The following is a 72,089-nucleotide window of genomic DNA, read 5'->3' as shown; positions in this document are numbered from 1 at the left end:
CTGGGAACTTGTTAGAAATGTAAATTTCTCGGGTCCCACCCCAGACCTACTGAATCAGAAACTATGGGGGTGGGGCCCAGCGATCAGAAACAAGCCCCCAGGAGTTTCTGATGCCAGCTAAATTTGAGACTCAATGCCCTATGTCTTTTAAAAAACTTAAATGGAAATGAAACAAATGTCCTTTGGCCAGCTTTCTAGGGGATAGAAATGTCAATTTTCTTCTTGGACGGCCATTGTATTTCTGTACTGTACCATGGCCACTAAGGAAAAAAAAGTCAAGTGCTTTTAAAAAGCACTTTTGCAAGTAGTGTTCCCTGTCCACACACACACACACACACACACACACACACACACACACACACACACACACACACACACACACACCCCTCTTTGTGAAGCAGATAGGGCAGCTGTCCAACCCCCATTCTCTGTCTTAACAGACAAGGAAACTGTCCCCAACCAGTCAGATGTTTGATTCCCAGGAGCCAGGTCTATTTGGGTCTTGTGTTTTCAGGAAACATTCAATGCAGAAATTCTGTAAAGTCTCCTCAAGGAAGAGATACCTCCCCATCAGTGAGGCTATTTTCTCTCATGCCATCTGAAGTTCTGTGGTCTTTTTGGAGGCCCTTTGGAATGGCTGAAGGTGTGGGAAATCTTTGACTAGTTTGACTAGCTTTATTTGTAAAGTTCCTTTTTAACATGGCTCAATAGAGCTAGTGCATCTCCAGTTCCTTCCAAAGAAAGGGGTTCAGCAGCCTGAATCTGCCTTCTCATTTGCCTTTGATTGAAATTTGAGAGGCTCCACAAGCCACTGGGGTTTGGGGTTAGGGGCTGGGAGCTCTACTTTAAGAGGAGAGCTACCAGCCCTTTGAGGACATTAGAGTGTCTTGGCTACTGCCATGGTAGTCCAGACCAGTAGCCCAGTATCCTGCCAAGTTAATGTCCTGCCCCCATTTCCAGAGCCCTGAGAGCGTCCTGTGATAAGTTCATATTTGACCAGGAGCGGAGAGCAGGCACGACTGAGAGTGGGCAGGAAGGTGCAGCCACCCTCACCAGACTGTGGGACCATGTGGCTTCTGGTTCTGGGTTATATCTGACAGGCAAGCTCTGAGAAGCTGCCTCGTGGCGGAAGATGAATCTTTAACTAGGATGCAAAGATAAAGGTTTCTGGTCGCAGATCTCCTGATTCATTTGCCACATAAGTTTGGGCAAGTCACTGAAGCTCTTGGACTTCATTCTCCTCATCTATTAAATGGGAGTATTAATACCTGTCCTGCATGTTTCCTGGAGGTGTTGCAAGACTTACATGAGGTCTCCCTCTGAAAGTAGCCTGTAACCTGGGAAGTGCTGTGCAAAGGTGGAGGCTGGGCATTCCGCATGATCCCTCCAACTGTGTGGTCCCCGCTGCTTGTCCCCTCGGGGAGAAGTCTATTGCTCCCCTCCCACATGGGAGCACAGAGAATGTCTTTCAGGGGGACCACATAAGCTTCTCGCAACAGGGCAGTGATTCTTTAGCAATGCTTTTGTACGCCTGGACTCAGAGCCACCCAGAGGAGCCATGAGAGGGTGCCTCACCCCTCTGCGCCCACGAGGCTCTGCTGCCAGTGCGCTCTTCTGCCCAAAGCATAGAATCCAAACCCATGAGGACAGTCTCTGTTCTGCCCTCCACGAAGCTGAATAGAGTCCATTCTACTTCTTCTGCACCTTTTATCTCAAAGCATTCCCAAGCACACAATACACTTCACAGCCTGGTCCTCTGCCACAAGACAATAAAGGGTCTTTCACTAACTGGCCCTGTTGAAATGCCACCACCTCCACTGTGCAGCGGCCAGATAGCTGTTCTGGGCTGAGCAGAAAACATCTCTCAATTCCAGGTCATTTAGAATGTCATACGCTGCTGAGAGTTCAGGAGGATAGCACCGCGGCCTGCGAGTTATGGAGAGAAAATCTGGGTTTTCGTAAAATGCACACAGCAAACCCAAACCAGTCTCCCAACCCATCCTAAGAAAGCTAGACTGACTCTATCAGAATGATGTTGGTTTGCTTTGCAATGAAGATCCAAACTTTGACCCTGTCCATTTTTGTCCCATTCGAAGTGGCCTCTTTACTCTAAACAATTAGGCCTCTTAAAATGGGAGTTGTATGAATAAAATTTGAGAGTGGTAGAATAAACTTGATTTGGTCTTGTCCCCAAATAACTATGGATATATTAGTCTGTTTTTGCCTAATTCAATGTAACAAAGGGTTACGTGACAGAGCTGGGTTAGGAGCTGGGAGGCTAACGTGAATTGGACAGTTTCTGGCCTCAGTATCAAGCACATTCAGATGTTCACATACCCTGCATAAAAGGAAAGGGCTTGGGGGTAATTTCGGACCCCTGACTCTTTTTTCTTCACGACATATGGGCCTCTCTTAGCAGAGCACCCAACTAGAACAGCTGTAACAGCCAAAGGCCATCTCATCTTGTCCTCAGTTTCCTTCTTACTATTGAAAGGAAACCCAGAACAAATTCATGGAGGTTTTTAGTAATTATTTGCATAAATGACCTTATAGTCACAATACCAGAAATTATTACTGGTATTTGGGTTTCTTTTCAAGGGCTAACTAAATCTAAGCACAACTTTCATTAAGTTCTCTTCAAACGGTTGATTTAAATTTTCATTGAGTATGGTTTAGATTTTATTTTTCTAACTGCCCAAGTGAATGCCCCGTAACAGAGGAAGTTTGAGTTGTGTTTATTCCCTTGATCTATACATGTGGGTCTAAGGCAATGCCTAGAAACCCTCACCCTTTAATTTCAGCTACTTTGGATGTGTTTTAGCTATTTTTGGAGTCAACATGACCCTTTTGCAGAATTCTTCATGGGCACAATGAAGGAAGGAGGGGGAAAATTGTGATGGCTTAAAATCTATTCACAGACTCAAATCTGTATTTTCAGAGAACCATATAAAACCCATCACCAGCAATTTGTTAAACACCAGTTTGTGCCAGAGCTATGCTGGGAACTTGCCAGAAGCATAGGGATAAGTATATGAGCCATATAAGCAAAAATCCTTGGGGAGATCTGGGCAGCGAGATGAGGTAATCATGAGAAACAATTTGAGAATACTCCAGGATGTTAGGTCGTTAAGTACTAAAGTTTCTGCTACAGACTTCAGGGGTCAAAGGGATTCAGGGTAATTGAAAAATACGGATGTATTGCTGTTCACAGAAGGCTTTGTGAAGGAGGAAAGAAAACCTGGGTCTTGAAGGACTATATTTGATAGTTGGAGTTCAGCCAGGGGAGAGGTATTAATTTAGACAAAGACAGAGCAGAGGGATGCCTGGTACATTTTTGTGTTGATGAACTAGGGTGAAAAACTTCTTAGTTTTTAGACTTCCAGTTGACCATTGAGATGGTGCATCGATGGCCACATGTCCGCTTAGTAGAGTGGTGAACCTGCTTCTTCAGTTCCAGCTTTTCCTCAATTGCCCTCTCCTCCCCCAGGGTCAACTTTCCCAGGGATTCAGCTCCTCCACGGACAGGTGTTTGAACTGCAGGTGATATCACTCTTGTGATGTGGAATAGCATATTTACTGGATATTTCTAGATCATCTAACCCAGTGATTCTCCCATTTTTATGTATATTACAATCGCTTGGAGGGCTTGTTGGGTCCTACCCGCAGGGTTTTCAGTTCAATAAGTCTGGGGTCTGGGACAGGGCCAGAGAAACTTTCATATTTAACAAATCCCCAGTGAGGTTGGTGATGCTGGTCCAGGGACCACACTTTGAAAACCCCCAATTTAATCCATTATCTCAGTTTACAAACGGAGAACCTGGGGCCCAGAAACCTCTGAGTTTAAAGAGTGCTTAAGAAGGCAATTACCCACTACCCCTTCACTACTCACCCTGTGCCAAGTCCAGCCTAATTCCTAATTCCTACAGGGCAAGTCTGACTTCGATTTTAATTGTCTGAGAGCTGAGCTTCTTTAATCTCAGTGAAAATTTCTGTATATTTAGGAACAGATCTTCCCCAAGGCAGGAGGATAACCCAGCTAACTTTGAGGCTTTTGGGTCTATGAAAACGTTACATTAATAAAATAACTTTTTTTCTACAAATTAAATATTAATTTATTATGTCCCTGATTTTACCACCTGTAGGTGGCAGTGCCTTCCTTCTCTAGACGCAGCTAGAGGCAGCCGGTTCATTTTCTGAGGAACTGGGAAGGCTACAGTGTATACGGTATTAGAGATTAGGCCATCGGCCCCGGCCCAGGACAGCTCTGCCAGGGACGGCAGAATCAGATAGCAGGGTTTAGCATTCTGAGAATTGAACTGTCCCTGATTAACGTGTGAGGTTTTATTAATTTCTAATGTTTTAATCTTATCATTTTCTTGTTTAACTAGTTACATTCTTATTCTTGCCCAAGGTCCTAAAACTTAAGACTTGTGAAAAGCCAGAAACCAGAGACATAGCGAAGTGGACCTATTAAAATGCCATGGATTTACTGTAAGAGAGCATTCTTCACTGGAGAGGTTTATCACTGCCAAAGCACTCTTTCACTGGTGAAAGTCCGGGGCAGAATGGAAGAAAAAGAAAAGTATGATTCTCGGAACCACATTGCAGAAATGCCAAAGGGAGGTTCAAACAAGTAAGTGAGTGTTCATTAGCTCCTGTCAATGATTAAACATGAATTCTCCATTTACATATGACCCAGGACTTGCAGATGCATGATTTCCATTTCCATTTCTTCAGCAGTCACTGACATAAAATCCACTCTACGTTCAATCTTAAGATGAAATGGTATTGTAAAAGGCTGAGGGGTGCGCTTGCAAACATCCAGCACTGGTACGTACTTGTTCATTCTGCCTCCCAAAGACCCCAAGGCTCGTTCCCTTTCCCAATGTCACTTCCCCTTGAAAGTGACAGACACTGAACTGTCTCAGCAGCCACCAGGGCAGAGAAAAGTTCTGATCTTATGCCTTTTGACCATTCCCTCCCTTCTCTCTCCACAGAGAGAGCTATGGTTTCCTGATGCTGTCTTCTCTCTTTTAAGTCATGCAAAGATCAATTAATTCCATCTCAGTTAATTTCATTGGTTGTTCCAACATTTTATTACCAGTTGAAGCTATTGTCTCCAAGTTACCTACGGAATTGAGTTTAAACTCTCTTTGCATTCAAGGATGTAGGGTTAGTTTCCACCTTAATTCTTCAGCCTCATCTCTCTCTGTGTCCTATTCTCCTCCCTGCACTTACTCTGAACATCACATCATTTCCAAAATGATTTTATGCCTGTGCTTTTGTACATTCTGTTCCTTCTAAAAACTTCTTATTCATTTTTGAAGATTAACTGTCATTTAGGGGAAGTGTTTCCAGACTCCCACAAACAGCAGCTTGATCCTCTTTTAAAACAGCTTTTAGTACATTATGGTGTAATTTATATGTTTATGTGTCAGTTCTTACTCCTAGGCCCCCTGCCTTATTTTCTTCTACCACCCACTGCAATAGGTTGGTTCCAAAATGGTAGCAACTGTCTTATTGTTCTTTGTTATATCCCTAAGACCTAGCATAGAGCTGGGCAGATAGTGGATGCTGAATAAACATACGTGGGTTTTTAATCAATGAATCCTATTCAAGATGCTTCTTTCTTTTGTTTACTCAGGAAAGCCCCTCTTTTCTCAGTTTCAACCTTTTGCCTTTCAATTCTCTATTAATTTCATTGCGAACCAACAAATAACTTGAGTTCTACAAGTGGTAGGGTTGTATCAATGAAAAGACAGAAATGTTGAAGTGAAAAGCTTGCATAATGATGACAGTTCTTCTTGTCTTCCTCCCCCTCCCTCTTTCCTCTCCTCCTCCTCCCTCTTCTTCTTCTTATCCTCCTTCTCTCTTCCTTCTTCTTCTTCTTCTCCTTCTTCTCCTTCTCCTTCTTCTTCTTCTCCTTCTTCTTCTCCTTCTTCTTCTTCCACTACTACTACTGCTACTAAAAAGCAGCCTCGTTAGTATCTGCAAATCTTTGAAAGTTGCCTAAATCCCCCTTCAGAATATTCATAGAAGTTTTCATCTACCTTTTTGTCTGCTAGATGAATTAACCTTTCCTTAATCACCTGAATTCAAATAAATAAAAATGATTTATTTGCAACTCTTGGGCATTATATTTTATTATCAGTTGTGAAACAATGTTGTGTTCTGCTTATTTTCACTGCAATAGTATGCTATTTGTGATACTTTTTTAGATAGAGTATTAGGGCCAAGTCTGTGGTCAGCACCAACACTGCAAACATTGTTTTTTAGAAGAAAATGAATGTCACATTTCAGCAACTGACCTAAAAGTGAACTTTTTGAACATGCCCTATGTTTTAATGTGAGAAATTTGGCTCTGCTTATACATTTGGCATCAATCTGTAAGAGTGGTCAATTCTTTCATTATATAACGCAAACAGGGCAGAACATGGGGCTGAAAACATGTAGACCTGAGATTATGCTGGAAAATCTCTTACGATCTCCAGAAGCACATCCTTGATAATCCCCAGTGACATGTCCTTGTGTTTTCCGTGGTAATGGGGACAAAATGGGAGAAAACTGGAGGAAACAGGAGGCAGTCCTTTAGGAAAGGGCTGTCCAGCCCATGTCAGGAAAGCTGGAAAGCTGTCAAATATGGGTGAGGCTTGGTGACCCAATTTAGAGAATCAGTGACAATGACTGGCAGAGCCTGACATGGCCTCTCACGGTAGTTAGTGCACCTGGGCACATAGAAATAAGTAGTGTAAAAGCAGAAGATCATCTTTAAAGAAGGAGCCCATTGCTCTGGCATTTAGCAGGCAAGCAGAGATTCCACTTGTTTGGGAAATCAGGAGATTAATTCCTCCTAAAATTTCCAGATGGAGATTATAAGGGAGCAGCGAACACCACAAGGCAGCCTGTAGGACTTGTTAGGCTGGAAGATGAGCCCTCCGACTAGAGAGAGAGGGCAGGAGGAGATCTCAACAGTGATTCAAGGAGAGACCCTGGACCCATGCACATGACTTTTCCCAGTAAGATCCATTTGGAGTAGGAATTAAAATATTAAATAGCACAAGCCCTGTGAGAAAGCAAGTGGACAGATTTTATCCACAGCTGCTGCAGCCAGGTGGTATATTTAATAGTGTTACACAAGAAATCACTATAAAGAACTTCAGGGCTTCCCTGGTGGCACAGTGGTTGAGAATCTGCCTGCTAATGCAGGGGACACGGGTTCGATCCCTGGTCTGGGAAGATCCCACATGCCGCGGAGCAACTAGGCCCGTGAGCCACAACTACTGAGCCTGCGTGTCTGGAGCCTGTGCTCCGCAACAGGCCGCGATAGTGAGAGGCCCGCGCACCACGATGAAGAGTGGTCCCTGCTTGCCACAACTAGAGAAAGCCCTCGCACAGAAACGAAGACCCAACACAACCAAAAATAAATAAATAAATAAATTTAAAAAAAGAACTTCAGAGTGTGCAGGAAGACCTTTCCAGATAGCACTCATGTGAGAAATTATTTTCTTTCCATCCACAAGTTAAGATAATTTATAACACCTTCCCACCATAGCAAGGCAGAAGAGAAGGCATTTTAGAGCAATTATTTTGCAGAAACATTTTCATGTTGGAGTAAAATAAACCTAGAGAATTTCAGCTTTGCATATCTATGAAGTAGCAAATAGTAACCAAAGTACCTAGAGCAAGAGAAACACATTAAAAACAAACAAACAAATAAATAAACCCCACTTTCTTTGAAGGCTGACCTCAAAGCATTGGTACTGCACTGACAAATATTTGTGTATTTTATATATATATATAATACATATTATATATATATATATTCCCATTTATTTTTATTAAACATAACAATGCAAAATTATATATATATATATGTATTAATTAAAATTTATGTGTAAAGTTTAAAGAGTAATAATGAAATGAACACCAATGGACTCACCAACAAGCTTAAGATACATCTAAGGCCCCTGTGTGTTTACCCTGCTCTGATCCCTTGGCCTACCTCCTAGAGTTAGAATTATTTTTCTTATTCTCTTGTTTTTCTTTAGTGTTTACCAAATTTATATCCCTAAATTGTTTACTTTTAAACTTTATACAAGTGGAAGATAATACCGTGTATATTCTTCTGGAACTTTCCCCCCTCTCATCTTTGTGCTTTGAGAATTCTGTTTTACTGCTGTGTGGTATCTCTTGTAAGAATACACCACAGTTTATTTATCCAGATTTTTGTCAATGGACATTTAGGCTCTTTCTAGGTATTACAGTTCCCCAAAATGCTTGCATGTAAGAATGCTTACATTCTTGTCCATGTTTTCTGGAGTGCATGTGCAAGTATCTCCCAAGATCCAAATAGTGATGTAGTAGGAAACACACAACTTCTACTTGATTAGGTAATGACAAATTGTTTTCCTACCAGTGTGGTTTACTCTCAGCCAGCAGTATATAGGAATTCTGGTTGTTCTATATACATTCTCTTCAACACTTGCTATTGCCAGACTTCTACATTTTTGCCAGTCTGGTGGGAGCAAAATACTTGTGGTTTTAATTTATATTCTCCCTTTCAATGAGGTTGAACATATTTTCATATGCTTTCTGGCCATAAGTCTTTTTTCTTTCATGAAATACCCAATTTTTATGGGATTGTTTGTTAATTTTGTAGAGTATTTAAATATCCAGTATCCAATCCTTTGTCAATTATAATGTGTGCCAAGTGTCTTTTACTAGTTGTAAGTTAAACTTTAATTTCTCCATAAAATTATGGTAATATTTTCACCATTTGTTACATGCATATGCAGAGTTAGCTCTATTTGCATAGAAAAAGTAAATTTCCATTGCAGTATAATAAAGCTTTTTTATATCCTAATATCTGGCTTGTAGTAACAGTGTTTTACCTATTTGGTTATGATAGAATCTGAATGGCTAAGGCTTTGTCTTCATCATGCATGTCCGTCCTACCTAAAGGAAACTCTTGGTACTATTGATTGTCCTGAAAGAGGAGAAGATCAAGCAAGCCACCGGTGAGTAGCAGTTCTCTCTCAACTCTTGACTCCTTTTGTGTCCACTTCAACATCCTTACATTCTCCCAAAGACAGAGAAAATAAAAGATAGAGACCTAGTATCAGCAAGATTGAAACAGACGATGATGATTAATACGTTCATATGTACTATTACACTTAACAGCCTATAGTTCTCCTTGATTTCACTTACCACATTAAACACAGCACTTACCATTATTCCAAAGTGTAAATTGTTTGTTTAATGTCTGTTTCCCCCACTCCACCCCAGACTGTAATCTCCATGATACAGGGGTTTGTCTTCATTTGTTGTAGTGCCCTCAGCACCTAGCACAGTGCCTAGCACCCAGTCGTCCTCAAAAAGAGCACTTGTTACATAGATGAAAGAGCACATTTATTTTACTCAGCCTGCTTCTTTCTGTTCTCTGTTTGTTATCTGTTTTTGCTGTTTGAAAAGATGATGCTTCTCTACATTATCTCAGATAATCACCTCTACTTTTTCAGTTTAAAGAAAAATTTGTCATCTCTATGGTTGAGATATCTGTGCTTTGATTTTATGTTATGTTCAACTTGTTTACAAAAAAAATCAATGGCTTAGACAATAGTATTGATAACATCCTGATCAAAGACGCCCACACATAAAGCTTGGAGGGATGGGGATTATGATTGGCTGGATCTATCAATGCGGGATCTAATAAACATAAATGCAAAATGGTTAAGCTGGGTACAGAAAAGAAACAACTGTGCAAATGGTAGTGAAAAAAATGGCAAACTGTGCATTATTTAGGACACACTATTCAGAATTATGGAATTCTGATTCTATGGAGATTCTGCATCTTTCATTGCCTTTGAGCTATTTTAGTTATGTGGATTGTAGATAACCTATAGCAGTTTGAAATAATTCTTGTCTATAGACTTACAAATAAATTTTGTCTTGTAGAATTTCAGTTGACACTGTGGATTTGCCAGTTTTGTATCTATTTGCAAATTTTTTTATTTCAATATTCCTAATCTATAAATGTGTCTGTTCTTTGGATTCTCCTTTGAATGAAAAGTGACATCTGCTTGGTTCCCTCATTAGATAATGAGGTTAAATAAAATCTTTAACATGTGTTCATTTTATATTTATATGAGAATCATGATTTTATCTTATTCTGAAAGTTATTCTTTAACAAAATAGAGAATGGGAAAAAACTTGGGTAGATAATACAATACGTGCAAAAGATTTGAAGTCTTAGTTGACAATAAATTCAATATAAGTTATTAGTGTAGTATGGCTGTTGCTTTGGTTATTTGGGTATTAAGTACTTCGTTTAGAATCACTGTTCTGAGATTCTAAACACTGGTTAACTTTTCTTATTTTTAAGCCAATAACTGATTGTTTTGATAATTGTTGCTATAAATCATGTTTTAAAATCTGGTATAGCAAGCCATTGTAATTATTCTTTTTAAAAGAACACTCCAATATTCTTGATAGTTTATTCTTATAGATGAATTACACTGTGAGTTTGTCAGAGTTTATAAAGTATTCATTTGGGATATTAGTTTTGCATAAAATCTATAAATATTTGCTTAGGACTTAATTGTTATTACTACTGTATTTGGTCTTTCCAGTAAGGAACAGTATATATATCTCCAGTTATTCCTCTCATCTTTTATTTCTCCCACTGTGAGTTTTAATTTTTATTTGAATAATTAAATCATTTATGTCTTGAATTAAATGAAGATGCATTTAGTGGTTTCGGTTGTAATATAATCTTTTTTTATTTTGTCTCTAGCTATTTGTAATGGGCCTAAAAGAATATATTTCATTGTTATGTTTATTTTTTCCAAAAAATTATTATCAACATTTTGAGAAAATTTATTGTATTTTTCTCAAATATCACCAGCATTTCTAGTGCTATGTTTTAAGAAGTAGGTTAAAAAAAAGACATCCTTGTTTTGAAAATAGTCTCCATTCATCCTGGACAAAAATAAAATGAGAAAAATATTAGGTTTTCCTTTTCCTTCCTAAACAATGTCTTGAATAAAAGATGTTTTACTATTTAGGTAAGGTTATTCTGGGGCAAGGCATTTAGAAACACCAACAAAGTTTATAAGTTTTTCGAGTCCATGCTTGACCAAAAATAATTTGGATATGCCATGAGTGTTTGTGTGCCTAGTCCAGGGCCCAGGAGTTTGTCTACGGAAGGTGTATTAGGAGATTCCATACCATCTCTTCAGCATTCTTTTGAGTGTGAATATCATGCAAAGGAGATTTAAAATTTGAAATTAAGATTAAACTTTACTCAGTTTCCTTTGAAAGTCCTTGGTATTTCCTAAATTTCAGTTGTTTGACCTTAAGAGATTCTGAAGCCCTTCTTAGCCTCCATTTCCTTATTTATAAAAAGGAATGAAAAATTGTTTTGCCTGTCTCCGTGGGTGGTTGTTTGAATCAGATAGATTGGTGAGGGCACCTTTTCCTTTGTAAGAGTGGTTGGCCACTGAGGACTGTTTCAACTAAATTCAATAAGAATAGTTCAGTCTATTTCATGGCTGCCATGATTCCATGTACTTATGGAGGGATGGGAATACAAATGAAATACAGAATAAGGTCCCTGTCTCCTAGAGAAATGCCTCTCAAGCATTAATGTACACACAAATCTCCCAGGGTCTTGTTAAATGACAATTTCTGATTCAGTTTGTCTGGGGTGAAGCCTGGGATTCTGCTTTTCTTTTAATTTAGCATTATAGCACTTGTTTATTGAAATTACTTCTCTGGAGTTGTCATTAATTAGATATCCAGGTCTTTGAGGAGGAAAAACACACAACCTCTGTTAATTCCAGACTTGGTAAACCATCAGAACACTGGGAATCAAGAGGATTCAAGTCCACTACCAACCAGGAGCACCATGAAAATGTGGTCATTTGGAGTTTGGTCAGGGTAACAGGGCCATTGAAAGCCAGAGGGGAATATAGGGCATAGGTTAGGAACTGGAGCGTCCACGGGTATGGAGGAGAGTTAAGACTGGAACACTGCAGTGGGCAGATCAGAGCACTGGAGCAGTGGAACAGGAAGAGGAAATGAATCTTGGGCAAAAGTACAGAAAGACCTTTCCAAGGAAGACATTGTGCATTTCTAACACCCCGCTAAGTGATGCTGATGCTACAGGTGACAAGATCCTTACAGAAAAGTCATACACATTAGAGGCAGAGATCAGGAAAAACTAGATATCATTAAGTATCCAAATATATGGAAAATTGGAAAGATCAGTATGGGCCAGAGCATGGGAGAAGTTTTCGTGGCCATGAAAGATGGACAGGATTCACCTTGATATTCCTTTCTACTGTTGTTAAGGAGACAAAGCAGGCTCAGGCATGCCACATCTCTCGCTGGAGAAGAAAAGTGGTTTGAGTTTTGAAACTTCTGTGGATTCATGCATTTTAAGATGCTTGAAACGGCTTCTGAAAAAAATGTATGAAGGTGCTTAACCAACAAACAGTGGTTTTAAGTTGCTTTTGGAGCTCAGTAGTATGTGTGCACATACATTTGGAAGTTGAGATCGCTCCTGCATCCATGGAACATGTATGTGCACATGCCCTCTTACATATGATCTTATTACCAGCCAGGATATTTTCTGTGCTTCTTTGTAGACAAGTCACATGTTTTGTGTTTGTAGTATAGTTAAAGGCAGCATTTAGGCTTCACTAAGAACCAATTAGGCTTCCAAGACAGTTAAGCAATTCCTTAACTGCTCTGGAATGAATGAGTTACTGGATTCTCATCCCCAGGAGTGGTCTGCAGCAAAGCTACAAAATTGCGTAAGTTTATCTTCAGCGCTCACTGACTCATTTGGTGCCCCATCCCTTGGGGACTCAGTGCCCATACGCTTCTCCCTAATGGTCCTGATCACCCTCACTCTAGTTTCCATGCTCACACCCCTTCCTGCTATCAAATGTGTTTCATTCTGCATCTATCCCTTCAGAATGGAGCTATTACAATAAACTCATCTCCCACATAGACCCTACTTGTACCCCAGACTTCAGCCAGAGGTGTTTATTCATTGTTCCCTGACCACAGCTTCTACTTTCTGCTCTACGCATTAGCTTTCTCCTGGACTGCCCCTTCTCTTCCATTCTTTCTAGCCAGGCAGGTCCTACCCATCTTGAGCTCAGCTCAAATCCTGCAGACTTTGTAAAGCCTTCCAAAACTTCGCTAACATGAATCCCTCAGTAGATTGTTGTTTCTACTATGCATTGACAATTAATCATTTGCTGCTTTATTACTGTTTTTCTATTGCTGTCTTGCATCATCATTTAGAACTTATATTCAACTCTTTAAAACTTAACATCCTGGTTCCTCTGCTACAAAAACTCCTTGAATTTAGAGTTTGAATCTTATATATTTTTGTGTATTATACAGAGAGTCTCACACAAATAAAATGTTTTTTTAAAAGTTCTTTTTATTTGATGAACTAATTCTAAAATTTTCAGGATGATCGTAGTGAATATAGAAGGCCATTCCATTGGCTTAACTGAAGAGAAACATAACTTAAAAAAACCGGGATAGGATCAATGGAAGTCTTTCTGATTCCCTCCCAAATGTACTCCAAAGTTCTGGAGCCTGCCCCTTCTGTTGGACTGGACCTGTTGCCATGGGAACTTGTTGCCATGGGAACTCTGCCCTCAGTTGCAGCCCCGCTTTCAAGCTGCCAAATAAGAGAGGATGGAGGGGAGGACATTTCTTATGGCTCCTTGGCTGGCCTCATTTCAGTCCTGTTCTCCACCCAAGTAGGAGTGTGGTATCTCTCCAAGGAGAATCACATGCTGAAGCTGGGAAATAAAGTGCACCTGAAAGCACAGGTGAAAACCCTGCATAAGCGCTGGAAGAGGTGCTCTTCCGTCTGTGGTGCATCCATCACGCACACCCAGCCTCCGTCTTCAGAATCTTCTGGCCTGTGACAGAACGCGATGTCGGGCTCTGTCTCCCACCCTTCTTTGCCGATCCTGGTCTGGATGGCAACTCTGGTCAGACGTGCCTGGTTCTCTGTTTCCCTGAGAGAGTGAGTACCAATCACTCTGTGGGGGTGAGGTAGGGCAGGGCAGGCCCCTGGCCTGGAGACGCAGCCAAGTTTCTGCACACATGGGCTCCCTCCTAGGCAGCAAGTAAGGACTTCAGCTTCAGGGGTCCAGCTCTGGCTTTGGGTCATTCCTTTTTCCTTCCTTCCACCCCAGACCTTTCTATCATACCCCAAGCCTAGTTACATCACTGTGAAAGGCAGTGCTTTCAATAGCTACCTAAGAGCATTGATGTCTGAGAAATCACAACTGCCACCCAGGGAAATGACTGGGGAGAAGCCAGCTTTCCCTCTGCTTTGTTCTCTGCTGGCAGCCACAAGACCAGCAGTGGCCATCTTGCCCTGATGAGGTCAGAGCTGGGCTTTCATCCTGCAGCCACATCCTGGCTACTCGACCCATGGACTTAGCTGTTCTTTCCTCTGCCCACTCTCTCATCTGAGCCTTGGAGGCTATTCCTCGAAAGAGAAACACTCGTAAATGCACCTCCTTCTTCCAGATGGAGGGAGGGTATCAGGAACTGGACTCAAAGGAACAAAGAAAGTGTAAGGAATTGAAACAAGAGATTGAGGCAGTTGGGTCTGGAGCCAAGGAGTAGTGTTCAGGTTTGGATACCAGTTCCCTGATCCCTCCACTAGTCAAGAGGGCAAACCGGGGGGATAGAGGACTAGGTAAGAGGAGCTGGAGTGTGGAAATAGAAGAGGAAATTTCTTTCTTTGGAGAGCTTACACTCTTATGGACGCAGGATATATTTGTCTATTTATTATGTATTTATTCAGGATCCACACGTGCTTTCCTGAACCAAACCATCATCCTCTAGACCCTCTCTATAGAGTTTTTACTTTAAGATATCACAGCTCATGCCTCATTTTCCTTCATGTTGCTTGATCTTAAATGCAATAATGATGAAGTGATTGTCCAACCTCAGGAACCTTATTTAGAGCTTCCCTGGGATGATCTGAGAGACGCTGAGAAATTTTCCCTGACCCTTCCTTCCATACCCTTCAAAACATGAAATCTAACCCACCACTATTTCACCCACCACAATTTCAGAACCTGAAATTGCATGTTAGGTCTTTTGAAGGTATCTCAAAGATATCTTGTTCCCTGAAGTCTTTAGTTAAAAGGTAGTGTCACATACACAAGACAAAAAAAAAAAAAAAAAAAAGGATTATTCAGAATTATTTAGATATTTGGAAAATAATATAATTCTCCCTTAGTAACTCCATAAACCAAAAACCAAAATAATTCCCACTTTAGTGTAATACTTAAATGTAAAAAGAAAAAAAAAAAAACCTTAAAATGCAAGAAGGATATAAGTAAATGTTTACTTATTCCAGGCCAGAAAGGCCTCTAAAGCAATGGAAGAAAATATGAAGAAAAAAAGTAGATTTGATTACATAATAATTTAAGAATTCAGTTTGTCAGAATAGATTATAAACACTATTAATGATAAATGTCAAATTGGGGGAAGTTATAATAAATATGGCAAGAGTCTGATATCATAAATGTATAAAGAGCTTTTCCAAATCAATATAAAGATCTCTAAGACCTCCGTTTGAAAATGATTAAAAATGAAGATAATGCACATGTGAACAAATATTCAATTTCACTAGCAATCAAAGAAATACAAAATAAAATGATAAGAAAATACTATTTTCATGTAAGAAATTGACAATTAAAAAAAACAGCCGAATGGAACTGAGGTGACAGTGAGTGAAACCTCCAACCTGATGTCCCCTCCCTCCCAACAGAGGCTCCTGATTGGCTCCTCTCTCTACCCCCTCAGGGACTGAATTTGTCCTTCTGCATTTCTCGGTTTTCCACTCCCCTGAATGCTCTTGTCTTTCTTTCAGTATTTGTCTGTGTCCAGGGTAGTGCTGAGAAGGAGGGGACAGAGCGCAGATGAGAAGGAAGTCTGGAATAACTATGTCATATTTCTAGAGATGTTCTTTTACTCAGAATATCTCACACCTACTGCAGGCCAAATAACCTTTTGGTTCTCACTGCCAAATTTAATAGACACTCAGTAGAGAATGACTTATACTATAGCTTGAAAGCCATTAACTCTAGCCTTAATAAGTGGATAAAGATTACTCTCTGGGCCCATAATTTGTCCATTAGCCCCTGCCTAGCTTCCCTTGATTCCTTGCCTGGCTGGGCCTCCATATTTGACATCTTTAATCTTGTCCTCATCACTAATCTAGAATCTTGTCATCTTAACTTTCTATTCTGTCAGTTTGCTTTGCCTCCCACCTCCAGGGGTAAATTCCTACTTTCTCTGCTCCTTGCTTCTATTCCCTGCTTGCTGAAGAAGGACACAGGACCACACTGGCCATGCCCACTGCAACTCATGTGCTACACAGTATCAACATCCTGTTGAGTTTCCTGACCACTTCCCGTAATGGCTGGTCCAAACGTGTTCGAAAATCCACAAAGTTCCTCCTCCTCTGATAATAATAATAACAACAACATCAACAGTAACAATAATAAAAACAATAATAACAGCAAATACTACTATAGTACTTATTCTATTTCGGGCTATTCTATAAGTGTTTAACAATTATTAAGTCATTGAATACTCCTAGTAACTCTATAAAAGAGGTAGGTATTATTATATTTCCCATTTTACAGATGAGAAAACTGAGGCACAAGGAGTTTAAGGAACTTTCCTAGGACCATCCAGGCGGTCAGTGATGGTGCCAGAATTTGACAACGGGTGGTCTAGAGTCTTTTTCTTGACCACTTTGCTGGATCACATCTTTATATTCCCATCCCCTCTCAGGAGACAATTTTGCTTCCTACATCACTGAGAAAGTCCACATTTTCTCCTTTTATGTTATATTTTTTGTTCGTTTGTTTGTTTAAACAATAGAAATTAATTTCCTCACAGATCTGGAGGTGAGAAGTCTGAGGTAAGAGTCTTGGCATAGTTGGATTCTGGTGAGGACTCTTTCTGGCTTGCAGATGGCCGGCTTCTCACTGTGTGCTCACATGACCTATTTTTTGTGCATGCATAGGGAGAGGGGCAAGCTCTCTGTAGTCTCTTCTTAGAAGGGCACTAATCCTATCAGACCAGGGCCCCACCCTCATGACCTCATCTAATTGTAATTACCTCCCAAAGACCTTGTTTCCAAATACTATCTCTTTGGAGGTTAGAGCTTCAACATATGAATTTTGAGGAGGCACATTCAGTCCATAATGCTTGGTATTCAGTTGTGCATATTATGTTTTTTGGGGTCTCCAAAGCCATTCTCTCCCCCTTATTTCAGACTCAGAAAATAACATGTACCTATCAGAGGAGGCAGGCCCCCCTGCTGTGTTCTTGGCCCCACCTCTATCATTTTTGTTGTTGTTGTTCTTTTAAATTATTTATTTATTCTTTTGGCTGCATTGGGTCTTTGTTGCTGCGCATGGGTTTTCTTTAGTTGAGGCAAGCAGGGACTACACTTCGTTGTGGCGTGCGGGCTTCTCATTGCGGTGGCTTCTTTTGTTGCAGAGCACGGGTTCTGGGCTTCAGTAGTTGCATCATGTGGGCTCAGTAGTTGCAGCACATGGGCCATAGAGTGTACGGGCTTCAGTAGGTGTGGCATGTAGGCTCAGTAATTACAGTGTGTGGGCTCTAGAGTGCAGGCTTAATAGTTGTGGCGCACAGGCTTAGTTGTTCCACGGCATGTGGGATCTTCCTGGACTTCCCAGACCAGGGATTGAACCTGTGTCCCCTGCATTGGCAGGTGGATTCTTAACCACTGCACCACCAGGGAAGTCCCTCCCCCCCCCCACCTCTTTCTAAGAGGTTCTTTTCTCTCAGGTTTTGCTCTCCTCCATTCACAGCTTATTGCCAAGATCTTCAAATCCTCCTCCCCAGTATATCTTTCCTTCCAAAGCCTTCAAATATGCTCTGGTCTCCCTCATCCTGAGAGAGCTCTGAGCCCTCCTGTATAGTGGGCCTAGAAGGCTTTACCTGCTTGACTACTTAAAATCGTGTCCTTTCTTTGGGTGCCATTGGGACCTCCTCAGGTGCCGTCTCTGAGCTCCATAGCTTGTCTTGCATTTCCTGACTCTGGGCTCCCATGGCCCATGTGCTGAACTCAGTCCTATTGGCATTCAGGACCTACTGTCTCAGCATGCTGATTACTTATTCCTGCCTCATCTTCTAGAGATTATGGCCCCTTAGAAACAGAGCCCATTCATCTCTCCATCGATTAATTAGCTAATTAATGGTTTCATTAAAGCTGTTTATTGAGTGTCTACTGTGTGTCGGCACTGTGAATTAAGAATACAAAACAGGGATTCCCTGGTGGCGCAGTGGTTGAGAGTCCACCTGCCGATGCAGAGGACACGAGTTCGTGCCCCGGTCTGGGAAGATCCCACATGCCGTGGAGTGGCTGGGTCCGTGAGCCATGGCTGCTGAGCCTGCGCATCCGGAGCCTTTGCTCTGCAACGGGAGAGGCCACAGCAGTGAGAGGCCCACGTACCACGAAAAAAAAAAAAAAAAAAAAGAATACAAAACAAATATGGCAGCCCTGGAAACTGAGACTTGCACAGATGAAAAGTAGAAAGCCACTGATTGTAATATAGTAAGTAATATTTTGGTGGAACACCCATGTGTAATAGGCACTGTGCAAAACCCATTCTTATATCATTTAAACGAAGGAGCCATTATTCACAATTTAAAGATGAGGCAACTGAAGCATAGAGAGAGGTTAGGTAACTCTCTGAAGATTATACAGCTAAATGCAAGAACAGGAACTCCAAGTCCATTTTCCCTTTTAATTCTGCTATGCTAGCTACTGCAGACATCTCTCTAAGAAGAAATGGGAACCCAGAGGCCAGAGGAACCAAATCTCTGGGAGGTGAGAGCTGTTTTGCAAAGGCTTCGCAATGATGCTAACACTTGATCTGTGTCTTGGAGGAGAAATAGACATTTGTCCAGTGGACTGGAGGGTGAGCAGAAACAGCAGGACATAAAACAGTGAAAATAAAAATGATTAGATTAAGAACTGCAAAAATACGGGACTTCCCTGGTGGTGCAGTGGTTAAGAATCCACCTGCCAATGCAGGGGACACGGGTTCGATCCCTGGTCTGGGAAGATCCAACATGGTGCGGAGCAACTAAGCCTGTGCACCACAACTACTGAAGCCCATGCGCTCTAGGGCCCATGCTCTGCAACAAGAGAAGCCACTGCAAAAAGAAGCCCGCACCTTTCAACGAAGAGTAGCCCCTGCTCCCCGCAACTAGAGAAAGCCCTCAGGCAGCAACGAAAACCCAACGAAGCCAAAAAAAGAAAAAAAGAACTGCAAAAATACTTCTAAACCTGGAATGTAGGCTATATGGAGGGACACCTGGAGATGTGGTTCAAAGCTCCTTAGACAGTGGCTATATTGTAAAGAGTCTTCTATGATAGATGAAAAAGTTTTAATTTTACATTTTAAGATCCCAATAGTGTCTAGCAAAATGATAACACTTCTGAGACGTCCAAACACTCTTTCTCGAACTGAAACTACTTTACAAGTATACAGAATGTGAGTCAGGAAATTCCTGAATCCGTGCCTTTCTGATGAGCTCACTGTTTTAGCAGCCAGAGTATTTTAGCACCTTTCTTGACCTATTATTACATAATTTCTGTGCCTTCCAATTTTTCAGAAAACAATTCTGCCATTTCTTGTCTAGCTTGAGCCTTTTCCTCCCTGTCCAAGGAGAAGATGATGTAATTCAAGTAACAGCTTGTTCTGTTTGGAAATAATGCCAGAGACACCAACGTCTCAAATAATTCTTTGTCTCTTAATTTCTTGTGCATCCAAATGGGTGTGTGCTTCATGGCTTTGAAGATCTAAATAGTTATCATCCTGGGTGGGGAGAGGGCAGCATGAAGCCAGGGGCCCATGCACTGACCCTGGAGCTCTGTGCTCAACAGTCCCCGTGTCACTCACTGAACAGTGGACCTGACAGCTTTGGCAGGTTCAGCCTTGGGCTACAAAACCCTTCAGGCTGAGGGTGAAAATAAAGGCTCCCTGCTCTAGGAGCTGTTGCTGGTTTGTTCCCTCCCTGTAAGCAGTGACTTACCCAATCCCATCTCTGTCCTCAGCACACACATCATGGAAAAGTTCTGCCTTTCTTCACCTTGAACTGGTCATCAGTACAAAATATCAGCCAGATCTTCCCAAAAGGTTTTAGGAAATGCTGCTCACTGCTCTTATGGGCATCCAGTAACAGGACATTTATTTACTTAGCGTTCACGAGAATGAGCTATTGGCCAGCTATGAATTTTCTGGAGAACTGAAAATCAACTCTCTGTTTTTGTTTGTTTTGTTTTTCTTTTTTAAATCCTCCCCTTTTTAAACTGAGGTATAGTTGCTGTATAATATATGTTACAGGTGTACAATAGAGTGATTCACAATTTTTAAAGGTTATACTCCATTTATAGTTATTATAAAATATTGGCTGTATTCCCCATGTGGTACAATATATCTTTGTAGCTTATTTTCTACCTAATAGTTTGTACCTCTTAAGCCCCTCCCCCTTCCTCATCCCTCCCCCCTTCCCTCTCCCTACTGGTAACCACTGTTTTGTTCTCTGTATCTGTGAGTCTGCTTCTTTTTTGTTATATTCACTAGTTTGTTGTATTTTTAAGATTTCTCATATAAGTGAGATCGTACAGTATTTGGTTTCTCTGTCTGACTTATTTCACTAAGCATAATGCCATCCAAGTCCATCCATGTTGCTGCAAATGGCAAAATTTCATTCTCCTTCATGGCTGTTAACTCTGTTTTGAATATCATTTGGGCAGCAGTATTTCTGGAACATATTACATACGTGATGGGATAACATTTTGAGATATTCCCTATGTTTTTCCCTCTCTGCCTTTCTCTTTTTTCCTTTCCGCCATCCAAGCAGGGTCAGCTTTCTTTGGTTCATTGTCTCAGAGAAGGAATATGATGGGGCAGAAGGCAGAAGCAGACTGTACATCTGTCTGGCTTTTATGTTTCAAAGGCCCAGGTTCTTAGAACAATTTAGTGGATTCGCAGAGCGGGTGAAAGAGAGAGGACTTGGGGTGTGGAAACATGCATGAAGAAGGATAATCCTCCAGACTAAAAATAAATGCACCCCGGGGCAGAAGGAGGAGAAGGGAAGAACCACAGAGAAGGGGAGGGGTTGGAGAGAATGGGGGGAGTGACAGGAGAGGGGAGAGGTAGAGAGACAGAGATGCAGACCTCCAGAGCCTGGACAGGACTGCCTGAGGGGTGACTCCAGGCAGAGCTTTGCAGGAAGATCTTTACTCTCCAGGACTGGATGAGAAGCAGCAGTGAGCCCAGGCTGGGTGAGGAATAAGAGTGCTGAGGGCAACAGCGAGCTCACCTGTGTGTGCAGGTGACTCAGGGACCCAGTGCCCAGCTCACCAGCGTTTCAACATTATTGGAATCTCTTGGAACCTTTGACATAACCTCAGAGTTATGGAGGCTAGGAGTGGAGAGGTGCTATGAAACCTTGAAGTTTGAATTCCTAAACCACTCAGTGGGATAGGGGCTCTCAAGAGAAATGAGTGTGAACTAAAGAACGTTAAATTTCTTGCAAACCTTGCTTTTGTGAAGCATCAGGCAATCTTCTCCATGGCTGGGACTGGCTCACAGTCAAGGTCCTGGGTGTGTGTTGAGAAGGGAACACTTTTACCCGCCTGCCAGTGTTGCAGGCTGTGGTGATTTTTCAGTTTTTCTTTCTGCTTTTTATATAGCTTCCCTATCCCCAGCCCAGCTTTCACTTCTTGATACTTATCGTGGATATACATAGCTCTCACTGCTTTTTCCTCTCCAGATTTGCTCTCCTTAATGTGCCTTGGCCAGGAAGCCAGATAACGAACCTTAGAATTATATATAAAGGGAGAGGAAATCGAATCTGAGAGTCAGCTCATTTTCCTCATCTACAAAATGAGGGAGCTGTAATAGATCATTGCTAAAGTCCAGTCCAGCTCTAACATTTTATGATTCCTCTGAATAAAGTGTGTGAGCTTTTATGCACGGTTTTTGGAACGTATACTTTTCCCATTTCCTGATTCTCAGCCATGTTCTCAAGGGATGAGGCTGCTCTGTTTGTGACATCTTGAAAAGTGACGTTATTTAACTTGGCATTTATTGCTCAATTTACAATTCATCCATTCATTGAAAAAATTATCGAGCATCTACTGTGTGCCCAGTGCTGTAGTATATGGTTGGAATACAAAGATTAATACACAGTGCCTCCCTCAAGGTGTTCACAGACTAGAAAATTGATTCTCCATCTCTTCTGCAGTCTTGGAACCCTTTGGGAATCTGATAAAAGCCCATTATATTAGAGGCTATTATTTATTGAGCACTTACTACATGCCAGGTTCTGTTCCAAAAGCTTCAAAAGCAGCATATTTTAATCTTCAAATATCTATGAAGTAGTTATTATTATCTGCACATACAGATGATAAAATAGAGATGCAAGCACGAGGACACACAGCTAATAAGTGGTGAGAACCAGAATTTACTCCCAGGCAGTGCAAGTCTAGAGTCCATGTGCCGCATCTGAGACTGCTGTGTTACTGAAATCAACCACAACAAGAACAACAAACATGATGACAACAGCAACAGTTTTTGAGAATCAGTGCCATGCACCAGGCAATGTATCAAGCTCTCTACTTTATCTCATTTAGTACTAACCGCAACGTCATGAGTGGATACTTTCATTATCTGTATATTTTAGTGGAGAACCTCTTGGCTTAAAATGGTTAAATAATTTGCCCCAAGGTACACATCTAATAGTGAGGGGAGATGAGGTACAAAGTGCATTTTTGATACAGTTTTAGATGGTTCATGAACTTCTTGTCCTCTGACCAAGAGGAATAGACAGATAAAAAATGTACTGAGGGCTTCCCTGGCGGCGCAGTGGTTGAGAGTCCGCCTGCCGATGCAGGGGACACGGGTTCGTGCCCCGGTCCGGGAAGATCCCACATGCCGCGGAGCGGCTGGGCCCGTGAGCCATGGCCGCTGAGCCTGCGCGTCCGGAGCCTGTGCTCCGCAATGGGAGAGGCCACAACAGTGAGAGGCGCGCGTACCGCAAAAAAAAAAAAAAAAGTGTACTGATTTGTGGTAAGTGCAGTGAGATGTTCTGTGGGAACGGCATATATCGTTCTGCAGGATCAGGGAAAGCTTCCCAGAAGAAGTCATACTTGAGCAGAGTTTAAAGGATAAACAGGAGCACAGACAACAGCAGTGGAGAGAAGGGCATCAAGGGCAGAGGGAAGAGCACGTACCAAGGCAGGGACCAGAGACAGTAGCACGATCTGGTGAACCACAGAGTTGAGTGTCCCTGGGATTTGCTGTGCGTGAGGACAAGGCAGCAGAGAATGAGGCTGAGAAGTCAGGCAGGAGCCAGGTCACCTAGGCCCCTGGGTGTGAAGGAAAGGCATTCGAACTCTACCTGCTCTGTGAAGAGCCACTGGGGGCTTTTAAGTGTGGGGATGTGCATTGTAGGAAGTAAGGTGCAGGGAAAGCTAGAAGAGGGGCCCCCTGGACCAGAACAAGGAGGAAAGTGAGTTAGGCTATCGTTGTGATGAGAGCCTGAGTTAAAACACTGGAGGTAGAGATTGATTTGAGAGATATTTAAGGGATAAAATCAAAGAATGGTAGGAGTGCGTAGGAGAGTCTAGGAGACTCCTGGGCAAAGCCTGGGGCCTGGCTTGTCAGCTGCCTGGGATCCAATCTAGAAAGGTCAGTAAAACAACCCAGAAAATGAAATTAGGTAGTAAAAATGATATTGCCCAGTTTTACTTAGGGAGACTCCTGACTGTAGCTGATGGTTCATGATCTCCATGTACTACATGAGGTAGTTGAAGTGGGCCTGGGAGGTTGGGATCCCCAAGTAACCAACACCAAGTATTGTGGGTTGAATTGTGTCCCCCTAAAATTCATTTGTTGAAGTCCTAATCCCCAGTACTTCAGAATGTGACCTAATTTGGAAATAGGGTCATTGCAGATGTAGTTAGTTAAGTTAGGATGAGGTCATACTGGAGTAGGGTGGGCTTTTATTCCAGTATGAGTGGTGTCCTTCTCTAAAGGGAAAATTTGGATGCAGACGCAGGCACAGGGACAAAGCCACGTGAAGATGAAGCCAGGAGTCAGGGTGTTATCTCTACAAGCTGAAGAATTCCAAAGATTGCAGCAAACCACCAGAAGCTCTGGGAGAGATACGGAGCAGATTCTTTCTCACAGCCCCCAGAAGGAACCAAACCTGCCAACATCTTGACTTCGGACTCCCAGTCTCCAGAACTATAAAACAATAAATTTCTGTTGTAGAAGCCACCCAGTTGATACTTTGTTACAGCTGCCCAAGGAAGCTAGTGCAGCAAGTAACCACAGGTGGTCTCTAAACTGCCTTCTAAGGAGAGAGAGAGAGAGAGAGAGAGAGAGAGAGAGAGAGAGAGAGAGAGCAACCAACTGTCCAGATTTGCTCAGGACCAGGGGGTTCCAAAGAATGGGATTTTCAATGGTAAAGTCAAGGAATTACTGGGTAAATTGGGATGAATTGGTCATCCTAAGGGAGTGGGTCTGCTTAACTGCAGCTTGTAGGTTTGAGGCCAGAGCTGAGTTACTTAGGACAGGAGAGAGCAGTGAGCACAGCCACCAGTGGGGCTCAGTCTTCCCACAGGCAGCTCATACGGACTCCTGTAAACATGTCAGATCCATATTTAACAAATGCTTCTTTGGAGGGTCATCGGTGTTGGTCTGTCTCGGTCACTCTAGTTCTCTGGGTGGCTGGTGGTACCATTCTCTGAGATGGAAAATGCTAGACGTGGAGAAGGCCTGGCAGAAAATATGGCTCTGTTTAAGCTGTGTTGAGTTTAAGGGAACTGGTAAATCCAGGGTGGAATGTTTGTCATAACAGCCAGATGGAACCAAAAAGGAAGTACATCTCGAAATATACATGGATCTTCAAAGGGAGAGAAGCTGGAAGAAGCTGCTGTAGTTCCAGGAGAGTGGTGCCTAGGATACAGGGTCCAGGACCACTCCAAGGCATTGATAATGAAGAAACTGTAGTGAGAAGGAAGGTAAGGGCGGGGTGGAAGAAAGTCTGGACAGGCAGGAGGAAAGTGAGAGGTAGCACGACTTATCCAATAAGATGAAAGAGTCGGGCATATGGAGTGCCTCTGTACATTCAGACAAACACATGGATGCTATTATGCTGTCCTACTGTGAACGACATTCATTCTCACTGCCTCTTGCAGCCCATGAAATAGCTCCCCTGGTCATATTAAATTCTACCTGGCTACCCCTGAGCTTCAGGACATGGGAGCTGCCATGTGATACTAGCGTTAGGTTTGCAGATCCATCCTAATGTTTTCGTCTTTCCTCCATTTACTGGCCCAGGAGAGAGTCTTAGTTTATTGACTTATAATTCAAGGATGAATGAATGAAAAAAAAGTCCCTTTTCAGATGGAGGGGGTTTAGGGCAGAGTTAAAGCCTGTCTCATTTCTTGGTGAGCTCGTGGTTGTTCACTTCTGGTAGAAACATATGTATTAAATAATAATAACAACAAGGTAATATCTTACCTTTACAGAGGGCTTTATACTTTATCAGATGTTTTCCCATGCATTATCTCATATGATTCTTGTACACTATTGATGTGAATTCTGGCGTGAATTTATACAATTCAATCACTGCCTTAGGTAAGAAGTTAATTTATTGACTTAGTAATATTTGAAGATTCCATCCTGTGATCTTCACAGACACTCTTTGCAGGCCCAATAGGAGCTTTTATTCTCACACAATAGGAAAAAAACTTTCAGGAAATTAAGAGAGAATTATTTATCCTATAATTAGAGCAAAACATTGGGCTAAGCATTATGGGAAGATGCAATGAGACAATAGATGGAGCTTCTGCCTTCAAAGAGCTGAAGATCTGGTTAAGAAGACAAGACACGCAAACCAAAAAAGATGACTCGGTAAAAGGATCTTATAGGCCGAATGTGTAAGGCAGACACAAATTGGAAGGAGGGTGGTGGCTTTGAAATGTTCAGCTGAAGGGTTAATTGAGGAGATAGGGCTGAAAGGCCCTCCTAGTGTGGGAGGAGAATGGGGCAGCTTCCAGAAGGGATGCACTGCTCATCCAGAGACTTTGATGATGGAACTTGTTAAACTTTGGTTTGCTTGTTGGAAAGAGCAGAAGAGTTGCTGCCAGCTGGTACATGTATGTGTGCCTGAGAACACAGGAATGACATTTCCTTGTAGAGCTTTAGAAGATAATTTTTGGCAGAGCCTGGTTGTGTGTTGGAGAAGGTGAAATACTAGGTGTGAGCAGTGGTTTACTGCATGGGAAGTGGGAAGATTTTCCAAACAAATGGTTAGGAAACCATGGCTGACTTAGGGGTCAGCCCCATTAAACAAACAAACAAACAAACAAACAAGCCACTCCAACTTAATTAGCTAGTTTTGATCTAGAGTGAGTCTCCAATTCATGAATTGAGTTTGGTCCAAAATTTTGCTACTCAAAGTATGGTCCATGGCCGGGTCCAGTCGGTATCACCTGGGAGCTTGTAGAAATGCAGAATCTCTGACCCCACTCAGATCTACTGAAATGAAATCCGTCTTTTAATAACATCCCCAGTAGACACATTAAAGAAAATCATTTCCTAGGAACTCAGAGCATGTCCTTACACCCAAACAACGGGGTTGAAAATGTTATTCAACACATGATGGTTCTAGTCATCACAGTGCAAACCGAAATGTCAATTTATATCATTATTTCTGTGCATGAATATGCTCTTAGGTGCAACTTACAACCCTAGGAATAGCCATTCTCCCCCATTCACCATCCTCTACAGGACAGCAGAAGCCCAGTCCTCAGATCCTGGGTTAGGTTCTGGGGAAAGTGTTACGGATTCTGCTGAGTAGGGGGTGGGCATCAGGTGCACAGAGGAAAAGGCATGGGCTTAGTGGACAGATGTGGATTCAAATTTAACTTACTTCTCAGAACCCATATCCTTCTTTATAAAATCGGGCCATAAAAAGGTGAGATTCTCTGCCACACACGTTTGTGAAGTTAAAAAAGATAGATTATGCAAAGCATCTAGACAAATGCCTGGCATTTTGAGAGTATTCCCCTCCAAAAGCAAAAGTAATGTAAATTTCTACCCTCCTCCCCACAAGTAGGTTGCTGTTTAACCTTCAGTATATCACTCAACCTCTTTGAGACTCAGCTTTCACTTCTATATAATGAATCAGGTGCTAGATGATCCGTAAGGTCTTCCCAGGGTGTGACTGTCAAATACCCTAGCATGCAAGCAGAGTGCACATAGGAATGGCTGCTGCACTCACTGCACTCACCCTCACTCCATCCCACCCTCATGATTCTCAGACCACTACCCATAGCCCTCTGCCACATCTCTCTAAAACCAAGGCCTGGCAACCAATTTCTGCCAGGCAGTTGACAAGCTGAGGGAATTCCATAGCCATTAGAAATACTAACACACCCAGGATGCCAGATCTGAGGAGAGGGCTCCACTGGGCAAGCTTGGCAGCGAATATAGAGAACCCGGCTAGGCTACACCCCTTTCCCGAGACATTATAATCCTACGTAGAGACGATGTAGGGAGCCAAGGGCTTGTGTTGCACAAATAGGTGTTCAACAACAAGTCTTTCTTCAGACAGCAAGTGAAGCGAAGACTTTCAGTCACCGGGCCCAAATGAAGTCGTGGTAACTTGCAAATTATCAAATTAGGAGGTTTAGAAAAATTGTGTTAAGTTCCACTTGGCAAAGTTGGCTAAGCAATTTTGGTTTTGGCTGGGGTTTCTCGAAACAAGAGAGGGTGCTTGCTCTGTGGTTGGGAGCAGCTGAGGGAAACACCACCACGGTGGTTAATCTGGGTTTCGTCTTTCCTGCTGACGTAAAGGTTTCACCTGAGCCACTGTATGTTGGTAGTCCTTTCCAAGGCACAAAAGCAAAACAAAACGAAAGCCACAAGTAAACAAAAACCAACTGTTTATTTCTTGAAGATTTGAGTTTGGAGGGAAAACAAGACTTGCCCGTTGCTTTGCTTGAGTGCATTTGCCTCTCCTGAGACTTGTGTCTCTGAGCTCTGCTCTGCCCACTTCTTTTCTGTCACACGTCTCGCCATGCCTCCTGTTCCACCTCTCCAAAGTTTCTTCTTCCCTGAACAGTGTTCTCAGTCTCATCACCATTTCATTGATGAGGGAACCATCACACGGTAGCCAACTAGAACACTTCTCTAGCAGGATGCTTCTCCAGTGCCAAAAAGGCCATTATTGTCCTTTCCACTTCCTCCTAAAAGTTGGTTTCAACTCCCTGTAGCTGCTCTGAATTTTGAAGAAACAATGAATCAGTTTGTCAATAAATATTTATCAAATGTTTACTCTCTTCCATCCTGTCGTGGGAGTGTAAGAGCAGAGCTTCTCAAACATGAACACAAGGACCCTAAAAGCAGAGGAGTGTGGACTTAGACTCCAGGAAGAGTTTGGTGCAAGCTTGGGGGAGGGAGCGGGTGTTGGCATAACCTGACAGGCCTGCTGTGAAGATGAAATTTCATTCAAATCAAGTTTTTTTTTTGCGGTACGCGGGCCTCTCACTGCTGTGGCCTCTCCCATTGCGGAGCACAGGCTCCGGACGCGCAGGCTCAGCGGCCATGGCTCACGGGCCCAGCCGCTCTGCGGCATGTGGGATCTTCCCGGACCGTGGCACGAACCCGTGTCTCCTGCATCGGCAGGCAGACTCTCAACCACTGCGCCACCAGGGAAGCCCCAAATCAAGTTTTATCTTAGAGAATAGTGTAAATTTCCCACTCTACTTTTAAAAATATCTGTTTATGTTCATGTATAAATAGTGTTTAGATTATTTACCGTGGAATAAAACCAATGCTCCTAGAAGATTTTTTTTCTATGTATTTATTTAAAAGAGTTTACCTTCCCAGCAAAATGAAGAGGAAGATAAGGTTTCTCATATACTCCTGTTCCCACACCTGCAGAGCCTCCCTCATTGTCAGTATCCTTCACCAAGGTGGTACATTTGTTACAATTCATGAATCTGCATTGACACAACATCATCACCCAAAGTCTAGAGTTTACCTTAGGGCTCACTCTTGGTCATTCTATGGGTGTGGACAAATGTGTAATATGTTTTGTAAGAAAGTGCCAAACTGTCTTCCAAAGTGGCTGTACCATCTTGCATTCCCACCAGCAATGAATGAAAATTCCTGTTGCTTCACATCCTGGCTAGCATTTGGTATTATCAATGTTCCAGATTTTGATGAGTAATGGTATCTTTTGTTTTTGGTTTTGGTTTTTTTTGCGGTATGTGGACCTTTCATTGTTGTGGCCTCTCCCATTGCGGAGCACAGGCTCTGTCCGGACGCGCAGGCTCAGCGGCCATGGCTCACGGGCCTAGCCGCTCCATGGCATGTGGGATCTTCCCGGACCGGGGCACGAACCCATGTCCCCTGCATCGGCAGGCGGACTCAACCACTGCGCTACCAGGGAAGCCCAATGGTATCTTTTTGTTATTTTAATTTGCATTTCCCTGATCAAATAGGATGTAGAGCATCTTTTTATATGATTATTTATCATCTTTAAATAATCTGTTAAGATGTGGTGTTTGTTAAGGTCTTTGGCCCATTTTTTATTTGGGTTGTTTGTTTTCTTATTGTTGCATTTTTAAGGTTTTTTGTATATTTCGGATAACAGTCCTTTCTCAGATATATGTTTTGCAAATATTTTCTACCAGTCTGTGGCTTGTCTTCTCATTTTCTTCACAGTGCCTTTTACAGAGCAGATGTTTTTAATTTTAGTGAAGTACAGCTAATCAATTGTTTCTTTCATGGATTATCTCTTTGGTGTTATATCTAAAATGTCATTGCCATAACCAAGGTTATCTAGGTTTTCTCCTGTGTTATTATCTTCTGAGAGGTTTATAGTTTTGCATTTTACATTTAGGTTTATGATACATTTTGAGTTAATTTTTGTGAAGAGTTAATTTTCTCTGTGTCTAGATCCATTTTTTTGCATATGGATGTCCAATTATTCCAACAGCCCTTGTTAAAAAGACTATCTTTGCTTCATTTGTTGCCTTTGCTCCTTTGCCAAAGATCAGTTAATTGATTATATTTATGTAAGTCTATTTCGGAGTTCTCTATTCACTTTCACTGATCTGTCTATTTTTTCACCAATACCACACTGTCTTGATTATTATAGCTTTATAGTGATTCTTAACATCAAGTAGTGTCAGCCCTCCAATTTTGTTCTTCTCTCTTGAATATTGTGTTGGTTATTCGAGGTCTATTGCCTTTCCACATAAACTTTAGAATCACTTTGTCAATATCCTCAAAATAACTTGCTGAGATTTTGATCGGGATTGCACTGAATCTATAGATCAAGCTGGAAAGAACTGACATTGTGACAATATTGTCTTCTTATCCGTGAAGATGAAATATCTCTCCATTTATTTAGTTCTCCTTTAATTTTGTTCATCAAAGTTTTGTAGCTTCCTTCGTATAGATCTTCTACATATCGTATTAGATTTATACCTCAGTATTCAATTTGGGGTTACCAATGTAAATGGTATGGTTGTTTGAATTCCAAATTTTACTTGTTCATTTCTGGTATATAAGAAAATGATTATATCAATTGATTAATACTGTTGTTCAGTTCAACTATATGCTTACTGATTTTCTGCCTGCTGGATTTATCCATTTCCGATGGAGGGGTGTTGAAGTCTCCAACCACAATAGTAGATTTGTCCATTTCTTCTTGCAGTTTTAGCAGTTTTTGCCTCATATAGTTTGATGCTCTGTTGTTAGGTACATACATGTTTAGGATTGTTATGTCTTCTTAGAGAATTGACCCCTTTATGATTATGTAATGCCCTTCTTTATCCCTGATAACTTTATTTGCTTTGATGTCTGCTGTGTCTGAAATGAATGTAACTACTCCCACTTTCTTTTTTTTTTTTTTTTTTTTTTTTTCACGGTACGCGGGCCTCTCACTGTTGTGGCCTCTCCCGTTGCGGAGCACAGGCTCCGGACGTACAGGCTCAGCGGCCATGGCTCACGGGCCCAGCCGCTCTGCGGCATGTGGGATCTTCCCGGACCGGGGCACAAACCCGTGTCCCGGGCATCGGCAGGTGGACTCTCAACCACTGCGCCACCAGGGAAGCCCTCTCACCTTCTTTTGATTAACAAGTTAGCATGGTATATTTTTCTCTATACATTTAAAAAAAATTTTTTTAACATCTTTATTGGAATATAATTGCCTTACAATGGTGTGTTAGTTTCTGGTTTATAACAAAGTGAATCAGCTATACATATACATATATCCCCATAGCTCCTCCCTCATTCATCTCCCTCCCACCCTCCCTATCCCACCCCTCTAGGTGGTCACAGAGCACTGAGCTGTTCTCCCTGTGCTATGTGGCTGCTTCCCACTAGCTATCTATTTTACATTTGGTAGTGTATATATGTCCATGCCACTTTAAACTGGGTTTCCTGTAGACAGCATACAGTTGGATCTTGCCTTTTGATCTACCCTGACAAACTCTGTCTTTTCATTGGTGCGTTTAGACCATTGACAATTCACAATAATTATTGATATAGTTGGATTATATCTACCATATTTGTTACTGTTTTCTACTTGTTACCCTTGTTCTTTATTCCTATTTTTGTCTTCTACTGTTTTTCTGCCTTTTGTGGTTTTAATTGTGGCTTGATTTAATTTTATATGATTCCAGTTTCCCCCTTAGCATATTACTTATAGTTTTTGTTTTGTTTTGTTTCTACTTTTTTTTTTTTTTTTTTTTTGTGGCACGCGGGCCTCTCACTGTTGTGGCCCCTCCCGTTGCGGAGCACAGGCTCAGCGGCCATGGCTCACGGGCCCAGCCGCTCCGCGGCATGTGGGATCTTCCCAGACCGGGACACGAACCTGTGTCCCTGCATCGGCAGGCGGACTCTCAACCACTGCGCCACCAAGGAAGCCCTGTTTCTACTTTTTTAAGTAGTTAGAATTTGCAGTACCCTAGAATTTGCAATACCCATTTACAGCTAATCCATGTCCACTTTCAAATAATACTATACCACTTTATATGGAGTGTGAGTACCTTCTAATAACCAAATAATCCTAATTCCTCCCATCCCTTGTATCATTGCTGTCATGCAGTTCACTTATATATAAGCATACATAAGTATATACATATATAGGCACACATAATCAAATACACTGTTGCTATTATTATTTTGACAAACTCTTATCTGTTAGATTAAGAATAAGAAAAATAAACATTTCTATTTTACCTTTCCTTATTCATTCTTGATACTTTTCCTTTCTTTATGTAGATCCAAGTTTCTGACCTATACCATTTTCCTTCTCTCTAAATGTTAAACCTTTCAACATTTCTTGCAAGACGAGTCTACTGGCAAAAATTTTCTTCAAGTTTTGTTTGTCTGAGAAGGTTCTTATTTTTCCTTCACTTCTGAAGAATAATAAGGTACAGAATTCTGTGCTGGCAGGGTTTTTTCTCTCAATACCTTAAATATTTCACACCACTATCTTCTTGCTTGCATGCTTTCTAAGGACAAGTTGTTTTCTGTAGTTTGAAAATGATATGCCTAGGTGTAATTTTAGGGGGAGTATTTATCCTGCTTAGTGTTCTTTGAGGTTCCTGGTGTCTGGTGATTTGTGTCTGACATTAATTTGGGGAAATTCTCAGTCATTATTGTTTCAGATATTTCTTTTGTTCCTTTCTCTCTTTCATCTCCTTCTAGTGTTCCCATTAAACATGTTACACCTTTTGTAGTTGTCCCACAGTCCTTGGATATTCTGTTCTGCTTTTTTTTTTTTTCAGTCCTTGTTCTTTTTGCTTTTCAGTTTTGGAGGTTTCTATTGATATATCCTCGAGATAAGAGATTCTTTCTGCAGCTGTGTCTAGTCTACTATAAGCCCATCAAAGGCATTCTTCATTTGTGGTACAATGTTTTTGATCTCTGGCATTTCTTTTTGGTTCTTTCTTAGGATTTCCACCTCTCCACCTATATTGCCCATCTGTTCTTGCATAGTGTCTGCTTTAGCCATTCACAGCCCTTAGCATATTAATTACAGTTGTTTATAGTCCCAGTTTGATAATTCCAACATCCCTGCCATGTCTGGTTCTGTGTTTGCCTCTGTCTCTTCAAACTGTGTTTATTGCCTTTTAGTATGCCTTGTAATTTCTTATTGTTAGCCAGACATGATGTACCCATAAAAGGAACTGCTGTACACAGACCTTCAATAATGTGGTGGTCAGTGGGAGAAGAGAGGGAAAAGTTCTATTGTCTATGATTAGGTCTAATTCTTTTAGTGAGCCTTTGGACTGTGAACTTCACAGAGTATTTCTCAGTTTTTTCTTCTCCTCCCTTAGGTGGGACAGGATGGCTAGAGTGGACCACGGTTGACTATTTCACTTCTCTCACATGGAAAACTAGCTCACTGGAGTTAGGTACTTTCCTCCCGCCAGGTCAGTCAAGCTCTGATAACACTCCAGCAAGTTAGGCTCTAGTTAACTAGTCTCTCCTGAGGGCAGGCCCTGTTAAGAACAGTGTGCTCTAGCGTATTTCAAAATCATTCCTTTTCCTCTTGCCCTTCCTGAAACATGAGGGAGTTTTTCTCCAATATTTATTGTGAGAAATTGCTTGGGCTCCTGGCCATAAAACCCACAAAAGACTGGGTCCCTTTGGAGTTTTTAACTCTCAGTGTTGTTCACACTGAGTGTCCATCAATTGGTCAATTACAATCCGGTTTTTCCCACCCCGGCCCTGGCTCCTGTGGTTGTTTCTGCTCACAAGTCTCTGCTCTGGTAAACTTTGGCTCCTTGTATTTGCCTGTCTGTCACTCCAATCTCGGTTTACCCTGTGTCCTCCTCTCTGCTACAGATTCAAGAGGAGTTGTTCATTTTTCGGTCGGTTCATGCTGTTACTTGTTGTTAGAATGGATCGGTGACTTCTAAGCTCCTTATGTGTGGAACTGGAACTAGAAATTCATGGAGATATTTTTTTACATGCTTTGCATCCTGCCAACAAGCCATTATAGGCCCCGACAGTGTGGCAGCTCCAGTGTGAGACCCCAGGAAACATGAGCATGGTGACCACATGGGTGTTCAGAGACATCCTAAATTTAGACTCTTCTGTCCTAGTATTCTCAGACATGAACTTGTACTTGTAGACCCATATGAGCTGAATTTTAATTTAGGAAATCAGATTCCCACCAGCTTTTATGACTTGTAGGGTATTTGTCCTGCCTTCGCAGAGTTACTAATCTGGACAAATGAGATTATCACATATGAAACAAAGGACACTATGAAACATTAAATAATACCCTGAATTATTCCCCAAAAGGATTTGAGATGATGAATAAGGCCATTTTTAATTGTTTATTAGTGAGTAGTGGGTTATGAATGCTGAAGCGGCTCAGGAAAAAGAAAGATCAGGGCAGAGTAGAGACCAAGGAACAGGGGCTGTGCTTGAGTGGAGAGGAGAAGAGAGCTGTTTTGGCTTTCAGAATTGCTATGACAGTGATACTTGCCAATGAAGAAGCCGAAGGTTTGAGAAGAAGGGCTTTTTATCTCTTCCCAGAAGTCTTGGCCCCTGGGAGCAGAGAGGTTTGGAGTCAGTAGGTTCCTGCCTGTGGTTTGTTACAAGCTCAAGGGTTCCCTGAGTGGGCCATTCACCAAAGAAAGGAAGCTTCTACAGGATTTGTGGAGTAGATGTATTCTATCCTTTTCCACCTCCATTTAGTCTCACAAAGGCCTCTTCTTCCTACATTGTTAGCACCCTTTTGACTTTCTGAAATGGTTCCTGCTCTTATCCTGGAGAACACCCTCAAGAGCTCCATCCAGCTCAGTTGGCCTTCATTTATTTTATGGGTCAGTTTTATGAGGTTCCGGGGAATCTTTGTATTACTTGCTACCCCTACTTTAGGGAAAAAGGCACTTTATGGGAGTGGAGTCACTCTCAAGTAATAGATGGCCACTTAGATTACTCTGAACCAAAGGTAAATGTGAAGAAGAAAGGACCAGCCAGTAACAAAATGGAATATCTACAGTAATATTGGGCAAACACTTAGATTATCTACCTCTTAGTGGGTTTTACAGGTAGAGCTGCTTCTAAGCAAAACAGGGAAGTAGGTGACTTCCTACTTCCTTCTGTGGTCTCCTATCTGGGTGTTTCCCCCACTAAGGGGCTTTCTTCTACCTACCACATAAGTACCCCTTGCCTTAGCAGCTCTGTCACAGAATAATCTTTCTCACAGAAAATTCACATGTAAATTATTATCACAACCTCAAGAGTGAACTTCTTGGGATACCTTGCATTTTAATAGAAATCAAAATCTTGCAGAAGGAAGGGAAGGATGAGGTTCCTGTCTTCAGTATGTCAGCCTGGCCATAATTCCAAGCAGGAAAAGGGTCAAGGGTAGCTCTGGGCTCCTGGAAAAGAAGTCCTAATTAGATTTGGTACCTGGCACGGACACAAAGAGGAGGGAGGGTGTTCCTCCTTTCAGTATATGGATTTCTTGGTCCCGCTCACTTGGGCAGCCCTGCTAGAGAATACTTACTTCTCCTTTTTAATCCTCTCCTCAGTATCTAGGCCCTTGGCAGAGGATGCCATCGTTCCCAGCACTTGGATGACAGAATAAACCTAATGGAAGCAGAAAGGACCTCCCTCAGAACAGTCAGTGAGGCCTGGAGACGCCCTGGTGCCCAGTCCCCGTTCAAAGCTGTCTGTAGCCACAGGGAGAAGGCCTTGTCCTTGTCAAGTGTCACATTGACATGAGGCCTGAAGTGACACAAGAACCCAACCTACATACCTATACTTGACCATCCTCTTTGAGGAACCCCAGAATGACTGTGGCCACTTGCATGTTCAGATAAACCAGTTTAAAAATACCACATTGCGGGGGCAACGCTTGTCAACATCCGGTCTGCATCAGAATGCCTGAGTTGCGATATGTATCTTTGTTTTGTGTATTTATTTCCCTCTCCCCGCTGCTGTAAAGTCTCCTAGGGCAGGAGCAAGGTAGACTATACTTCCTGTCTTATCCATAATGCCTAACACCTTGTCTTGTACATAAAAAGAGCGTAAGTATCTGTTGGACAGATTAATGAATTGATAGATCATCTTGTTTTAGAACCATTATGTTTTTATGAAAGAGCAATATTCAAAAATTGCAATTCTTCTATGACATAACACAATCTCTGAACAAGTTATGGACAGGTACTCTTGAAGTTTGTGAAAGAAAGGTCTCCATAGAATTACGTAAGATTTGTCTACCTTATGAGATACTGTGGATTTTCTTGTTTGAAGGAAAAAAATTACTCCCCACTTTATCTTTAAACTTCCTGCGGATATTAACATCTTTGACTCTAAGTGATGATGTCTGTGAGAACATTACTGTGGGTTGGTGTCTTGGGTGGAGCTAAAAGGCGTTGGCAATAATCCGGGTCCCTTTTCCAAGAAATATACTATGAACTTGAGGGAGAAAGAACAGAGGGATGGAGAGGGCCCTCGAGTAACCCACAAGTCATGCGAATGCCTAAGCAGTCATGGACCACAATTCCTGTGACCTCCCCTCCCACACGTACACATACACACACACATAGGCCTGGCCCCTCACCCCCACTTGCTACTTATTGGAGCATGATAGAAAAGAATGATGCAATGACAGAAAAGTGAAAAAAAAAAAGAAGAAGAAGAAGAAAGATTAGAATGTGTGGAACTTAAGAGTTAATGGACACTTGCTGAATTAAAACAGGAGAGAGTAGAGGGTCACAGCTGGCAGAGACTTGACTACTAAGGTAGGAGAGACAGGAGTGGCAAAGGAAGCTGCAGATGGGGAACAGGTGAGCAAGAAGCAGGGCATTCCTGGGAAGTGGGGCGTGGGGCAGAGAGCCAGAACTGATGACGCCACCATGATAGATGAAGACCACTGAAAAATGTAGAGGGGAGCCCCTGTCCCCCAATAATGAAAGTTTAGGTCTAATCAGCACAGAGCAACCCTGTGAAGTGAGGGCATTGAGTTGAGAGTTCCAAGATGAAGACAAATCACACGGAGCATATCCTAACCAGCCATTCTAACAGCAAAATGACTATAGATAATACAAAGCAAGGAATTATCCGAAGGACATTTTAAATAATTTTACAAATTTTATCCCATAAATATATATTCCCATTCCATTATGAACAAAAATCCCTAATGTATCTTTATTATCTTCCTTTTTTCAATTTAGAATAGTAAACACATCTTTAAGAGTTAGATAAAAGGTTAAGACTCTGGGCTTCGGGAATTACTGAGCTCTAAAAAATTAAGTTTCTAGCTCTGCCACTTTTTAGTGGTATGACTTTGGGCAAATTACTTAATGCCTATCTCTAAACTCTAATTTCCTTATCTATAAAATGGGGACAATAATATATACCTCCTATGACAGTAAGAAATAACATGAAAATGTACTCAGTGTATCACAGAGGGCTTGATCTCCAGAAAGGACTCAAGCTCAATCAATGGTAGCTTTTACTACCCACAGTCAGCGTCACTGATGGGAGTAGGTTGATGCTGGTAAACGTAATTGTCAGAGACTGAGGAAGGAGGTTGCAGGAAGATGTAGCTTCCCATTAACTTTGTCACTGATTGTTGGATAACTTTGGACCAAATGCTATTCTTTAATGAATGGGGGTGCAAAACATATTATGATTAATGACTGTCACAGCTGGTAGCCAGATGTTTACATAATTCCCTCCGTTTTAAAGCAAACATATCAGAGGAAAAGGGTTAAATGATAGAATTAGGCAAATTAAGTACAGTATTTTGGGAATGTATTTTGATTAGGCTAATATTAAAAATTAACACCTGTAAACCAGTGATCTAAATGAGGCAGTTTTTGGACACAGTGACTGGCAGAGCGAACCCGGCATAGGAGTGCATGTTTCCAGCAAAACCTTCGTCAATTAAATCCTCTCCTGCAGAGCAGAGAGAGTTAAATGTGTCTTTATTAGCCTCTAGTATAAAAGGGCAAATCACTTCTTTTAATTGAGAAAGAATAAAATGTTTTTGCTCTACACATGTATCTATGTTCTATTTTAGCATCATAATTATTTTTGCAGCTGTCAGAATTTCACACAACCTAACAGGAAAATAAATCTTGAGTCCAGACTGGCTCAATACTTTCCAGAGGAGTCCAGTAAATAAAAACTTCACAGTGACTGACTGACCTCATTCAAGTCAGACCTCCCAAGCCCAAACTCTAGAGTGAATGGGAAAGAGGTTAATTAGTTGGAAAAAAATTCATGGGATTTTTTTTTTTTTTTTTAAGGAAACACCCTGAATCGAGGTGATTAAAACAACACCAAACGGATAAAGGGTAGAACTGAGAGAGGACAAGTTTTGCATAATCGAGTATCTTGATTACGTGGAGGGGGGGAGATGGGAAAGAAATTTTGCTATTCTGGTCTTGAACTACTAAATCCTGAAAAGGCCAAGAGGGAGAGTCACCAAAGTCATAAGTGAAGCTGGAAGTATTGCTGAGCTGTATGGAGTGCATGGTCTCTGAAGGGTTTTTATCAGTCATGTGGGTAAGAGGTGAGATTCTCTAGTAATTACATTTATTTTTAGGATTTATAGTTAAGTCAGGAAGCTGAATTCATTCATTTGGTACATATATAGACACTTGTTGGCACTGCACGTGCCCTCAGTGAGCTGCTAACCCAAAGCTGCAATGGGGTGATCAAATAGGGAAGCTGGGGTAGATAGAATAATGGCCCCTCCGAAGCCACCTACATCTTACTCCCCAGAACCTACATATATATGTTATGTTGCATGGCAAGGGGGAGATTACGATCTGCAAATGGAACTTAGGTTGCTGATCAGGTGATCTTGAAATAGGTATATTATCCTAGATTATCTGTGTGGGCTCAAGGTAATCATCATGCTTCCTAAAAGATGGAAAAGTGAGGCAGAAGAGCCAATGTCAGAGTGATGCCAAATGAGAAAGACTCAACTTTCCGCTGCTGGCTTTGAAGATGGAAGAGGGCATGAGCCAAAGAATACAAGAGGGGCTTCCCTGGTGGCGCAGTGGTTGGGAGTCCGCCTGCCGATGCAGGGGACGCAGGTTCGTGCCCCGGTCCGGGAAGATCCCACATGCCACGGAGCAGCTGGGCCTGTGAGCCATGGCCGCTGAGCCTGCGCGTCTGGAGCCTGTGCTCCACAACGGGAGAGGCCACAACAGTGAGAGGTCCGCGTACTGCAAAAAAAAAAAAAAAAAAAAAAAAAAAAAAAAAATACAAGTGACCTCTAGAACCCAGAAAAGGCAAAGAAACAGATTCTCCCATAGATCCTCTAGAAGGACTACAGTTCTCTCGACACCTTGATTTTAGCCCAGTGAGATCCATGCTGGACTTCTGACCTCCAGAACTGCAAGCTAATACATTTGTGTTATTTTGAGCCACTAAGTTTGTAGCAATATATTATGGCAGCCATAGGAAACTAATACAGATACCAAGGCTGTGGGACAGGAAAGCACCCCAAAATCACAGCAATAAGAGGAACAGAAAATGTCCTAGGAAAAGCCAATGTTTCTTCTGAAAAGGAAAGTTCACCGGCAACTCCTATTTGAATTTCTTAAGAAAATTTTCTTCACTCGTAGTCATCAATCCTAAGGTGACCAATTCTAGAGCTGATTGCTTATATACCCTTTCCTTTTTTAAAGGGGCTGTCATTTTCTTGACACTGATTTAAGGGGTAAGATTGTGGGTAGGGAACAACTTAAAGTGGGGAAGGACAATTGTTTCCCTACGTAACCCAGTCACATTGCCTCCAAACTTGCTTATCTTCCTGCTCTTTCCAAACCAGACCTTTCATACCTACAGACTTCATGGGGGTTAGGCCAGAACAAGAGTTGTGCTACACACTACTGTTCCTGTTATCATTTCGTGTCCCACTGAGCACTCCCTGTTTCGCCACTGTCCAGGACCACCTGCTGGGCAGATCCTCTACAACCCAACAGGAAATCCCCAATGCCCATCTTGGAGGTGAAGTGCGGCCAACACTGATTGTCTGTGGGAATGCCATTTCTTCCCTGCCCTTTCAATATTCTTATGCCACCCCTGCGATCACTGCCAATCTGTAGAAAATTACAGGATAAAGTTTTGTGAAGGACTGAATTTGCATAACTTGTTTTTTGTTGTTTGTTGTTGTGGGGGGAGGGATTCTGACTTTTATAAGCAACTTGTATGCATTTTATTGGAGGGTACTGAGTTAGATTCATCCCACGCACTCACTATCCTGGCATTGCTATGCATGTGCTGTCGGGGCTTAGCATTAAACAATTTTCTTTGTTCAGATTTGGATTGCTGTCTCTGCTTGCAAATTATTTTTCACCAAGAATCCCCTCCCCTCCTTTCTCTTCCCCTCCCTTCTCTTCCCCTCCCTCCCTCTCCTCCCCTCTCCTCCTCTCCCCTCCCCTCCCCTCCCCTCTCCTCCTCTCCCCTCCCCTCTCCTCCCCTCCCCTCCCCTCCCCTTCCCTCTCTTCCCCTCCCCTCCCATCCTACCCTCTCCTCCCCTCTCCTCCTCTCCCCTCCCCTCTCCTCCCCTCCCCTCCCCTCCCCTTCCCTCTCTTCCTCTCCCCTCCCATCCTACCCTCTCCTCCCCTCTCCTCCTCTCCCCTCCCCTCCCTTCCCCTCCCATCCCCTCTCCTCCCCTCCCCTCCCCTCTCCTCCCCTATCCTCCTCTCCCCTCCCCTCCCCTCTCCTCCTCTGACCCTCCCCTCCCCTCCCCTCCCCTCTCCTCCTCTCCCCTCCCCTCTCCTCCCCTCCTCTCCCCTCCCCTCCCTTCCCCTCCCATCCCCTCTCCTCCCCTCCCCTCCCCTCTCCTCCCCTATCCTCCTCTCCCCTCCCCTCTCCTCCCCTATCCTCCTCTCCCCTCCCCTCTCCTCCCCTATCCTCCTCTCCCCTCCCCTCTCCTCCCCTATCCTCCTCTCCCCTCCCCTCTCCTCCCCTATCCTCCTCTCCCCTCCCCTCCCCTCCCCTCCCCTCTCCTCTCCTCTCCTCTCCCCTCTCCTCCTCTCCCCTCCCCTTCCCTCCCTTCTCTCGTCTCCTCTTCCCCTCCCCTCCCCACCCCTCCCATCCTTTCCCTTCCCCTCCTCTTCTCTCTCTCTCTCTCTCTCTCTGTCACACACACACACACACACACACACACACACACACACACACACACACACAGATGAGATTAAACACATTTTTCCATTGCAAAGTTCAGGACCCATTAATACCTTTTCCAAGTTCAGGGCTCTTGGAAAGTTCAGGGATAAGTCTTCTTCCTTTTGGTTCCTGATCATCACCCAGCCATTGTGTTCTGCTAAACAAAATAAATTACTAGAGGAGGAGCCCAGGTCTGTGTTTTAATAGAGCCTGATTTCTCCAATTTAGTTCTATTGACATTTTGGGCTGAGTAATTATTTGTTCTGTGGGGGCTGTCCTGAGCATTATAGGATATTTAGCAGCGTTCCTAGCCTCTACCCTCTAGATGCCAGCAGCAACACCTCCCCAAGTAATGGCAATAAAAAATGTGTTCAGATACTGCCAAACATTGCCTGACGGGCAAAAGTCACTCAAGGGTGAGAACCAATTGGAGTAGAGAGATCAACACACCCAACTTCAAGCAACTTGTTAAGACAGCCTCAAAAATAGTGAACAGGCTCAGCTGTTCACCCAGCTGTGTGGCCCACCTGTGGCCAATTACTTTGACGAGATTATTGAGTTACAGGCTTCGGCATGTGGCCTCAGCTCCAGGCAACTGTATGCCCTCTGTGGGTTGGCGCCACTGGTGGCATTGGGTTACACACAGTCCACTTCACTCTGCTCTTCAGCTGCTTGAAGGCAGCTCAGTTACTTGCTAACTGACAGTGATGACAGTTCAAACCAACCATATGACCCCAACACAGTTGAATGTGCTACGTAGAAATAACCATAGTCACTTTCTGCACAAACTATTATTGTTGGTGGCGCTGGTTGTTATTATTTATAAAAGAAAAAAGTTCCCAAACTCGGGAAATGACATAGATTTCACTGACTTCTTTAACAACTATAGATCTGCCTTTTCACCGGCTGCTGTGTGTCCTGACGGCATGTTCAATAAGCCATGTTCAAGTCCAAGTTCATCATCATTCACCTCCCACACAGCAGTTTTTGAATCTTTCCAATTTTTATTAGTTCTTTCTGTTACCTCGACTTGCAATAGCACACACATGAGGTGCCTAATTCAATTATCTTCCTTCAAATCTTCCAACATACAATTACCAAATTACTCTTCCTAAATCAAAGGTTGGATTAAAGATTCTATTGAAAAACATGAAATGGCTTCACTAACTATTGATTTCAAATTTTGTAGCTCAGCATTTAGGGTTTTCCAATATTCACCTTCATAGCCTGTATTTTTCCCTCTTTCTTTGTCCTTCCTTCCTTCCCCCTGTTTCTCCAATGTTACCTCCTAACCAAGTATTTCTCAAAATGTGGTCCATGGTTCACCTGAAAAGGAATCAACAAAGGTACATTTTAAAATGCAGATTTCTGGGCTTCCCTGGTGGCGCAGTGGTTGGGAGTCCGCCTGCCGATGCAGGGGACGCGGGTTCGTGCCCCGGTCCGGGAGGATCCCACATGCTGCGGAGCAGCTGGGCCCGTGAGCCATGGCCGCTGGGCCTGTGCGTCTGGAGCCTGTGCTCTGCAATGGGAGAGGCCACAGCAGTAAGAGGCCCACGTACCAAAATAAATAAATAAAAAATAAAATAAAATAAAATGCAGATTTCTAGGCCTAGCCCCAGATTTCTAGGGATAGGAACTGATTATCTCAAAAAAGTGAAATATCTTAAGATCCAGCTCAAACGAACGTCTCTCTTTAAAATACTTAGTGCTTTTCTTCTGGTACTTATTCTAACTTGGAGGAAGAGGAAGGAGATGAGGGAGGAAGGTAGCTACAATTTTTGTGACAGGGACTGTGCTAGGTACTTTACATTGACTATTTCATTAAATCTTTGCAATATCATTATTCACTTTATAGATGTGGAAACTGCGGCTCAGAAAGGTTTATTTACTTGCCAATGATTACATTTATAGCATAGGGGAGCTTTTCACTCCAAATTCACAGAGTCAATGCTGACCTGGCTCAGACTTCATTCTGCTCTCTCTACACTTGTCTTATGTCTTTTACTTTAAACTTTTGTATATAAGGCCTTGATAAAATGGCTCTGTGGAAAGAGCTTTGGACTTAGATTCAAACTGGTATCTGCTTGAATCCTGGCCTTGGCATTTTGGGGTTTCTTCTAGTTGTCCCTAAGGTATGGCTATCTGCCTCTTGTTCAGAGCACAGCCAGACAATGAAGAGGATGGAGCCAAAAGGTGCACAGGGCAAGTCCCTGCTGTCTTTTAAGGAAGATACCTGGAAGTTTCTGCGTATGACCACGTTTACTTGTAGGAGTCACAAATATGAAAAAATAGGCCAGATAGCCAGAGATGTTTTTCAGAGCTCCTCTTAAGACCTTGAAGAGAAACCAGACAGGAAAGATCTCCCCAGTTCCAGTCAGGCTGCATCCATATGTAAGAGGAGAACCATTCCCAAATAGTTTCCAACTAAAATTTTATTTTCACTGATCATCTGTTGCCTGCCTTCCTGGTGATGAAATGCAGTGAGGGTACCATTTCAGTGTCACCAGATGGTGTCATCATGTAGATGGACAGTTGCTGCTTAGGTCCCCTGAAAGGGGACAGGGGAAACATTTCTGCAACAGGTCCTTCAGTGGAGCAAAATCTGAAATTAATTCAAGCATTTGTTCCTTATACCCATTTTGCTTCCAAAACAGATTTGAGTAAGCTTTCAATAAAAGACACAAGTGCAATAGGTCTTTTAGAACCAAGATAAAGGAACAAGTGCCATAGAATGAAGGGTGATTATATCTATTAATTACAAACATTTTAGATAATAGCTACATTTATGGAAGCATATCATGCATGTGGTTAAGTGCACTGTTCTTAGCACTTGTGTCATTTCATTTAATTCTCACAATTCTATGATGGTAGCTCTTGGTATTATTTGCAGTTTATGGTAAGGAACTGAGTACAAAGAGATTTAGTGACCAGCTCGTAGTCATACATCAGTAATACATACACACAGCATAGCTGAGCCAGGATTTGAACCAGACAGTCTAATCCAGGACATGGGTTAGGCAGAGAAGTCCATCCGACAAGGTTGGAATCCCTGCTCTTTCACTTACTAGCCAATGACCTCGGCAAGTCACTTCTCTTTGTTAAGCTTCAGTCTATTCATCTGTAAAATGGGGATAATGATATTTGCCTGTTGGGTTTGTGGTGAAGACTAAAAGAGACAATGTATAAAGATGTGTAGTAATGTGACTGGCACAATGTAAGTGTGAGAGACACTGTGCTACATTCTATATTCTTCTCCTTTGAATAACACTCTAACAATGTTCCAATAATCTAATAGTAAGAAAATGTTAGATTACTAGCTGTGGAACTATGAATTTTTTTCTTCTTTCCAATGTCATTTGCAAAGGACATCATCTGTCTCCCACCATTTCGTTCTGGCAACATAGTGCTAGGGTTGTATCCTGGTAGGAATGACAAAACTTTAAAAATTAAGAGGAATATTCCAGAGGTTCAAACTGGACAAAAGAGAGGCAGTGATAGGATGTGAAATAATAACATGGAGCAGACTGAGCGTCTGTCAGTTTTCCTTACTGAGTATGCAAATCCTCAATAAAGCTCATCAAATACAAAAGTAAGATTTAGCTGGTACAGTCCAGCGCCTCTTCACTGTGTGCTTTTGAAATGAACTCTTCTTTTCGTGAAGCCAATAAATAACAAACTCCCGGAGTGTCCTCGGAACCGTAAGAAAGAGTGACATTGTCATTCAGGGCTGCCAACACAAAGAAAGGAAGGGGCACAAAAGCCAACCAGCCATTGATTATGTGGAGGGTTGGTCCTGTTACAGAAATCATTGAGCAGATGTCACCACCGGCCTGAAAACACTGGTATTGTTATTGTGCTACAGAAAGACACAATGATGTGTAACAAGCCTCTGCTTAATTATTTGAAAAGCCTGAAATCCAAGCATTTGGTGTGTGTGTATGTATGTGTGTGTGTGCGCGCGTGCGTGTGCATGTACACACGTGCGTGTGGTTAAATTAAATAAAACTCAGTGGGCAAAAAATATACACCTTCCAGATTAAATTGTTTCTGCAAACCTGGGTTGTGAGCTGTCCACTTGGTGCTGTTCTGAGAGTTGCTGAACAGGTCAAGGGTCAAACAGGAGCAGATGGGCTCAGGATACAGAGCACCCTTCGCCTTACTTGTTGGGAACTAGATCTTAATTAGACTAGTCCAGGAAGGCCCCAAGCTCAAATTACTAGTTACTCTAATAGAGTGTTTTCTCTGAGGGAAAAAGTAAACATAATGTGCAGTGAAACCCTCGACCTGATGCTTCTACGGAAGGGAAGAGGCAGCGTCACACGGAGCCTCCTTGAGCCTTGCGGGAACTTGCTCAATTCAGGGTGTTAAATGGATGCTTCACTTCCTGTTCTCCTCTCCTGCGTCTCTCATCTCCTTTTTTCCCTCTTTCAGACTTTCCTTTCTTCATTTCATCTTTGCCTTCTATCTCTTTTTTCCTTCTCTTCTTTTTCCTTCCTTCCTTTTTCTATTCCATTTTTTCCCTTTCTCTCTTTCCTTACTTTTGAAGGATTCCCTAATTTGTACTATGTATCCAGGGGAAGCAACTAAGAAGTTGGGGGCATAACCCAAGTGCTATGATCTGAATGTTTGTGTCCCTCCCCCAAAGTTCATATGTTGAACACCTAATGCCCAAAGTAATGGGGTTAGGAGGTGGCACCTTTGGGGAGGTGATTAGGTCATGAGAGTAGAGCCCTCGTGAATGGGATTAGTGTTCTTACAAAAGAGGCTCCAGAGAGCTAGCTTACCCCTCTTCCCCCATGTAAGGATATGGTAAATAAGAAGTCTGCAACCCAGGAGAGGGCTCTCACCCAACTATGTTGGCACCCTGATCTTGAACTTCTAGCCTTCAGAAGTATGAGAAATAAATTTATGTCATTTCTAAGCTACCCAGTTTGTGGTATTTTTTAATAGTAGCCTGAATGGACTAGGACATCAAGCCAACTTGAGATCCAGGCCATTCTAACCATTTACTGGGTTTGCATTAAAAACAGTCTATTCAAGTTAATTCCATTACTTAGGTACATCATGCTGTGTCCCTCCAGGTCAACATTCATTGTGACAAAATAAAACACATTGTGGTATGATTTTATTACATCCGGTGACACACATGAATAACTCGGAGAAAACCAAAGAGCTCTTCTTTCTTTAAAAGCTTGCCGGTTCCTAGAATTAATACAAATTTATTATAGCTGGTGTGCGGGACTCCTTGGTTTTACAGTTCCTATAATTCAGAACATCTACAGTGTGTTTGTTAGCAGAGGTAGGCTTAACGGTGAGCCAAAGGCAGAAAAATCACATCAAAAATTATGTTTTAGTAAAAGGCCCAGGTGTAACTTGCCGTGTGGTCTCAATTCACACACACACAAAAAATGTTATAGAAAGAACATGGTGATTTCACAAGCTGTAATCACTCTAAAAATCTACCCAGTTCTCCCGGATATCACGGGACTCTGCTTCAGGCCTGACACGGTTTTGTTAGTAAGAGGTAGTCCCCTGGGTTGCCTACAGCTGAGTGAGTGATGATTTTTCCCTCCAGCGTGGCAAGCTACTGGAAAGGGCTGCTTAGCTACTGTGAGGGTTTGGAGAGGTATTTGGGGAGAAAGCAACGTTTTAAAAGGGTTGAGTAGTCTTCTGAGATTGCAGTCTTTCCTGGCTGCCAAGAAAGCTATACCATTTCATCTGTGAAGGGAGGTCATCTGACCGCCCTGACTGCCCCCTGGTTTGACCCGAAAGCTGGACCGGGGCACTGGAAGGCTCCTCACCCCTTGCCCTGTTTTTGCAATGTGCCTTCGCTTGCCTTCCCTGCTCTTTGCTCCCAGAAGCTTCCCAAGGACACGGCCTTGAGTGAATAATGTGGTGATGAGACTATCTGGACTGTGTACCTGACTGAACCCAGTTAAGGCTTCTGTATAGATTTTTAAGGTTCTGGCAGGCAGGCGTGGAAATCTACTTGTCTTGTGGCCACAAAAGACAAGACTCTAAAGTTAAGTTCCCCTGCTTCTTAAACCTTCCACCTACCAATCTGGAGTAATCTGCCTCTTTCTTAAATCTCACCCTGCCCTCCACCTACTGGTTGGGGGCTGCGTTTCAGATTACACCCGGGAGGTTCCGGAGGAAGTTTGAGAACTAACGTCACCTTAAAAATATTATTTTGGGGGCTTCCCTGGTGGCGCAGTGGTTGGGAGTCCACCTGCCGATGCGGGGCGGGCGCGGGCTCGTGCCCCGGTCCGGGAGGATCCCACGTGCCGCGGAGTGGCTGGGCCTGTGGGCCATGGCCGCTGAGCCTGCGCATCCGGGGCCTGTGCTCCGCTGCGGGAGAGGCCACAGCAGCGGGAGGCCCGCGTACCGCAAAAAAAAAAAAAAAATTATTTTGATCCCAGACCATACCATGTTTCTGGCTAAATGTTACACTTGACAAGCTTTACCCAAATTACCATACACAGTCACATACTGTTTGCAGCTGATTCCATTTTTAGCAATGTCAAAGAGAAGAAGGAATCTCTGGACGGTGAATACATTCGATACGCCTAATACTGCTCTCGGAAGGTCAACTCCACGCATGCCCTTCCCACAGACCAGCATTCCCCAGAGCTCTTCAAATAGCTCCCTCCTGCATGAAAACCCTCTAGGCTCTGTCAGGTTTCCCCTCCCAGTGCCTGAGCCCTCTCCTCCTTCAGGTTTAGAAGGAAATATAGATAGTCAGCATTTTGGCTGGCTTTGTTCACTGCGGTGCCCTCTTCCGTCCATGATAGAGGGCTGCTAATTTGCCAGTCTCAGCACTGGAGCTAGAGAAGGGGAAAGAAGTGTGACAACTGTGGCTGCAATCTGTGTGTGTGTGTGTGTCCCTGTGGACCTATGTAAGTTGTGTGTGTTCCCAGCCACAGGCTTTATGAAATTACTTTTGCATAAAGCCACAGGGTGGGATGAATTCTAGGCTTGGGGAAGAAATAGAGCCTGAGCATCAAAGGTCATAGCTTATATTGGAAACCTTTTATATGCTAACTGGAAGCTTCACTTTTTTCTTTCGTTGTTTGCAGTTTTACTATGAAATATTATGTACAAAAGAATAAATATAATGAATATAAATATGTGAATGAACATAACAGACATATATACATATATAATATGTATGTGTGTCTATATATATGTGTGTCCATATGTATATAATATAGAGCAAAAAGAAAAATACACAGCACGTATCTTAAGAAATAAAAGAAAAAAAAGGAAAGGTTCTCTATTGACATGGCCCCAGTTGAATTCTTCTCCTTTCTTTCTACTGTTTATAATTCTCTTTCATTTTGTTGGACTTTATTACATATGTAAGTATCGCTAAACAAGAATTATTACATTTATGGTTTCAGAATTTACCTGAGTAGGATATATAATGTGGTTGTCTACAACTTGCTTTTTCCACTCATTCTGAATTTTGAGCTTCATTCATGGTAATCTATGTAGTATGTGTTGTGAATGCAGTTGAATGCAATATGAATGAATGAATGTCGTTCATTCATTCTAGGCACTGTAGGGAATTTTATGTTATGACTAAATCCCAATATATGACCCATTCTGCTCACTATGGGCCTCATGCTCTTTCTGGTTCATTTTGCTAACAGGAGCAGCGCTTCTGGGAACATTCTCCTGCCTGACTCCTGGTATACACATGCAAAAGTTTCTCTAGGGCACAAAATATGTGTAAAAGAACAAGGTCATGGGGTAGGTTCACCATCAGTTTTACTGCCTAATGCCAGATTGCTCTGGCTTTGTACAAACGTACATTCCCACCAGCCAAATATGAAAGCTCAGGCTGTCCTACATCCTCGCCAACGTTCGGTGTTGTCAGACTTTGGAATATGTGCCAGTCTGATGTGTATGAACTGGTACATCATTAGAATTTTAATTTGGGCTTCTCTGAATATTAAGGAGCCTGAACACCTTTTCATATGTTTATCAGTCATTCATACTCTTATTTTGAATTCATGTCTTTTTGGCTATTTTTCTTCTGGGTTTTTTTTTTTTTTTTTTGGTCTTGTTGAAATATAATACTTTTTTAAAAAACCCCTATATTCCAGATACTAACACTTTGTTTTTACATGTGATGAATGCCCTTTTACTTTCTTTGTGAAGCCCTTTGATAAACAGGAGTTCTAAATTTTAACACAGTCAAAATTACCAATTTTTTGTTATAGTTACCTTTTTCATCTTCTTTAAGGAATCATGTCTGACATCAAGATCATAAAGATATTCTATTTTGTCCCTAAATAGAATATCTTCAAGTTTTGTTTTCACACTTGTCTTTAACACATGTAACTGGTTTTTATACTTGGCATGGGAAAGAATCCATTTTCTTTTTTCAAATGGATAACCAAGTACCTCACCACGTTCCTGTTTATTGCATAGTCTATATACCATCCTCCTATCATCTATCAGCTTTCCATATATGTGGGGCTCTATGGGTCTGTCTTCTACACTTGCCAAGATCATGTTCTTTACTCTTAAGGCTTTGCAATAAGTCTTGATTTTTGTAGTCTTCTTGTCTTGTTATTCTTCCTGAGGAGTATAGTAATCATTCTTAATCTTTTGTTCTTCTACATAAATTTTAGAATCAGCTTGTCAAATTTCACTTAGAACCCTATAGGAGTTTATATTAGAATTTTATTGAATTTATAAATCAGTTTGGAGAGAATAGATGTATTTACAATATTCAGTATTTAGATCCTTGAACATCCTTCATTCCTCTGTCCCTTCCTTCCTCTCTCTTTTCCTCACTTCCTCCCTTCCTTCCTCCCTTCCCCCCTCTCCCCTCCCTCCCTCCCCCATTCTCCCCATCATAGGCAAACATTCTAATTTGTTTTATGTGAGTCTTACAGTCTGCATTTTTGTAAGATATGCTTTTGTGTGTATTTTAATTTCTGTAAATGCTATTGTGTAATATCATTTATTACTCTTTTTTTCTCAGTCCTGTTTTTCAGATACATTTAAGTGCTTATATTCCTATTTAGATAGTTCTTGATAATGGCTGTATAGTATGCCTACATGTGAAGCTACCTTATTTTACCTATCCACTCCGCCAGTTATGGGCACCCAGATTAACTTCAGCTCATCCCACCCTTCTTACATACACACAAATAGTAGTTCCATAAACAACCTGGTATAGGTGTGTGTAGGTAAATTTCTTTGGGGCTAGAAAAATGCTGTGTCATAGAGGATGCATACACTAAACATGACTATGTCTTGACAGATTTCTCTCCAGAATGGCTGCAGTGTGTATTTCCCAGTCCCTGCCTTCCTGCTGCATTATCTAACTCTCTAATCTTATAGGTATAAGGGAATATAACTTTATTTAACATTTATTTTCCTGACTTTGAGAGTCTCTTGACATGCTTTTTTGCCTTTTGGATTTCCTTTTCTGTCATTTTCCTGTGATGTGATGTGATGCACATTTTCCTATTAGGACTGCTGCGTTTTTTCTTACTGATTTAAGAGACATTCTTATATATTCTAGATATTAATCCCTTGTCTGTTTTAGATACTGTAAATAACTGCTTTATATCCATATACCCCCAAACCTCATTCCATGTTTTGGTTTGAGTGCTCCTGGTTTGCAAACTGTATTTTTAGTGTGTGCATAATAAACTTTTACTAATTACTACCTCAGCAATTGATTGGTTTTACTTCTGTCATTTTTGAACTTTTGACAGATACAGAATTTGAAAATATTTGTTCCCATTACGTGGATTGTCTTTTAGTTTTGTTGATTGTTTCCTTTGCTGTACAGAAGTTGCTAGTCTGATATAGTCCCACTTGTTTATTTTTGCTTTTGTTGACTTTGCATTCGACGTCAAATCCAAAAAATTCTTGACAGGAGCTTACCTCCTATGTTTTCTTTTAGGAGTTTTATGATTTCAGGTCTTAAGTTCAAGCCTTTAATTCATTTAGAGTTGATTTTTGTGTATGATGTAAAATAGTGGTCCAATTTCATCCTTTTGCATGTGGCTATCCAGTTTTCCCAACATTTATTAAAGAGACTATTCTCTCTCCATTGTATATTCTTGGCTCCCATGTAAAACACTAATTGACTATATATGTGTGGGTTTATTCTGTTCTATTGGTCTAAGTGTCTGTCTTATATGAATACCATACCGTTTTGATTACTATAGTTTTGTAATATAGTTTACAATCAGGACGTGTGAAACCTCTAGCTTTGTTCTTCTCTCTCAAGATTGCTGTAGCTATTTGGAGTATTTTGAGTTGTGTTTCGTACAAATTTTAAGATTATTTGTTCTATTTCTGTGAAAAATGCCATCAGAATTTTGATATGGACTTTATTGAATCTATAGATCACTTTGGGCAGTATGGACATTTTACCAATATTAATTCTTCCAATCCATGAGCATGGAATGTCTTTCCACTTATTTGTGTCTTCTGCGATTACTTTCAGAAGTTCTTTATTTTGATGTAATTCAATCCATCTTTTTTTTTTTCTTATGGTTTGACTTTTTGAAATATTTCCCAGGATGTCCTTTCCTGTCCCTAAGTATGGTAGACAGAATAATGGCCCCCAAAGATATCTGTACCCTAATCCCTGGAACATATGAATATATAACCTTACATAGAAAAAGAGACTTTATAGGTATGATTAAGTTAAGGATCTTGAGATGGGAAGATTATCCTTGATTATCTGGGAGGGCCCAATGTAATCATGAGGGTACTTATAAGGAAGGCAGGAAGCAGGAGAGTGAAAGAAGCAGAGGTCAGAAAGAGACAGAGATTTGAAGATGCTGTGCTCTTGGCTTTTTTGATGGAAGAAGGGGACACAGCCCAAGGAATGCAGGTGGCCTCTAGAAGCTGGGAAAGATTATTTTTAAATAATCAGCTTATTTTTAAAACTTATTTTAAAATAAGTTTATTTTTAAATAAAATAAGGCAGCTTATTTTTAAAACTTCTGACAATAAATTTGTATTGTTTAAGCCACTAAGTTTGTGGTAATTTTTTTAGCACCAATAGGAAACCAATATACTAAGTTACAAAATTATTTTCCTGGGTTTCTTTTTAAGAATTTTATAATGTAACTCTCACAGATTTTTTTTCATATGTTTGTTCTATTTTTAATTTTCTGAGCAGCTTATTTTTAAAACTTCTGACAATAAATTTGTATTGTTTAAGCCAGCTTATTTTTAAAACTTCTGACAATAGATTTGTATTGTTTAAGCCACTAAGTTTGTGGTAATTTTTTTAGCACCAATAGGAAAGCAATATACTAAGTTACAAAATTATTTTCCTGTGTTTCTTTTTAAGAATTTTATAATGTAACTCTCACAGTTAGATTTTTTTTCATACATTAGTTCTATTTTTAATTTTTTGAGCAACCTCTGTACTGTTTTCCACAGTGGCTGTACCAATTAACACCCAACGAAAGTGCACAAGTGTTCCCTTTTCTCCACATCCTGACCAATTCTTACTATTTGTTGTCTTTTGGATGACAGTCTTTCTGTCAGGTGTGGGATGATAATCTCATTGTGGTTTTGATGGCATTTCCCTGATAATAAGTGATGTTGGGCATCTTTTCTTGTGTCTGTTGGTCATCTGTATGTATTTTTAGAAAAATGTCTTTTTGGGTCTCCTGCCCATTTTTAATTTGGTTGTTTGTTTTTTAAAGATTGTGTTGTGAGAGCTCTTAGTCTATTTTGGCTATGAACTGTTTATCAGATATGTTGTTTGCAATATTTTCTTGCCTTCCATAAGCTGCCTTTTCTTTTTGTGGATGGTTTCCTTTGCTTCTCACAGTTAGATTTTTAATTCATTCATTTAGTTCACTTTTGTAAGCAGTGTTATAGAGAGGTCCACAGTTATTTTTTTCCTAAAGTGAGTCAGTTTTCCCAACAGCATCTGCTAAGTTATATATTCTTTCCCCATTAACTTATGATGCCACTTTGGCATACAGTATATGTAAAGTTTTCTTATATACTGGGCTCTCTACTCTGTATAGTTTGTCCATTTTTCTTCTCTCCATTTATTTGGATCTTCCTTAATGTTTTTTAATAAAGTTTTCTAATTTTCTCTATGAATACTTACACATACTTTCTAAGATTTTTCTTAGGTATTTTATGGTTTTTTAATTGCTATTGTAAATTTTATATTTCAAAATATTTATTGCCAATTTGTTCCTGGTGGCAAAAATGTGACTAATTTTTGTATATTGATCCCATTTCAGTCATTTTTCTAATCACAGTTACTAACAATATTTTTCTGTAGATGCATTCTAGTTTCCTATGCAGAAAATCAATCATTGCGATGTTTTGATATCTTCTTGCTACAGATGGAATTGTTGCCCTCATACCCCCAAATTCTTATGTTGAAGCCCTAACTCCCAATGTGATGGTATTTGAAGATGGGGCCTTTGAGAGGTAAGTAGGTTTAGATTAGGTTATGAGGATGGGGACCTCATGATGGGATTAGTAGCCTTACAAGAAGACATCAGGAGTTTGCTCTTGTGCTTGCCATGTGAGGACACAGCAAGAAGCTGGCCCTTTGCAAGCCAGGAAACAAGCCCACAGCAGGAGCTGAATTAGCCAGAACCTTGGTCTGTTGTTTAAGCCACCCAATTTATAATATGTTGTTATAGCAGCCCAAGCAGGCTAATACACTTCCTTTCCTTATATTTATATCTTCTTTTATCTTGCCTTACAGCTAGGTCTCTAGTATGTTGTTGAATCAAAGTAGTAATAGTGGGTATCCTCACTGTATTTCTCAATTTAAATGGAATGATTCTAATTTTTCACCATTATCACAATGCTTGCTATGTATTTTTGGTAGACATGTTAACAAGTTAAGGAAAATGCCTTCAATTGTTTTTTTTGCTAAGGTTGTTGAATTTTATCAACTGCCTTATCTGCATCTATTAAGATGACTATATGATCTTTCTTCTTTAAATATTAATTGTGAACATTTTATCAGTAGATTCATAATGTTCTAACATTTTATTTCTTGGATAAATATATATTTTATACATATTCCTACATATAATATTTTGATGGACTTTGTTTTCTAAGTTCTGGTTTAGGTAGGACACTGAATCTATGTTTATTAGATTAACCTGCAATTTTAGTTTCTCATATTCTTCTTGCTGGTTCTGCCACCAGAGTTATACTCATCTTGCAACATGAGTTGGAGGTGCATTACCTCTTTCTCTGTTCTCTAGATTGAATAAGATGAGTGTTATCTGCTCCCTAAAACTTTGGTATAACTCATTTATAAAATTATCTGGACCTGTATGAGAAGGTTTGAAGCTACTAATTCAGTTTCTTTAAGGGTTATAGGAATAGTCTAACTTTCTGTTTCTTCCCAAGCTTGGTAATTTATAATTTGTTTCTAGAAAATGTATCTATTTTGTCTGAGTTTTCAAATTTATAGGCAGTAAGTATTAACAATATTGTCTTATTAAATTTTAACCTACGCTGTATCTGCAGTTACATTCCTGTTTCATTTCTAGCATTTTTTGTGTGTTCTTGCTCTATTTTTTTCTTGTTCAGTTTCTGCATAGGTTTGGTTATTCTATTAATCTTTTTCCAAGAACAGTCTTTTGGATTTGTTGATTCTCTGTATTAGATCTTCGTTTTCTATTTCATCTATCATCCTCAGTATGTTATTAGAGATTTTATGATGAATTTTAAAATGCCTAACATTTTTTGAGCAGTTGACATTGGCCAGCTACTATATCAAAATGCTCACATACATATCTTAAACATTATCATATTTTGTCCTCAGGATAACTTTAGGAGGAAGATACTGTCATATGTCTTACATATTAGGAAACTCTGTTAAAGTTATAGAGCCACTAAGTCACAAAACTGGGATTCAAATCCAAGCCACTGTACTAAACTGTTCCTCTATTTTCTTTGAAATAGAACTTAAAGAATAAAGACAATGTTTAACTCCAGGGAATAAATTAGTTATGTTGGGGTTTCAGTATGGTATGAAGCAATGGAACATTTTTGTTGAGTTTGGAGTTGAAAGCAGCTCACAGCTGCCACCTTCAGCAGTATTTCTGTGCTAAAGATGGCAGAATGAAAAGGCCTAATTATCATCTGAGTCCTAGCCAGGGTTTTACTTCCAGATATGTCTGAGCCAAAAAATAATTGTTGGACATATAATGAAGTGCTTCCTGCAAATTATCAAATTGTCTTGTAATGAATGATAATATTTTTTTGAATGTCATTTTTGAAATAGCTTCTTTTGAATGAGTTTTCAAGGCATTTTCAAGTGCTGCATCTAGTTCTCACACTTCTTACTTCAGCAGCCTGTAGGTAGATGGACCATTATTATTCCCACCTTACAGATGCAAATATGAGAAGTTAAATAACTTGCTCAAGGTTACATACATAAGGAGAGGCAGAATGATTCTCAAATGCAGACTTTCTGATTCCCAGATTGTTCATTGCTTTTTTATTCATACATTCCACATATATTTATTTAAGAACCACTATATTTAAGGTACAGTTTGGGGCACTGTAGTGTGATAGAAAGTTGTATATGTCATAGATGTAAGACATTCACAAAAATAATTGTGATAAAATGTTACAAGAGAGATTCAAGTAAAGGGTTGTGGGAATTTCAGAGGAGGGAGAGAATTTATTTCTGAGTGGAAGGAAGAGGAGGATTCTGATATTTTTCTACTAAGCTCCAAATCAATCTTAAGAATTAATCGACATCAAAAACCCAGAGGGATTTTTTTTTTTTTTTCGGAAATTTTGCAGTATAATATTACATTACATGCAACAGAATAAACAGACCAGACTATCAAAGAAAATTCTGGACAGAATAGTGGGTAGCTCAATATACTATAATGCTACCCTCAGCTGGATTTAAGGAACTTTCCAGATTTCTATAAGCCCAAGGTAAGACCAGCACTCTCACCATGACAGCCCACTTCTCTGCTATTATAACCAAGAAAAAGGCTGCAAATGGAATCAGTGGCCTGCCCTTCTCCTGAGAAACCATCAGGACTAATGCCATTATGCCTCATTTACCTCTATCTCTTCCAGAAGTCCAAGAACCCAGGTCATCAGAGAACACACAGAAATATCACCACATATAAGGATCTGCATCCCCTAATAATCTAAGTTCTTCCACTCTGCTTTTCTGTCACTTATGTTCTTTTTTTTTGGCATCATCTTCCACATCCCTGTTCTCTCCTCTGAATCTTCATCTATCTTATGATCTATCTGAAACCTGACTCCTCCCTTTATCTTATGATCTATCTAAAAAAAGTCAAGGAAAGTAGTTAAAGCCCTCACAGGTGTTACCTGCTTTTTCTCACCCAGTCTCCGTACTGTGGACCCAAGAGATGATTGGTGCCCTCCTTATTTGCCATTGTTTTCCCAGATATTTTTTCTCTTCTATCTTCTCCCCAAACCCAAAAGTAGACAAAACTACTTTCCACGCCCCCTTCCTGCAATCATTCCCTGATCTTCCAGTCATACGACTCATTGAAGCTTTTAGTACTTGGCCCATAGTTTTCTCTCTGTCACTATTTCTGTCATTGTCTTGATGACTTCAACAATTATGTAGATGGTCCATTCCACAACCTGTCCTCTCACAGCCTTGACCTCTTTACTTAGAATGATGTCTTCAACCAACCCACCTCAGCCACTTACTCTCAGAGTTAAACTCTAGACCTTGTCATTGCCTTTAACATCTTCATATCTCATTTTCAAGTGCTCTATTCTTTAACAATCACTCCTGGCTTTCCAGCATAGTTATCCCAATACTCTAACCACAACATTTCTTTGACCCCACTGGGAACTTCAGTTCATTGCCCTTGCCCTTTTGCTTTTATATTGTACCTCTCATCCTTTATATTCTCTTTAACTAGACTAAGTTCCATGCTTCATCACTCCCTTGCATACAACCTAAACACCCTTTCCCCTTTCTAAGAGTCACCTGGCAAAACCACAGCCCAGGTCAAATACAGCTCTCTGCCTCCTCTTTTCCTGTGGCCAGGGGAGGGAAAATCTATTACTGCAAGAACTCACCCTAAATTTACAACCACAAAACTCAAGTGGACCCTTAGCACTGCTCAGCCAATCTTCATCTCTCTAGTCAATTTTCTTTCCCACTCTTTGAGAAGATTATTTCACACCTTCTGTCTCTTTGAACCTGTTCTCTTTTCACTCATAACTGATGATCTCACTTCCTATTTCACTGAGAAATAAGAACAATTAGAAGAGAAAAATGCTCTTCTCCTGGTAAATGGGATAAACTTCCCTAGTTCCTATCAATGTTTTTGTACTGGATCTCATCTCCTGTAACCTACTCAAGAACTCCAGTCTTCTACTTATCTCCTGAATCTTCAGTTTCCCCTTTTCTATCAGTAAGCAGACATGGTGGGAAATCTCTTGTTAGAAAAGAACCCCTCGGGCTTCCCTGGTGGCGCAGTGGTTGAGAGTCTGCCTGCCGATGCAGGGGACACGGGTTCGTGCCCCGGTCTGGGAAGATGCCACGTGCCGTGGAGCGGCTGGGCCCGTGAGCCGTGGCCGCTGAGCCTGTGCGTCCGGAGCCTGTGCTACACAATGGGAGAGGCCACAACAGTGAGAGGCCCGTGTACCGCAAAAAAAAGAAAAAAAAAAAAAAGAACCCCTCATTCATCCTCCAGGGAATGAGGAAATTATCTGATTGGTGAATAGAGGAGCTCAGCTCAGCTCCTTCTTCTCTCTTTCCTCTTTAGGCTCCACCTGCCTAAAGAAAGCCCACATTTTATTCCTTTCCTTAAAGTTATGTTTTACAAGGGCAGACTCCAGTGGGGAAGGTCTACAGTTGTTCAGTGCTGCCAGGAACTGGGCAGGTAATTCTGCCTAATTCTGTGTAAAATATTATCAATTGCATTTGGCTAATTGACTTAATCCATGTGCCCTAACAGTTTTGTCAGTAATGAAAGTAGTATTCTTATCTTTGACTGCCTGTTTCCTATATTTCATAGATTCAGAATTTGGGCAGATATGAAAGGGATGTTTTCTTTTGGGTTCTCTGAAACTCCAACATCTCCCATCTTATAAAATATTCCCTAGAGCTTGTCTTTCTCCATCCTCTCACCTGATTATTAGAAATGCCCTCCATTAAAGCCAAGCACCCCAGGACTTCCCTGGTGGCGCAGTGGTTAAGAATCTGCCTGCCAATCCAGGGGACACGGATTCGATCCCTGGTCTGGGAAGATCCCACATGCCGCAGAGCAACTAAGCCTGTGCGCCACAACTACTGAGCCTGTGCTCTAGAGCCTGCGCTCTAGAGCCTGTGAGCCACAACTACTGACCCCACATGCCACAACTACTGAAGCCTGCGTGCCTAGAGCCTGTGCTCAGCAACAAGAGAAGCCACTGAAATGAGTAGCCCACACACCGCAATGAAGAGTAGCCCCCGCTCGCAGCTAGAGAAAGCCTGCAATGCAGCCATGAAGACCCAACGCAGCCAAAAATTAAAAAAAAAAAAAAAAGCCAAACACCCCAAGAAATGTGCTCTAACTCTCTGTCAACTTGTCCTTACTTCCTTTTACCTCTTCAGACTTTCAGTCCCAACATACCACGAAAAAACTACTCTGTCAAGACCACTAACAACTTACATCTTGCCAAAGCCAATGGTCAGTTCTCAGCAGTGAATTACTCAACCTCTCAACCTCATTTGCCATAGCTGATTACTCTTTCTTAAAGTGCTTTTTCCCCCCGCCTCTTGGCTTCCTGAATACCAGACTTTGTTCTTGGAAACCACTGAGGTAGGTTTTCATCCTACTTAACTAGTTAGCTCACTGGCCAGTTCCTCTTCAGATTTCATTTTCCCTCTCCCACCATCGCATCATAACTTTCAAACTATTATTCCCTGATTGTTCTTAACCCTCCTCCACTGCATTTTTCCCACCATCAGCCAGCAAGTCACTCTGTGACTTCAGTAATGGCCTTTCCTATTGTTTTTTTTTTTTCAGAGATTCACTCTCAGTGTTGTCACAGAAGACTCCTTTTTCTTTCAGCCCTAACTTAAATCTGGCTCTCCTCTGAATATATAAACAGATTTGTAGCTCTTTTTCTACACCCTGTGTACTTCAGGACGGGGAGGGAATAACTACCATTCTTTCACTTTGTGTTTGCTGCTTTCAAACCACTGCTTTTCCATTCGTAGGTAAATTGGAAGGAGCTTCCTTTGAAGCTCCTTCTGTCTGGCCTCACCACTCTCTGTATTACTTTCTATCCTCCTCTAGGTCTCTCAACCTCCTTCACTGGCAGCAAACTCTCCTTTGAGGGATCATCTTGCTTATTTCCCAATACACTGGAATAACTGCCTCAGGACTTTTGCTTATGCTATTCCCTTTTCCTGAATCACTCTCCACCCAGATTTCCACATGGCTGCCAGTTAATTTTCATCTTCTCAGTGAGGCTTTCCATGACATCCTTTTTAAAATATAAGCCTCTCAATAAGCACTGCTTTGTGTTTATTCAAAGCTCTTCTTCCATCTGACATAGTACAACTTTTACCTTATTTATTTGCTTATTGTCTATTTCCACCATTAGAATATAAATAAGCTCCATGAAGACAGTAATTTTTGTCTGTTTTGTTTTCTTTAAAACAGTACCTAGCTCATGGTAAGCCCTCCTATATTTGTTTAACAAAGAAACAAATGAGTGAATAATTGAATCCTCCTGGGTGAATTCAATATACATCTAGCTGGCCCATTCCTGGCTTTGCCTGGGTCTCTTGAACTCCATGGCTGTCACTTGACTCACCTTCAGCCACCACCTGCCAACTTGCTCCATCTCAGAGTCCATGACCTCATATTCTCCCAGTTTTGTATGTTGTTGGACCCTCATCTCTTACCAGACACATAACTTTTTTGGAGAGCATTTTGGCAACATATATAAAGAGAACTAAAAATATTTTTTGAAAAAATTTTAATACATTTTATTTATAAGATTCTATTTGTAAAAATATATCTTAAGGGGAGAATCTGAGGAAAAATATATGCAAAGACAATTTTAATTTGAATCTTAACATAGAAATCTTAATTTTAATTTGAAACAAATCTAAATATTCATTAATTGGAGGGTATATAAATTATATATATTTATATATATACTCAAAAACACAATTAGATAAGTAGTTACTGACATGGAAAAATGTGTTATTTCAAGAAAGGTAAAAAAAAATCCCAGGTTATAAGATAGTAGGTATATTATTATCCCATTTTTATTGTTTATGAAATAATACATATTAAATAGCATATACAAATGAATCAGTCCACAGAGAAGTAGTGGTCTCAAAACGTGGTATTATTTCCTTGCTTCTTCCCTATTGGACTCAGACTGGTGGAAGGAGGAGAAGTAGGGGTGCTGGGTGAGACTTTCTAAGTTCAGAAATAAGAACACAGATCAGAAAAAACAAGATTGATTTGGTTGATTATATAATAACTTCTTTATGTTCATATAGATAGAAGTTTCATATATATGTATATGAAGCTGTGAAGCACTTTCAGTAAATATGACATGATTATATAAATACATCATTCAAATTAATAAGAAAGTCGCTAAGCCAAAACTAAGTAACACATGTGAATAGCCAATTTTTAAAGAAGAAATATAACTGGCAAAAATCGTAAAAGATTATTCAAGCTTGCTAGAAATGAAATGTCAGTTAAAATTATAATGATGTAATCTCCCCATTAAAATACTAAATTAGTAGCATATAGGTGTAACGATGTATGTGCATGTATATATATATGTACCTGTATAAATATAAGCATGTATATACACATGTATGTCCTTTCTCTCTCTCTTTCTCTCTCTCTTTCTGCTCTGTTAGGTTAAAAGTTCTATGAGGGATAAAACTATTTTGTGTGATTGACTGCCTTATCCCAAATACTCAGCTCAGTGTTTTTAACTTAGTATTAACAGATATTAATCTGTTGACTGCACAAACGCCAATGAAATTGTGGTGAAACTGGTGTACACTTCCTATAATTGTGTCTTGCCAGTTTAAAAAGCCATTTCAGAATTCTTAGTATTTTCTCTTTTTAACTTTTCTAGTTTCTGAACATAATCAAGTGTGTAGATTGATGCAATCTTTAAAAAAATTAATTTTTCTGATTCTAGTTTTTTAAATTATGCTCTTCCTGTTCTTTATTTAGCAATGTAATCTACTTATTTACATCACGTTTTAGTGCAACTTACAAGAAAAATAACATGCCACAGAAAATTGCATTGTAAATGTAAAAATGTAAATCAAATAAAAATCCCATTACAAGTCTCTGGTGAAGCTACCTCTAACATCAGTTACAGGGCAAAATATAGCCTAAAGAAACACTGCCTTGTTATGCAGACTATAAAATGCATTTTAAAAGTCTACAGAAGGTCAAGGACTTTCTCTTTTTTTCCAATCATGTTGGGTAAATAGCAGGGCATTAGAATGAAAAACTATTAAGATTATGCTCTTTACTCTGGGATTGAAAGCTATGAAATATTGACAACACACATAACTCTAAAAGTGCTAGTCTTTCTTTTCAGCATTGATATCTGAGCGATTTGGGTTGAAAATATGCATAGATATATTGCAGTTCATTTGCGAATTGAAAGGGCAGATTTTAGAGAGAAAGCTACAAAATGGGCACCTGGGTATTGTGACCTGAGGGGTCCCACTCAAGCCAACAATAGAAACGCATGCCTTTGGGCAAATAAACATCTACCTTTGAAATCCTATGAGAAAGCAGATCTGGAGAAATACTACCAAAATGTGGCTTCTTGGGCATTTTTGCCATCATGAACTTTCCACTGCCCTCCTTCTTCCTTCACACTAAGGAAGAAAGGTGCTTCTTAATTCCCAACAGTGACCTAGATGGGTGGGAATGAGGGGGTGGGAGGGAGGGAGACGCAAGAGGGAGGAGATATGGGGATGTATGTGTATGTATAGCTGATTCACTTCGTTGTACAGCAGAAACTAACACAACATTGTAAAGCAGCTATACCCCAACTTAAAAAAAAAAATACTAGCCTTTCTACCTATTGCCTTTGAAAAGCAGACTAGTATAAGGGAGAAAACCACTAGAGTAGGACTTAGGAAAATAGTGTCCAAATCCCAACTCAGTTATATATCAACTCAATCAAGCGATTAAATTATGTGAAACATTAGATTAAGTCATTAACTTATTAAACCTCAGATTACTCATCTATGTAACAAAGCTAATAATATCAGTTCCATCTGCCTCCCAGGGTGGTGACGTCATTTCCGGTAGCATGCACATTGTTCTTCTTTCTGCACCTTTTTTCACCCTTATCCACAGGATTTTAGATTTGACCTCAAAGTCAAGTCCTCCTCAACAAGCTAGCAATCCATCATTTACCTTTTAGTTAAAAATAACATAGACATCTGCTTTCTTAAGAGTACGTTGAGATCATGGCATGGAAGGATTGAAAGTGATTGAAAGTTTTAATTCATAGGGGAGATAGAAGTCATTTTGAAATACAAGGTATTACCCAAAGTAAGACTTAAAGGCCCTCTGTGGTTGATTTTCTCTGTTTCCTTCACTCATCTCTCAACAACGTACTCATGACTCTCTAACTGATGTCTGCAGGCCTGGCCCTCTCCTAAGCTTTGGACTTCAATGCATCTGGCCATCTTATAGGCACCTACACGGGTCCCCATCTGAGCTCATCAGTTCCCATGCGCATTGCCACCAAACCTTTCCCAGTCCGTGGACATATCACTCTAGCCACTGCCCAAGTCAGAAAACTCAGAGTTATCTTGCATTCCAATCTCCCTCGGCACTCTTATTTCATGATCAACCAATCCTGTCAATTCTTCCTGAACCATCTCTCCAAGCAGCCCCTTTACTCTCTTCCCTTCACTGCCACTTCCCTACTTCAGATTCTCGTCATCCCATGCCCAATCTATTGAACTAACCACATAACCACATTTCTCCTCCTCCTATTTTCCATCCTGCTATCATAGTGCTCTTTCTTAAAAACAACATTGTCCTGCTTTAAAGTATTCAGAGACCCGCCACTGTCTAGAGAGACCATACTTTTTAATATGGCCTTCAGAACACTCAAACCTCCCAGTTCGGCTTCCTCCTGGCCACTCTGCCCCCTCCCAGTCTCATTTATCCTACACTTTAACCTTCTTGGCTGCCTTCTGTCTTCCCGGAGTGCCTTCTACACGTCCTAACCCTAGACCTTTGCTCATTCTGTTCCCTGGGTCTGTTCCTTCCCTGATGGAAATGTCATCTCATTTGAAAAGACCCACCTGGACTCTATACACATCCCAACCCTAAGCTTTAACTCTCAAACTTTGGTTCCCCTTCCATGTGGTGCCCACAGCATACCTATACCTTTATTCTTCAATTTACAGCCTGGCACGCTTTTTTTCCTCTATGTTTGTCTCTACACAACTCTGAGCTCCCAAGTGGCATGGGTTGCTTCTTATTCAGCTCCATATGTCTCGTGATTGGCCACAAAGCTTGGATTCCATTGAGTGTTCAACACATGTGTGAATGACAAATGAGGGGACAATGCATAAAGAGTTCCTGGGCAGCCAAGCCAGCATGGGAGTTCCAGGTGACATGGGCAGTACCGGACAGGGAGAAGAAAGGAGAAATTAGGAAAATACTGATGGCAAACTTGCCTTGAAATTTGTGGAAGAAGCCAAGCACAAATTCGAGAGAAAATGTCGAAACAGCTCTCTCCCTTTTGTGACTCCCCATGCAAAGTTAATCCCACAGCAGGTCTTCTCAGCAAGGCACCCTCAATATTTGCCTCTGTAATAGATAATGATACCAGGAAGCTACAAATGGGATTCCTGGCTGAGAGACGTGGACCTCCGCCTGCCTGGGAGCTTGCCCCAGGATGAGCCACCTGACTGCCAGGTAAAAATAGGAGAATCTCAACTTCTGTGTTTTCTCACTCTCTTCACAGATCTCCTAGGGCCTATCTCTTTTCATCTTTACACAGCTTGACACCTCCATTTGGCAAACCACTGCTAGGCATTAGCATCAAACTCCACTGGAGTTACAACACCTTACTTGCGAAGGCTTGAATGAATTTCTTTGCACTCCCTGTCTCTAGGGCAAATGTTCTAATTCCCTTTGATTGATGGAGAAAGCAGGGAGATTACTGAGGGGCCTGGTCAAGGAGATAGAGGACCAGCTCTAAATGTTCATTTAAATATGCTGACAACAAAGCCAGGTGAGAGCTGAAAGTGGGTCCATTTCTGCTCACAGCTCTTAAGTTCTGCTTCCCTTTTCCTGGGATGTAAGACTCTGTGAAAGGAGAGTTGGTAAGGCCCTCTCAAACAGGCATTGCTCAAGGGCATAGAGCATTTTCTTCATTTCTAATTATAACCAGAAGAACAAAAAGTCTTGGCTTCAACGCTCCCATCAGGAAAAAATTGTTTCCAGCTTATAGATGAGGCCCCTTGAGTGGCCTGGGAAAGGCAACCCAGGCGGCTCTGAGCATCATCACATACCCGTTCTCTCAAGGCCCCTTCCTGCCCTGCTAACACACCGCTGGCTGAAAGTGATCATTTATACAGTTTCTGGGCACCATCCCAGGGCATTGCACAAGAAAACTCATCACTCTCCCTGTGATGTTGGGTTTCAGAGTTCCAGAAAACTTCACTGTCACTTCTACTTTTCATCATGCATCTCCTATTTTTCATAGATGCCCCCAAACCAAAGAGGCCAAAGAAATATTGATATTGGCCACCAAAGGCTCCTAGAGAAAAGGCAAATCACACGGACCCAGCCTTTAGACTGATTCAGGTTAAACTTGTGAGCAACCTCTCTTCTCTCTCTTTCTCTCTCTCTCTCTCTCTCTCTTTTCTCCCTGTCTCTCCTCTGGGTCAGACAGTTGAATCTTAGCACTGGCCTTTACTGAGATTATTTGTTCTTTTCTATAGGGTTCCAAGCTCAACCCTCAACTCCGGCCAAATCCCCGCTCTTAGCAACCACTGGGACCTTGTTAAACTAGTGTACAGTTCCTTGGATTACTTCCCAGGACCTTTTGAACACACTTTTCTCCCTAGGCCCCCTCAATCTCTCAAGTCCCTCTTCAGTACTTTCTCTCCTCTCCTCTCTCTTAGCCACACTTAAACATCAGCTGCTGACTTCCTGGCCACCCACTGTAGCTCATTTTCCTGCATTTATCTCATCCTGTTCCCTGATCCTTTCTTTTAAGCATCTCTCCCACTTCAGGGACTCACTACCTGAGATTGCTATTTCCTCTCTTATTGTCCTCTTGTCTCAATCATTGATGACACATTATATCTATTATCATGTCTAAAACGTTATAGTCAACTGTTTCTATCTACCCAGAGAATCAGAGTACATATGCAATGAATATAGAATTGGAAAAGATGGCAATTTTCATTATAATCTTTTATTATTTTTTAAGGTTTATATTGTACTATTTGATCCTTTTCTGCGATGGCTTAGGAGAGTGTGGAACCAGGGAGCTTACTTAGACTAGAAGCCTGAGAATTATAGTATAGAAAAATCTGTTTTCCATCATATACAGATATTATTTAATTGATGATTATTAAGTGCTAAATAGGAACAAAACATAGATTTCCTTACAATGTTCATACTCCATAAGAAAGTTTGATGAACCCCATAATGGAATAGGGTTTTGATTTTATTTTTTATGTGTTATTTTTTACCGTATTTATTGTTTCATTACTGTTTTTTTTTTTACTCAAGTTTTGTGTTTCCTGGTTCATTGTCTCTCCTCCCTTGCTTTCTTCTTGGCAGATGTGAAGGTTGAGAGAACATTATGAGTGGATTGCGTGACTTACATGATATCTCCTATGGTTTTTGTGACAGGATAGGCACTCAGAATGGGGGAACACTTTAAAAATTCCACAGATTTCCTTTCCATATAAATGTATAATGAAGAAAGAGCAATAGGGAGACTCATACACAAAGAGAGCTGTGTACCCAGAGTGTATCTAAGATGTTTCCTTAGAGCTTAATATAGAATATCACCTGCCTTTCAATGAATTGTTTATAGGAAAGCTTCCTCTTGAAGTAGACCTTAAAATTGGTATTATGAGGATAAAGAAATAAAATAAAATAAAACCAAGCATGGTTCAAGAGCGTGTGTCCTGGAAATGTTCAAGGAGTAGACAACTTGTGATGATTTAACGCATATGTTTTTTCATGAGAAAACTAATACATGGTTATTGTAGAGAATGTTGAGACAAAAGAAAGAAAAGAAAGAAAGAAAGAAAGAAAGAAGGAAGGAAGGAAGGAAAGAAAGAAAGAAAGAAAGGAGAAAGAAATTAAGAAAGAAAGCTAGCATCTTTGTGAATAAATCTTTATCCAAAATTTCAAACTTGTTTTTTTTAGGATAGATTCCTGAAGGTGAATAAATTGAGCCAGAGTGCTGGAACATCTGTAAGATTCTTGACATATTTTGACAAATTGCTTTTCCGGGAGGTGGTATCAATTTACACTCCCACCAGGAGTGTATGACTGTATCTCACCTCACCTTTGCCAGAATAAGATAATTTTCAAAATCTTTGTTAATTGGATAAGTAAGAAATAGCATTCTTTCTTGGCTATACTTCGTATTACTTTATTTCTAAAGAAGTTGAAGGTTTTTCATTTTTATAAGCTCATTAGAAAATAAGATTTTTTTAAAAAAGAAAATCATGTGCAAATTGAGACTCTTGTTAACCTCTCTTATTGTTTTGCAAGTGTTGATAATAGTTTCAGTGGATGATACAAAGGTCCTCCAAATAGAAATGGTAACTGTTAAATAAGCCCATGCTGATAGAAGTAGAGCCATTAGCAGTATGTATGATTACACAACACCCTGTTTTGGAAGGGAACTAAAAGACTGGATTCAATCTCTCCAAGTGTCTTAGATTGGATTCTTCAGAATCAGCCCCTGAGGGTTCATGTGAAAATGATTTATTAAGAAGTATTTCCAATAAAAGACAACAAGGCAACAGGGAAGTGGTCCTGGGACAGAAAAGAGGCCAAACAGATGTGAGATATCAAGCAAAGTCGAATGGAAGGTAGCTATAGTATAGATGGGCTTGCTGTGGAGCCATACCTCACAGCCACCCAATCAGGGGCCTAAGGAGCTGGAGTATTTATTTATTCCTCCCCATTCTCAGTCATTGTTTAAGGTGCTCAGGGAAAGAACATAGACTTTTCCAGGCACTACTGACTCTCCACCCTCCATGCCTTTAGGCAGTGTGGGTTCCAGCAGCCTGAGGGCAGCCCTCTGGCAAAGAGATGCAGCAGAGATGCTGGCTACGGGAAGTGAAAACACACGGGAAGGCAGTGGTGCACAAAATGGTAAGAGGGATTTGAGGGTATCAGGGAGGAACACAGGATAGCATCTTCAACCCCGGGCATCCTGGGACTAAATACTGTTATGGAGAAAAACTTACTTGACTGCCTTAGGCAAAGTCAATTACAGTTTGTTAAACCTAAATGGACCTATGTTTTCATGCCAATGGTGAGCCATAAAGTGTGGAGAAGAAACAGTAAAGTAAAATCTTGTTCGTGTTTGTGTGTGTTGCTTGATGAGTGGGTGGGTAACTTGAAAAAAGAAACCCAGTGGAAGAAGAGTCTAAGAGGATGGAGGGAAAATGTGAAAGAAAAAAGAAAACTGATGGTAAAAAGAGAAGTGGGATCTGAAGGCCACTGATTGGGAAATGAATTAGGAGGCTGGGTGGCCAAAAGCAAACCTGGAAAGGGAGCCAAATAAGGAGTGGACACAGGCTATATCCCGGTGGCCACAGCAGGGTTTGGAGTTTCTTGATAACATTTTCTGTTTGACTTGAAAAGAAAATATAGATATTGACTTCAGAAATTAAATAATGTATATATTTGGAACATTCACAAAAAGATTTGAATATTTTGTGTATTAAAATGTTAATATTTCATTAGGTTTATGCAAAACATAGATCCCCTAACATGATAAATAACTGGATATAATAAGAGAGAGGGAATTTCCTGGGATTGGCCACTCAATCTCCATTTCACCCTCCTTCTATTTGAATAGATTGGAAATCTAAAAAGCAAACAAACTCTAAGGAACAAAACAAAACACACTTACATGAACCAAAAACATCTACCAAAACTTTTCAAGCTAGAGCCCTGGATGAATGAGTTTCTGCCCAAGAGATGCACTTGTGTGACTTAGAAAACAGAAGTAAGAAACACAGGATCAGCTTCAGATCGTTGCCATCGGTTAGGAAGATTGTGGTTTATCTGGGGCAATTTCTGGAATTTATTCTCCAGCTTCCTGGATGTTGAGAAACAGTGGTGGTAGCAGCAACTCTCTTGTTTTGACTCCCTGATATGTGGATAACATTTTTAGGTGTCCTTTCAAGGTTTCAAGGTGCCTAGACACTGCTGCGGAAAGGGTGGCAGCTCTGGGCTCCAAGCAGCACGATCCAACAGCAGCCCCAGTCCTGCGTTTCTCCAGAAATCATTCCCAGAGGCTCAGACTAGAATCTGCTGCAGCATCCTCCAAGGAACCTGTAAGCATCCAATTACCCAAATACCCACTGTTTAAAATACCTGGAGTGGTTTGCTTTTTACACTGAGCGCTGGCTGACCCAGGAGCGCACACAACGCCCCAGCCCCGCCCTGTGCCATTTTTAAATAATAAAAGGAGCAGTGATTCTCTTCCTCTTTCCTCTCTGCCCCCTCCCTTCACATCCCTTCTCTTTCTAAACACTTCAATCTAAAAGCCATTATAAGCATCCGCACGGTAGGAGGAGTCCTGGTGAGGAGGGCATCCAAGAGGAGGGTGGCGGAAGCGGTGGTGTAGGCCATCAAAGCCACAGCAGGGTAGGGAGTTTCCTGTGCAGAGGTATCAGAGACTCAGTGAGGTGAGGAAGTCATGCTTTTGGGTGTGTGTGGTGGCGGATGTCAGAGCCTGAAAAGAGTAAGGACACTGTCTATGTGTGTGCGTGGCTGGGAAAGGACGAGCCAGTACTGGTGGTTGGACAGAGTGAGAAGAGCATCTGCAGGGCGGCAACATCAGCAGTGGCCTGATATGGGGTTGTTGGAGCCTGAGACAGGAGGAGGACATCTGTGTGAGTGAGGGGTGTGTGAGGGGGAAGAGGCGGGTACAGCCCAGCATGTGGAGTCAGAGCCTGAATGGGATAAAGAAGGCATCCATGCAGCAGAGGGGAATTAATCCAGCAGCAACAGGATGTTAGATACAGACAGGGGGATTGAGCAAATAACTAAATATTTTAAAGATGATAGGAGCAAGATTTCTCATTGTCAGAGAAGGTAGTTGCAAAGGTAGTTGCAAATATGCAAAGAGAAAAACATTAGAATGAACCCGATGGTGTTAGATTGGAATTGGAGATACTGATGTGAAATCATAGTTCTTGATAGATATATATACAACTTGGGTGTAAAGGTGTGACATGCAGATATTCTCTAGCTCTAGTCACAAAGAGAGTCTGAGAGCAGCCCAATAGCAATAAACACAGCAGATGTCTAGCTCTTGGAAACTACATGCCATGCTCCACTCAAAAGGATCCCTGAAGAAGCCCCAGAAATGGGACAGAGAAAGTATAAGTAATCCTGGAACACGGCATTGTACCAGAAGGCAGTGATGTGCCCAATGAATGATGGGGACATGTCAAAGGACACAGAACATAGCCTGAGGGGCTCCCGTTGAACAGAGCTAGGACAATTTGAGCATCTCGATCAATTATGATTATAATGGAGTATAAACCGCTGAATAGAAGAGGCCTCTGTGAGTCCATGCTGATATCAGTAAGCCAATGAACAGGTGGAAAGTTTGATGAAGAGTAGAAACCAAGGCTCAAAGTAACTTCCTACAAAATACTTATTAAGTACAAAGGAAAAAGGTAAATTTACAGTGGAGAAGCTGGCAGACAGACAACCGATCAGCTGATTATCACTTGACCATCAGTAATGTGATGTTAAATCATGTTGCTACCTAATAGGATGCAGTGAAAAGAACCTAGCATCACTTTGTTGTCATTCCTGCCAAAACCAAAGGTGCATAATCGGAATCTAATTGTACAGAATCATCTAACAGACCCAAATTGAGGGCCAGTCTACAAAATAACTGGTCTGTAATTTTTAAATGTCCAAGTTATAAAAGACTGAACAGATTTTTCAAATTAAAGAACACTAATGACACATGATAACTAAATGCAACTTGTGATTTCAGGCTGGTTTATTTTGCTATAAAGGACATTACTGTGACAGCAGGTGAGACTGGAATGGATCTGAGAATAAGATGGTGCTAGGTATCAATGTTACTTTCCTTTTTTTTTTTTACTTTCCTGGTTTTGATGGTTGTATCGAGTCATGTAGGAGAAGGTCCTTGTTTGTAAGAATTAGATCCTAAAGCATTCAGGAGTGATGGGGCATCATGTTAACAAGTTACTCTTCAGTGGTTCAGAAGAAACCATTCTTGTGCTGTTCTTGAACTTTTTCTGAACATCCGAGATTGTTTCACACATACACAAAAATAAACAAACAAACAAACCCCAGTTGTTTAGAGTATCATGATCTAGACTCTCAAAGAAGGAAAGGTACCAAGGAAGGCACAGGGTCACGGAGGCACAGAGAAATAAAGAGAAGAATTTCTTCATCCTTGGGTAACGGCAGTAAAGTGGCCAGAAGCCAACATGGAGGCCTCCATTCAGGGGGCCTCAGTAGGGGTCTCTGAAAGGATAATACAGCACGGAACTGGACAGTGCGTGGGGCTAGGATTTACTCCTGGTTAGACCCACTGAGGCTGAGTCTGGTGGGGGCGTCAGCGAGTGTTTTAATCACTAAACCAAGGTCCTGTCGTCATCATTCATCACATCCCGGTACCTCTGAGAAGAGCTCCCCCATCCTTGTCATCTTGGCAGTGCCACGTGCCGTGCAGACCCCACAGAGGCCACTTTCAACCTTGACTCATGGTGGGCAATGCAGGTCTAACACCTGCTAAGAAGGGGCCTCCATCATTCTTATTTGACTCATTCTTTCTTTGCTCATGACCTTCACTGCAAATTTTTTTGTCTTGTTCTGGTTCACATTCTGCCTCATCCCTGTGGCTCTGGACCTCTTGCCACTCCTGCTTGCAGCCTTAGTCTCTGTCTTTGCTGTATTTCTGTTCCTGATTGCTCTAGGAACAAACCTGTTTATCAGTCACATGCTAGGCAAAGAGATTGGCCTTCCTCTTTGAATGCCTCTTCCTGTTGAGGGAAACCAGAGCAAGTGTCTCTGCTGGAAGGGGTCCAAGAGATCCTTTAGCCCAATTCCATCATTTCACAGATGAGGAGACCGCGGCCTAGAGAGGCTACCTGATGTACCGGTGGTGACAGAGCCAGGAGCAAAGCCCAGGTTTTTAGCCTCTTGGGTCAGTGTACAGACTACAGGCTGTATTGGGGTGGAGATGGTGGTGGCAGAATTTAAAAATAAAAATGGAAAAATAGAAAAGGCCCTCTTAAAGGAGGCAGAGAATTCAAGTCCAAAGCTAGCCAATTTGATCTAGCAATGAATAAGGAGTCACTACAGAAGGATGATGTATTTGAGATGGTTTATGGCATTGATTTAACACAGGGTTTCTCAACTGGTATTACTGATACCTGGGACTGGATAATTCTTTATTGCGAGGGCTGCCTAGTGCACTGTAGGATGTTTAGCTGCATCCCTGGCCTCTATCCATTAGATGCAATAGCACCTCCCCAGTCTTGACTCTCAAAAATGTCTCCAA

The sequence above is a fragment of the Phocoena phocoena genome, chromosome 2 (genome assembly GCF_963924675.1).
Source record: "Phocoena phocoena chromosome 2, mPhoPho1.1, whole genome shotgun sequence".
Classification (NCBI taxonomy): Eukaryota; Metazoa; Chordata; class Mammalia; order Artiodactyla; family Phocoenidae; genus Phocoena; species Phocoena phocoena.
Note: the sequence above shows the minus strand (reverse complement) of the source record.